The 72,089-nt window shown below is 40.7% G+C and overlaps 1 protein-coding gene across 5 annotated transcripts; it reads left to right on the top strand.

The window, feature by feature from the left end:
* The first annotated feature begins 21,729 nt into the window (after positions 1-21,729).
* Positions 21,730-60,212, top strand: WT1 (WT1 transcription factor). 5 transcript variants are annotated; one of them, XM_075283606.1, is made up of 10 exons: positions 21,730-22,120; positions 32,864-32,986; positions 34,282-34,384; positions 51,477-51,479; positions 52,036-52,113; positions 55,205-55,307; positions 57,617-57,767; positions 58,085-58,174; positions 59,109-59,201; positions 60,091-60,212. In XM_075283606.1, the coding sequence occupies exons 1-10, from the start codon at positions 21,730-21,732 to the stop codon at positions 60,210-60,212; spliced, it is 1,257 nt and encodes a 418-aa protein (XP_075139707.1). The 5 variants fall into 5 exon arrangements, with proteins under 5 accessions (XP_075139707.1, XP_075139709.1, XP_075139708.1 ...); XM_075283608.1 differs by lacking the exon at positions 51,477-51,479 and having other exon boundaries at positions 59,109-59,192; XM_075283607.1 differs by lacking the exon at positions 51,477-51,479.
* Positions 60,213-72,089: the final 11,877 nt, after the last annotated feature.

The following is a 72,089-nucleotide window of genomic DNA, read 5'->3' as shown; positions in this document are numbered from 1 at the left end:
AATAAATTAAGTTTTTGTATTTAAAATGTGTCTGCAATGTATAAATATATAAAATAAAAAATATTTCAAATATAGTTGTGAATCTACAGACATGAGCAATAAAAATGTAGAAATACAACAGAATAATAATAATAATAATAATAATAATAATAATACAATAATTATATAATATAATAATATAATAATATATAATATGTAATATAAAATAAATAAAATATATAAACACTATATAATATAATAATATATACAATATATAATAATACATACACTATAAAATATAATAATACATACAATATATAATATAATAATGTATACAATAGATAATATAATAATATATACAATATATAATATAATATAATAATGTATATAATATAATATAATAATATATATTATATAATATATAATACAACAATTCTAAATTACATAATACCTAGTAACAGTTTTATATTTGTCGCAGTAAAATCTAAATGTGGATAAATTCCAATTCATATCGGTGAACATAAAAAATTGCAAAAATTTCGATTTTAGCATCTTTGTATTTTCTAATTAAACTTTTCCTCTCTTACACCCTAGCACAGATAAAGAATATTTTTTCTCCTAAATTGTACTTAAAAAAAAAAAAATCTACAAATCATAGGGAATTTTTTTTTTTACATTGCAACAAAAATATTTGTATAATCTAAAAATATTAAAACGTTAAAGAAAAACATTTGTTTGATGTTAAAATGTCAAAAATAGAATTTGATTATTATTATTTTTTTTAATAATTATCTATTGAAGTCATAATTGTTAGCTAATATGTAAACTAAAAACTAAAAATAAAAAATATAATAATAAAATAATAGAATAATAAAAAAAATATTGAAACAAAAATGAAAATAAAAATTGATGAAACGATATGTCACGAGGTCATGATTGTAACCTATAACTGATTTCTATCATGGGAACCCCCACTAATAAATGATCTGTTTTTGTTAGTTCCTGTTTGGCTTTGATTAATTGGACACGTTGCGGTCCTGGGATACTGCGGCCATGGAAAAACAGTGAGCTGTTGTGATGTCCTTTAGGTCACCAGGATACATACATCTTCTGCTCTCGTATACTGTAAGACGTCTTCTTCTGTCTTCATATCATTACATAGAAGAACGCAGCGGAACAATACTTGCCTTCTCTATCTGTTTCCGGGCAACTCTATGGCACATATAGAAAATTTTTTAAAAAGTTGGACATCTTGCATATAATATTTCTCTACTTCAGATAAGAAATCTTCCCCCTTAAATAGGGGCCTATGGAGAGGAAAAACTCGAGATGTAGCCATTAGCCGTAGAGTCATGGATGAAGTTGTGATGGAACGCAGCGACGGAGCAGCAGAAGGAATAGTTTACCGACCGAGGGAAGGTTCCTTTTTGCCAATTCCAAAGTGGATTTCGAAAACAAATTCTTGGCCGGGAACATGAAAGGATAGGTGTGGAATGTTATCTGGAAGAACAAGGTCTTTCCTTAATCACTAGAAATGTTTCACTTCCTTTTGGATTTAACTCTTTCCATTGTATCTTTTGTATCCACGAAAATTCTAAATTGGATTCCCAAATATTCTGACACGGTTGGCGCCTCGATCACCTTTCTGACAGTATATTCCCATCACAGAGTTTTCTACATGTGGGGGGACAGTATGTAAATTAGGTAGAGAACTAATTTGCATACCGTTTTCCTTTACTTAAGTCTCTTCACTAAGAACCCAAACTCCTTTCTCCAGCTTGATCTGGGGGTCAAAATTCGCTTTGTTCCCCTAGTCTTGTAATGGGGATCCATCACCCAGTACAGAATGCTACATCCCATCATTGTGCCCCTGAACAATTGGGCAATTTATTTTATATCCGTCTACCTGTCCAAAAAATATGGCCCCTAGAAGGTTATATGCAAGGTAGCTCTAGTTTTCCAAGTGGGCGGTAACTGTTTGTATTTCTTTAAGAAGATAAAAGGTTCCCACCCACTTGGGGAATAAGAGCTATTTACCTATAACCAAATCTTCTGAACGGATGGACGGATTTAAAAGAAATAAATGCCAAATTGTTCAACAATCATATGATATATGGCAAGCAGCGTATTGTATTTGGTGACAGGTCCCCTTTAAATACCCCAGTCAAGGTAAAGGGGACTGTTGGGTCCCCTGAATCTGGTCCTAATGTGGCCATATAATGAAATATCTTGTCCATTCCATTCCAATTCTTCATTTGGTAACTGCCTACAAAGAAGTTGTAGGAATTTGCCTTAGGCTGTATTCACACAGAGTAACGCCAGGCGTTTTTTGTGTGCTTTTTGCACATAGCGCCGCGTTAACGCCGCGTATACGCCGCGTTAACGCCGCGCTATTTTGTGGTGGCGTTGCCCGGCGTTAACGCGGCGTTAACGTGGCGCTATGTGCAAAAAGCACACAAAAAATGCCTGCCGTTACTCTGTGTGAATACAGCCTTAGGGTGCATTCACACTGAGTAAACGCTAGCTTATTTTGTAGAGTAAAATTACACTTGTAAATTTTGCTATCCCATTGACTTCAATGACATTTTACAGGCGTATTTTTACAGGCGTATTTTTTACAGGCGTATTTTTACACTTGTAAAAAAATATCATTGAAGTCAATGGGATAGCAAAATTTACAAGTGTAATTTTACTCTACAAAATAAGCTAGCGTTTACTCAGTGTGAATGCACCCTTAGGCTGAAAAGTTCTATCCTTGGAAATGAAGGACAGCTCTGGAGCACAATGTGATGCAGTGATACATTACTCAGAGAACAGGAACATTTGTGGTTCCATTTTCTTTTTGTTTCTGGCAAAGATCAACATGGAATTCCATTTTACTACTTTGTAACTATCTATTGCACTGATCAGGGGTGACCGCCTGTACTATAGTCCAGAGCTGCATTCACAATTCTGCAGGCTTCAGAGCTGAAATCGGCCAGCTGAGCCTGTTCTGGAGCCATTCTGAATAATTGGGGTCCAATGCCCCTATGACCAGGAAGTGGAGACAAATGGCTAAACAGGCAGCGCCCGAACAGAAGAGGATCAAAGTGATGAATACGGCTTATTGATATTTATACACCATGCTGAAAATGTTAGACAAGTCTAACTTTTTTTTATGTAGATTGTGATTCTCATATAGAGCTCACAATTCACATTTTTACCCTATCAGTATGTTTTTGGAGTATGGGAGGAAATCCACACAATCACGGGGAGAACATTCAATCTCTTTGCAGATGGTTTGTCCTTTGCAGGAATTGAACCCAGGACTCCAGCGCTGCAAGGCTGCAGTACTAACCCCTGAGCCACCATGATGCCCCTGCAATTATAAGACTTTCCATGATATTGTTAATTATTTGCAACAACAACCAGCAGAATTGTGAGTGCAGCTCTGGAGTACAGGATCACTAGCAGATACAATGTATTAGATCCCTCCAGCGTCCTGCTGTGTTTTTACATCTTTTCAGCAGTTGATGAGAATAAGATGAATAGTTTCATGTTATGGAATTTTCTTAATTTTCAGCGCCCTTTAGCCGTGAATTTATAGGATCAGAAGGAGCTTTACCTTGGGGTTTAAGACACAATGGTTCCTTCTAGACACAATTGTATACATTGCTGAGAACGCAGCGGATTTATGTTGTGTCTCATTATAATGAAAATAAACTGATCCGCCATTTGATAATAATCCATCGCTCGGCATCACGTGAAGGAGCAGAAAACATCAGTGGTCGTATATAGAGAGAGTGTAGTGTCACTTATATAAGTCCTACATTGTATATAGAGTGTGTAGTGTCACTTGTATAAGTCCTACATTGTATATAGAGAGTGTAGTGTCACTTGTATAAGTCCTACATTGTATATAGAGAGTGTAGTGTCACTTATATAAGTCCTACATTGTATATAGAGAGTGTGTAGTGTCACTTGTATAAGTCCTACATTGTATATAGAGAGTGTGTAGTGTCACTTATATAAGTCCTACATTGTATACAGAGTCACTTGTATAAGCCATACATTGTATATAGAGTGTGTAGTGTCACTTATATGTCCTACATTGTATATAGAGTCACTTGTATAAGCCATACATTGTATACAGAGTGTGTAGTGTCACTTGTGTAAGTCAGACATTGTATATAGAGTGTGTAGTGTCACTTATATGTCCTACATTGTATATAGAGTCACTTGTATAAGTCCTACATTGTATACAGAGTGTGTAATGTCACTTGTATAAGTCGTACATTGTATATAGAGTGTGTAGTGTCACTTATATGTCCTACATTGTGTATAGAGTGTGTAGTGTCACTTGTGTAAGCCATACATTGTATACAGTGTATGTAGTGTAACTTGTATAAGCCATACATTGTATACAGTGTATGTAATGTCCCTTGTATAAGTCCTACATTGTATACAGAGTATGTAATGTCACTTGTATAAGTCCTACATTGTATATAGAGTGTGTAGTGTCACTTGTATAAGTCCTACATTGTATATAGAGTGTGTAGTGTCACTTGTGTAAGCCATACATTGTATACAGTGTATGTAGTTTAACTTGTATAAGCCATACATTGTATACAGTGTATGTAATGTCACTTGTATAAGTCCTACATTGTATATAGAGATTGTAGTGTCACTTGTATAAGTCCTACATTGTATATAGAGTGTGTAGTGTCACTTATGTAAGCCCTAAATTGTATATAGAGAGTGTGTAGTGTCACTTGTATAAGTCTTACATTGTATATAGAGTCACTTGTATAAGTCATACATTGTATATAGAGTGTGTAGTGTCACTTGTGTAAGCCATACATTGTATACAGTGTATGTAGTGTAACTTGTATAAGCCATACATTGTATACAGAGTGTGTAATGTCACTTGTATCATCACTTATGATCTCATGATGACATTACAAACTTCATTGGGCCAGGATTCTATTCACACAATATAAAGAAGCCATGTGGCGCCATCTTTGGAGCAGCCATCACACGGCCATTTTCAGGCCAATGAGAGTCTATGGGGCTAATCACATGTTCCTTTGCTTTTGACAAACTTTATAAGCACCCTATCAAACAATAGGATATACAATGTCTGACCAATTCTCATTGATCACTCATGGACTCCAATCTCTACGGATCAATGAAAAGCTGAGACCAATATGTCTGTTTTTGATGGACTTGGTCATGTGAATATACAGTAGCCAAAACAAGTCTTCAGAGAAAGATGGGCAAGAGAAGGACGTGCTCTGTAAACAATCCAATGGACGCAAAGTCTTTATGGAGACTGTTGTTGTCTACCAGTCCAACCAGGAAGGATAACTTGAGGAGTTGCAGAAGATGCCTTCACACCCAGTCCCAGGAGCCTTAGGAGACCCTTAAGGTGCTATAATGTATCCATTATGGTTGGGGGGCCCGTATAGATTTTACATTGGGGCCCAGAACCTTCGTATTACCCACATGACCCAGGCGTACCTGACTGTACTCATGAACGCCCCCTTGTGGAACCCAGGTCTCTGCTCCCTGAGATTCCGGCACTTACCAGGTGAAAGATCTCCTCGGCTTCTCCTCCTTCCATATTTCACCATCTTTTACATCCTTAAAAATGTTCTAATTAGTAAAGTGATAAAATAAAAAGTTCCTGAAATGTTTTGTACATATTTCTAGCGCCTCGCTGCTTTTTAGCGCATACCATTACACTTAATATTAATTTATTGCTTTCTGGAAAGGGCAGAAACAAACCTTCTCCTCGTCTCCTTCTATGCGTGAACTTGGTCTGCGGGTTAATCCTACGGCTGTGCTAGAAGGACAGGACGTAATTAATGTCCATGGAGCTGGTGGTGCCATTGTTGTTCTTTCTTCTGCATCTACTTCTATATTTTTTTTACTTTGTATCATTAACTTTGCAAAAATTCTCATATACTTTAATCCCATATAGTAAAATAGGGGAGAGTTATAGGGTAGAAGAACTGTCACTGCCACATGTGATTTCTAGACTGTCCTTTGTTACCATCACTGCCTTTCCAAATGCTGTATATACAATGAGCGCTGTGTATATAGCAATGGAAGGGGCCAACGTGCAACATCTTCCGTCAGGTGCTGGGGAATCACAGGAACTGCTGAAGGCTAGAGATCAGCTCTGCGCTATATACAAGGAGGTTACATTCCTCCTGTAATTGGGGTTAATGTATGTATAAAAAGTGAGGAAAACAGCCCCTCCCCACTGGGTTGCTATATTACTCCAGCAACTTGGGTTAAAGTATGAATAAAAAAGTGAGAAAAACAGCCCCTCCCCACTAGGAGACCGTATTAGTCCTGTAATTGGGGTAAACGTATGTATAAAAAGTAAGAAAAAACAGCCCCTCCCCACTAGGATGCTGTATTATGCCTGTGACTGGGGTACAAGTATGTGTATAAAGTAAGAAAAACAGCCCCTCCCCACTAAGGCTATATTACTCCTGTAACTTGCGTTAAAGTATGTAGAAAAAAGTAAGAAAAACAGCCCCTCCCCACTGGGAGACTGTATTAGTCCTGTAACTGGGGTACAAGTATGTATAAAAAGGGAGGAAAACAGCCCCTCCCCACTGGGATGCTATATTACTCCGGTAACGTGGGTTAAAGTATGAATAAAAAAGTAAGAAAAACAGCCCCTCCCCACTAGGAGACTGTATTACTCCTGTAAATTGGGTTAAAGTATGAATAACAAAGTAAGAAACGCAGCCCCTCCCCTCTCCATTCATTCCCTTCTCCTTTCATTCACTGTGAATCTCTCTTACTCTGCAAGTAACTAAGTGCTGAACTTCCTTTGTAACAAGCGGTGAACAGCAAATTACTTAGAAGGGAGACACCTAGTGGCAGGAGAAGTATACAGGGAGAAAGCAGCAACATTCTTAAGGGAAGTCCATTAAATGAGACCAAGTTGTCTCAAAAGTTAGTGACTATTGAAGACATAGGGGAGCGTCAGTGCTCACGCGCCATCTCATACCTACAAGTAGTAGTATTCATGGCTGCCCCTTTAATATATACAGCTCGTGAGCACTGTCCTGCCCTGCCACGGAATAAAAACATCTGCTCCGTTGGGGGTCCCACTAGTTGGATCCACAAACGTCCCATGTTAAGGACAAGCCTTGGATTTGATTACAGTGGATAATTCCTTTAATTCTTCGGGTTTCTCGAGTTCCTTTATTATGTATTTAGACGTTGGAGCCTTTTCTACACCTGAGCGTCAGCCAAGGAGAAAAGGACAGAAACTGCAGACAATGCGAACAATATAAATCTCCGGGATTTGTGGGGGGAAAAGAGATGAGAAAGATCCAAATTTACATCAGAAATCACCTACTGCGCTTTATGTGGTCCAAAGGAGAGAATGGCCGGTGATTAATGAGAATGTTTTTAGAATGGAGAAACGCGATAATTCTCTACAGATGGCAGATTCTGCAGCGAGATACAAAATGCATTTTGTGATAAATAATATATGGAAGTAAAGTTGAACATGACAAATGATATCAGCGGGATCTCACGTATGGACATAGATCATCGCCTTAGAAGCAGAATTCCAGCCCATAACTCATTGCCGAGGATCCTTTTGCATGTTTTTAAACGTATCTTTGACTTATACCTTTTTAGTCGCTGCCCCCAAAAAGTTGTGTTGTTTTTTTGTATCCACTAGTAGAAGTTTCTTTTTTTCATTTGTAATGTTAGATGGAAACATTTTTGAATTGAAAAAATTGAAACATAAACAATGGAACCAATCTAAAATGTAGCAAATATGTTGGAATCAATGGCTACATGTTACATAGTAGGTGGATGTGATCTTGGGCAGGTTGGTATGTTAAAAGAGTCACGTACCATATGATAACATACTCAGAGATTGGCCCCAGCCAAGAGATTCTTAGGAAGAACTCGACCTGCCAAAAATTTCACGTTTTTGCTCCAGGAGATAGAACATGAGCGGAGAGATACAGTAACTATAGGGCTGATAGTTTTCATCGCTGTAGGTGTGAGGTCATTGACCACCATATATCCTCATCCAATTGTAATTGGATTTTTTTTGCCATATATACGCTATAGCCCCAGATACTAGGGGGGTGAAAAATTGGGCAATTGCACAGAGCCATCATTACCCCCTCTCTACTCCGGCCCAATGGCAGGAAGCCCCATCAATCAAATGACAGGTACATAGGGGGGCAGAAGCCCCTCACCTACTAGATTTTGGGACCAATACAGAAGTGGAGCTGCCGGGACCGGGAGATTGATCCTAAAACTGAGATGACACTTTTTTATATTTCTTTGCACCACTGAGGTACGCAGCAACACCCTCAATGCACCAGAGAGCTCATTTTCAGATTAACAAAAAGGCAATACCTTGTCAAAAGAGAGTGTGAGTCATAAGAGGAAAACAATGTTTGATTCAGGTGACAGTAACCTATCTATCTGCAGGGCTGGGGTGATATGCTGGTTCTGGTGACAGTAACCTATCTATCTGCAGGGCTGGGGTGATATGCTGGTTCTGGTGACAGTAACCTATCTATCTGCAGGGCTGGGGTGATATGCTGGTTCTGGTGACAGTAACCTATCTATCTGCAGGGCTGGGGTGATATGCTGGTTCTGGTGACAGTAACCTATCTATCTGCAGGGCTGGGGTGATAAGCTGGATCTGGTGACAGTAACCTATCTATCTGCAGGGCTGGGGTGATATGCTGGGTCTGGTGACAGTAACCTATCTATCTGCAGGACTGGGGTGATATGCTGGGTCTGGTGACAGTAACCTATCTATCTGCAGGGCTGGGGTGATAAGCTGGATCTGGTGACAGTAACCTATCTATCTGCAGGGCTGGGGTGATATGCTGGTCTGGTGACAGTAACCTATCTATCTGCAGGACTGGGGTGATATGCTGGTTCTGTTGACAGTAACCTATCTATCTGCAGGGCTGGGGTGATATGCTGGTTCTGGTGACAGTAACCTATCTATCTGCAGGGCTGGAGTGATATGCGGGTACTGGTGACAGTAACCTATCTATCTGCAGGACTGGGGTGATATGCTGGTTCTGGTGACAGTAACCTATCTATCTGCAGGACTGGGGTGATATGCTGGTTCTGGTGACAGTAACCTATCTATCTGCAGGACTGGGGTGATATGCTGGATCTGGTGACAGTAACCTATCTATCTGCAGGACTGGGGTGATATGCTGGGTCTGGTGACAGTAACCTATCTATCTGCAGGACTGGGGTGATATGCTGGTTCTGGTGACAGTAACCTATCTATCTGCAGGGCTGGGGTGATATGCTGGGTCTGGTGACAGTAACCTATCTATCTGCAGGACTGGGGTGATATGCTGGATCTGGTGACAGTAACCTATCTATCTGCAGGGCTGGGGTGATATGCTGGTTCTGGTAACACTCCCATATATAGATAGTATTAGATGAATGATCTGCAGAGCAGGAACCTCTAGAGGATTTGTGAAGATCTGATCCTCATGCTATAGCTGTATATTGTCTATGGGGATATTCAGACTAATCACTTCTTGTCCTTCTTGTGCTAATCCTTCAGAAATACTTTTAGATACAGAAAGTAAAAATATCTCCACAAGGATTTTACCACAATCCACTAAATTATTCGTCCTAGCACCAAAAGTGTTAGTGACCTGGTGTCATCCGCGGCCCGGAGCCAACATATAAAACTTTATTTATGTCGTCTTTCTATGACACTGAAGTTATTTCTCCTGTTTATTTTTTTTAAATGGCTGCCAAAAACAAAAATAACGTGTCCCGATGTGAGAACAAGCCCAAGTCTGCGACAAGTTTATAGGTCCGGGGGGATTCCAGTTCATTTCTATACTGAATAATACGCTAATGAATATAGATAATGAACATGTCTGTTCTAGAATCTGCTCCGGTTCCAGAGGTTTTGATACATAAAGACAAGAGGCCGGAACATCCATGAAGATCCGATCATAAGACCCCGGCGAGTACTTGTATGTAACTTGTTTGCAGGGTTCAGCCCATTGATTTGCATTTGTAGTTTGTGTTTGCAGTCTCGCAGTAAAGCTCTGGATTTGCGCAGCCGCAATAACGTTCCCAATAAAGGGCTGAAATTCACAATTCTTCTATCTGTCGGCTGTAAATGTAAAGCAGATAACACTAATAATAGCTTGTGTAATAACATAGTCCTATATATCATGTCAGGTATCAGAGCTTGTCAAGAAATCCCATTATTACACACACAAGGGGTTATGGAAGTCAAGAAATCCTAGACGACGTCTTAAAGGGAACCTGTCACATGGGAAATGCAGTCTGGTGTATTATAGAGCAGGAGAATCTGAGCAGATTGATATATCATTTGTGGGAACTTGTATAACCTGTATCCATTGGAATCTCTGCTCTTTGTATAATGAGGAGTCCAGGGGGCGGAGTTAACGGTGATTGACTGTTCTCTGATAGCTCCGCCTCTAGGAATAAAGCTTTTGCCACAACCTTATACTTTATACTGTTACTGATTAATAGTTACAATGTATTCCTCATTCTAATATTCCCTGCACATTTGCATGGCCCCGCCCCCTCCATCCTACAGGTGCACTGTATATTGTCTGCGCTGGTTTTTCTCCTAGAGTTGAGCGTGGGGTCAGGGGCTCTTCCCTGTAACCTCAGACTGAATTCCAGATGGTTATTTAGCCTTGTGCTGGTCTCAGTTCATCAACTTCATGGAGCGGAGCGCGGTCTCTGGTTGTGGCCCCGGCTGTGGCATTAATGCAGAACAAATTGAGACATATCCTCTGTAATTAGTTCCAGAATTTATAAGATTTACGGTGAAGTAATAGAGAGAGCCGCAAATAACCGCCTAATGTCCTGACTCCGTCCTGGGGGGGCGTAGAGGCTTCTATTTGGGGTGGAGATTCCAGCAATCAGATCACGTGCAAAGACCTAAAGGGTTAAAGGGAGTCTATAAGGTCCACAATGTCCCCCGACCCTTTAATAGTGCCGTGTGGGGTCTGTAATAGGAGCCGAATGTGATGTTCCTACAAGACCCGTCTATAAGGACTCGCAGTCAGTGTGATTGGGGCGCGTATACATTGTACTTAAATGTATCGACAATTTTTGTTACGATTTGTTACAATCAGAGAATTCTATCACTTTTTTCTAATCTGTTTTGACTTTCTGATTGTAGATTTTTTTTGTGTCCATGATTATGGGGGCGGCCATCTTGCCTGAGCTTCTCCTCCGCTCCGTTAACAGCATTTAGTGCTCTGCTTTACAGCAGTCTCTATAGGCAGCAATAGACTGGAGCCGATTCTTTGAGGTCTATGGGAGATTTTTCTGGACATGCTCAGTGCAGGGAGGGGGAGGAGATAAGCTGTGGCATCATCTATTGGGGGGTCACTATGGAGGTGTGAACTTCTATTGTGATCCGGCCTGGCAGGTTTGTGATGTAAATGAGGTCACTGCTGCTTTAGGGGACAAAGTGACGTTATTCACACGGTCCAGGCTTTGTGGACGTCATATGTACATATCCCATAGAGACCATCAATTCTAGTGGTGTGTGAGTTCTGTCCCGGGACTAGGGTAACAAAACCGTTCACTTATTTACCAGGAATGCCACTCGAATGGGACTGACCTGCAATACCAGACAAACCTCCGAAACAGCCGTGGCGCTGTTGTACACATATTCTGCCTTGTGCTCTTTCATTATAACTATAGATCTGTCATCCAACAGTGGTAGCGGTCACTGCTGGGCCCTGGACCCGAGTGGGGCCCTAAAGGTTCGAGGTGCACAAGCTTGGAACAAAGTTTCAAAATTAGATGCAAATGCAATAACTCGCCCCTTATATAGGATACATTTATCATATTACGTGTGGTTTGTTTCTTGTGTTTTGAAGACAAGAATGTCCCCCCCTCGCCCCCGCCCCCGCCCTCGCCCCTTCACCACGACTTTGTAGACTTCTAAAATAACTGGGAATCTGTAAGAAACATGGCAGGATCCTTCTCTCCTCCTTGACTATTGCCATGCAAGGTGCTGTTTTCTTTCCTCGCCCCTAGCTTTATCATTTTTTGCCTCTCGCCTTTATCTCGAGGTCTTCAGCAAAAAAAAAAAAGAACATCAAAGAAGCCTGGTCTGATAATGGAGCTTCCACATACAACACATCATTCATCGCCAGGAGACAATGGTGCCACAAGCACCCATCCCCAATCCCCCCCTGATTTATGTCAGACACGGGTGGGCACATACCTGACCCCCTAATAACACATGAACTTTTTGTATTCCAACAGGTCCAACTTTTTTGCAGAACTGGTGGGCTCTTGGGCCGGCACCGTGGAGCGCTGGGTAATGAGCTCTGTGTGTTCATTAATCCGCCTTCATTTTTCTTTTTGGGATACTTGCTGGAATTCTCAGACCAATAACGTTTCTTCGCTGTAGGATGGAGTATGTGCATAGTTTGGTTCGAGTAAAGGCCACCGGGAGGTCATAGGCACTATTTATTACTTTGCTAAGTTCCTTCACGGCCCTGACAGATCGCTGGTCTCCTGCCTGTTTTTACAGTTGTACATTGCTTGTAAGGTTACAGAGGAAGTACAATATAGACAGGCGGAGAGTGATTCAAATCCCCCGGCGGACAAGGCCTAACAGGATCCAACTCTCCACTCTTCAGATGTTGATGACAATATGCCAAAGTTTAAAGTAGGGGGCAGTGGGAGCCTCACTCCCTAGGAGGACACTCCTTGTGATCTCCGAATAATATATGAAGTTCAGGTTCTATTGTGTTGTGTTCTGGCGGAATTCATTAGCTTTGCGCTGGTTTGGAAAGTGTTAACCAGGTTTTCTTACATGGAATGGGGAAAAACAATGCAAAAAAAAATGCAACAAAAACTTCCAAGTTGCATTTGTCCATGTAACAAAACTGTTTGTAATCTGATACAACGCAACGTGATGTTATGCTACTGTAATAGGGAATAGGGACAACTGTGGGTAAAATGTATCCCCTGCGGAAGATTTATTACTCAATACGCACCAACGAATGGCCGTACACGCCCTGCCTTGGTGTGAGATGGGGCCGATTTATCAGGAGGGGATTCCTAACGCCACTTTTCTTATTTGGTGTATTTTTTACTTGTGTGTTTTTGACAACAAGGCGGTTCAGGGATTTGTTGCAATTCTCTCAGTGGGGAGCGTCAGAGTTCACTAAGTGAGATGGGTGATATTTGACAGATTTGATATGTGAATATTTGGGGGTGCTTTTATTATATTGTGTAGCCCGAAAATAAGTCATCCCCCGAAAGTAAGACATAGTGGAGGATTTGTTGAATTGCCTAATATAAGGCACCCTCTGAAAGTAAGACATACCTGTCTGAAGGCATGCGCTCCCTCTGGTGGACGAGCAATAAAATAAAAATCACCGATATTCACCGCCCCTCTCCCTTCCCTTCTCTACTTGCGGCATACAGTCTACATTCCCCGACATCTTCTGGGCCCCTGGGAACCGTATGGGTCTGTGATTGGTCACTTAAAGGGGAACACCACGACATCGTGATCGCTGGGGAGTGTTTTTGAAACGGCCATTACATGCCCATTATAGAGACCCACGTTGTGGAAACGCTGCTTTTTTTGTTGCAGTTTTTTGAGCCAAAGTCAATAGTGGATTCAGCAGGAGGAGAAGTAGAAGAACTTGCCTAATATTCCCCATTCCATTTGTAGCCATGTTTTGCTTTGGCTCGAAATACCGCAACAAAATCTGCAACAAAAAAAAGCTCTGTTTCCGCAACGCGGGGCCTCGGCCTTAGCCTAAGAAACAGGCAGTCAAAAAATGCCCATATAAATAAAAACACTAAAGACAATTAGTTTTCAAAAAGGAAAACCAGCCGTCACGTGGCTGTTATCCATGGTTGTTATTCCACGTTGCAGAAACACAGCTTTTTTTATGCAGATTTTGCTGCAGTTTTTTGACCCAAAGCCAGGACTCGACTGAACAGAAGGAGAAGTAGAAGAACTTCCTATAAATTTTCAATTCATTTTGTAGCCAGTCTTGGATTTGGCTGAAAAAAAAAGCAGCAAAAAATCTGCCGCAACGTAGGACCTTAGACTTAGTGCAATGTCTATCTGTGTATGAAACAGCAGCATAAGGTGAATAACACAACCCATATGTGACGGTATTATTCTTCCTATGATACAAAGTGATCACATCATCTCTATTACTCTAATGGTGCTCAAGGCTGACGATACGAGATACAAACTGGGGATCGGTGCGGCAGAGATAAGGCTGATAACAGAGAACAACAGACGCCATTCAACTGCAAAAACATTTAATGAGCAAATTGTTCTTCTGTCCAGGGAAACATAAATATAATGTTATACCATGAAAATATAATTCTATACTATGGACATATAATATAATACAATATAATATAATATAATATAATACTATAGTATGGAATTATAACAGCGTGCTATACAATTATAATGCTACATTATGGAACTAGAACACTATAGTACGAAGGTATAATAGAACACCATAATATGGAAATATAACATAATACTATAATATGGAAGTATAATAGCGTGCAATATAATTATAATACTACATTATAGAACTGGAACACTATACTATGGAGATATACGGTAATATAACACTATATATGATGGAAATATACCGTCATGCTATACTACCGAAATCTAGATCTATGCTGTGGAGATCTAACACTATAATATGTATATATAACAATACTGTACTATGAATATATAAGTGATACTATAAGATTGTGTTATGGAAGTATAACACTATACTATGGAGATTGTAATAGTACAATACTGTGAACACGCAACACAACACTATACTATATAATATACAATGTAACTATAATACAATACGATACAAGTGACATTATAATAATACGCTATGAGAATATTCACGGAAATTATAATCATATACTGTACTATAGTGACATAGTCTAATACTATACAACACTATACACTATTATAATACAAAACTATATGAATATACCAGAATACTATAGAAACATAGTCTCATACTTATACTCTACACTATTATAATCATATACTGCACTATAGCAACATAGTCTCATACTATACACTACTATACACTTTATGATACAAAACTATATGAATATAATGTAATACTATAGAAACATAGTCTCATCCTCACACTATACACTATTATACACCTATCTCACACCAGTCACTTCCGTAACTCCAGCCTGATCATCCAGAATTTCTGATAATTCTTCACTTTCCAGCATTGAGTTGGATTTCATAAAACCAGAACTAGAGACCTGAGAGAGAATCAGATCTAAGGCCCCGTTCCCACGGAGTAACGCGCCGCTCATTTAGACACATGAACACGTGTCAGAGCGCGGCGCTTTAAAACAGAATCCCATTGACTTCAATGGGTGCCGGCTTACACATTGAAATCAATGGGTTCTGTAGCCTCCCCTACAGATCTGTCGGGTTCTGACACCTGGACCCTGTACAGATCAGCTATGGCTAAAGCCTCCGGGTTCTGGAAGCTACTAGTGGACAGTCAGTGTGCACTGCAGTCCCAGGACACACCACTATGCTAGGGATGGGGCTGCTGTGCTGTTCCTATTAGCTGTATAGCAGCTGATCTGTGCGGGGGCTGAGTTCCCTCCAGACACTGAACTATATAGGGGATCCGTGAAACAGAACACATGCCTTTTTGCACCCCGGTCTTGTGCACCTATCCTTCAATGTGTGAGGTTGTCAGGTTCCCCGCCCTCTCCTCTCACATGGCCCCGCCCACATGTTCTTATCAGTGACAAAAAATGGACCAAAAGGTGATATTTTGGGCACAAAAAGCCACTTTGGGATTACGAATGGGCTCCATTTACTTCAATGACTTTTCCTAATGATTTATAGAATTTCACAAGATCGATCCTTTAAGTCGTTTTTTCCCCTGTGACCTCACAACGTGGCGTCTACTGCAGTAACGTATGGCCAAGGAGAGGCAGCATGATGTATACTAGTGCGAGGGCTACAAGGAGATCCCTCCCATGGACTCGCACACTTGAGAGGAGACAGATCCCCTGTGTTATGACTTATCAGTGTGAACAGATATCTATAGGTGCCTGTAAGATTTATAGGGCAGATTGCAGGCAGAAGTGCGGCACCAATTGTGAAAGGAAACACAAATCCCCCCCTGGTCCATCTCCTACATGATAGATAATGGGCAGGCGGAGACCTAAAGAGTCCGAAATAACAAGTACTGGGCACCAAACACCTGAACGGGCAAATATCAACTACAATACGTCATAGAAACAATATAGGTAAACAGGATCCCTTAAAGGGAATGTGCCACCCAAAAAAATGACCGACGTTTTATAACATATTTTTTAAGAATTTTTACATTTTTTTTACATTTTTAATGTCAAAACACTATATCCTGCAATTTTCACTCTGGCCACTAAGCCTAATAATAGACCAATTCTGCAAAGATTTTCTTTGCAGCAGTCAGCTTATTTATATCACAGACAAAGGTGTAACTTGAGGATCCCGGACCCCTGCACAAAGTCTATTTATGGGGCCCCTATTAAAAATCATGAAATATTTTATATGGTAGAAGGACTTTTGGGGCCCCTTCAGGGTCCAGGGCCCGATAGTGACTGCCACAAAAGTAATCCCTATAACTATGCTTCTGATCACAGATAGGATTACAATACAAGATAATGCATCTCTAGATAACACCCCTAGGGACCCCTCATTACATAACTACTGACAATAGATGATGTCACAGATAATCTCCTAGAGAAGCGCAATGATGTAAGTATGGGTAAGTGTAATACTGTGTGGTGTGGGGGGGAGGGGTGCGTACTGAGGAGCATATAATACAGGGGGGCGTACTAAGGAGCATATAATACTGTGTGTGTGGTGTATTGAGGAGCGTATAATACTGTGTGTGGGGGCTGCTGTGGAGCATATAATACTGTGTGTGGAGGCCTGCAATGGAGCGTATAATACTGTAGGGGGAGCTACTGTGGAGCATATAATCTTAGATTTTTTTCAAACTATATTTGGGCCCTCCAATGGTCTGGGGGACAGTGAACTGGCCCCCTGCTCTATACTAAGGCCCATACATAGGGGGCATCCTAAGTGTAGAGGATAAAAGGTTATACTGGGGTCATTGGTCAGCTTCTTTACAGTCAGAGCGGTGAGATTGTGGAAGTGATGGCCAAACAACATGGTCATGGTTGAGAGTTGTACAAGTTCTAAAGGGGTCTGGACGAGATCGTTGTAAGTAAGAAAATCACAGGTTATGGGAGCGAGAAATATTCAGGGTAGGATGGTGGACAAAAGACTTGTCCCTTGATGGGGCAATTGCCGTCCACCTAACGCTGGATCAACCTGGTAGGTTTATACAATGATAGATAGAAGGAAAGATAGATAGATAGATAGATAGATAGATAGATAGATAGATAGATAGATAGATAAATAGATAGAAGATAGATAGATAGATAGATAGATAGATAGATAGATAGATAAATAGATAGATAGAAGATAGATAGATAGATAGATAGATAGGAGATAGATAGATAGATAGATAGATAGGAGATAGATAGATAGATAGATAGATAGATAGATAGATAGATAGATAGGAGATAGATAGATAGATAGATAGATAGATAGATAGATAGGAGATAGATAGATAGATAGATAGATAGATAGATAGATAGATAGGAGATAGATAGATAGATAGATAGATAGATAGATAGATAGATAGGAGATAGATAGATAGATAGATAGATAGATAGATAGATAGATAGGAGATAGATAGATAGATAGATAGATAGATAGATAGATAGATCGATCGATCGATCGATAGATAGATAGATAGGAGATAGATAGATAGATAGATAGATAGATAGATAGATAGATAGGAGAGAGATAGATAGATAGGAGATAGATAGAGAGATAGATAGATAGATAGATAGATAGATAGATAGATAGATAGATAGGAGATAGATAGATAGATAGATAGATAGATAGATATGAGATAGATAGAGAGATAGATAGATAGATAGATAGATAGGAGATAGATAGATAGATAGATAGAAGGAAGGAAAGATAGATAAAAACAGTACTCCAATTTTACATAGCTAGATATTGTACATATATATTACTTATTCATCTATCTATCTATCTATCTATCTATCTATCTATCTATCTATCATCTATCTATCTATCTCCTATCTATCTATCTATCTATCTATCTATCTCCTATCTATTTATCTATCTATCTATCTATCTATCTATCTATCTCATATCTATCTATCTATCTATCTATCTATCTATCTATCTATCTATCTCCTATCTATTTATCTATCTATCTATCTATCTATCTATCTCCTATCTATCTATCTATCTATCTATCTATCTATCTATCTATCTATCTACAGTATATATCTATGGACATCACACACTCACTAATTGTCACATAGGCACTTCTTGGACAGTGTTCATATTTGGCGCATGGTCCATGTATTTCTTGCTTATTCCTTAGTGGCCCCCAGACCTGTGACTTGAGATGTTCTTTCGCCCCCCCCTGACCTTGACCCTCCTGCCCCCCCCCCCCCCCCCCCTCTGTACAATGGCTGCTCTATTTTTGTCCCGGTAACCTTGTAAAAGCTTTTCAATACGAGGAAATGGAGGCAACAAATGTCAGCCAAAGATCTCAGCGGCCATTACTACTGCTGGAGAGAGAAGAGGGTCCGGCAATGAGTCCTGGACAGTCCTGGGGAGCCCCAGCCATAGAGAAGTGAGCCCTGGGGGTGAGGAGGGGGGAACCCACCCAAATATACAGACAGACAGGAGGGACTGATACAGGAGAAGAGAGAAGACGATAGATAGATAGATAGATAGATAGATAGATAGATAGATAGATAGATAGGAGATAGATAGATAGATAGATAGATAATAGATAGATAGTAGATAGATAGATAGATAGATAGATAGGAGATAGATAGATAGATAGATAGATAGATAGATAGATAGATAGATAAGAGATAGATAGATAGGAGATAGATAGACAGATAGATAGATAGGAGATACATAGATAGATAGATAGATAGATAGATAGATAGATAGATAGATAGGAGATAGATAGATAGATAGATAGATAGATAGGAGATAGATAGATAGATAGATAGATAGATAGATAGATAAGAGATAGATAGATAGGAGATAGATAGACAGATAGATAGATAGGAGATACATAGATAGATAGATAGATAGATAGATAGATAGATAGATAGATAGATAGGAGATAGATAGATAGATAGATAGATAGGAGATGGATAGATAGATAGATAGATAGATAGATAGGAGATAGATAGATAGATAGATAGATAGATAGATATGAGATAGATAGATAGATAGATAGATAGGAGATAGATAGATAGATAGATAGATAGATAGATAGATAGATAGGAGATAGATAGATAGATAGATAGGAGATAGATAGAGAGATAGAAATATAAAGAGGGAGAAAGAGAAATAAAGAGAGACCTATTTATATACATAATAACATTACACACACACACACACACACACACACACACACACACACACACACACACACACACACACACACACACACATATATATATATATATATATATATATATATATATATATATATTACACCTAACAGTACAATATATGTATCACTTATATAAAAAAACGTGGTAATTGGGTATAAAGTAATCCAGATAGATAGTTCTAGATATTTCTATAGTTCAGTTTCTGAACCTGTTACTTCTGTTTCCAGTTCTTGTATACTGATTTTTTTTGTTATACAAGATTAGAATTGTTATAATCATTCCTGTTTAATCTACTAATAAAAAATACAAAACAAAATAAGCCAGTAATTAATTACATTAAATAATAATAATAATAATAATAATAATAATAATAATAATGACAATGTATCAGTTCGTCTTTCTAGTAACACATCGGTGCATTTTAGACTTGTACAATGTAATAGATTTGTGTGTTGGGTTTGGGGTTAATATTAAGGAGACTTCTATATAATATAATTATTGTTCAGCACTTTGTATAATTATTACATATATGATAGTTACATTTATATAAGGATTTTCTCTCCAGAAATTGTGTTTGTCGTTTCTTTTGGGTTTATAACGAGTTTCCCCGACGTGTAATTGTATCAGCTCCGACACTGTGTGTAAGTGATATCCATATCCATATACAATAGAGAGAGTCTATAGAACATAACATATATCCTTCATATACAATTCTATCATATTCGATAATATTGGAAATAAAAACTGTAAACACGATTTAATTGTAGATGATTTTAATTGCTGAGATGTGATTGACAATCGATCGGTTCTTTCTGTCTCAGATACAGTTATGGGGTCACTTATTTCTGTACATTAGGATGATGTTACCCAGTGATAGTGGGGGGCACAACAAGCCCCCAGGGGCGTGTGAAAGTGCAGCAACAAGTGACATAAGAAGTGATGGAGAGAAGGTGAAAGTTCATTATCCTATAATGTGAAATTAAGGACTTGTCACTCCGGCTAATAGATCGCTGACAGATCCCAATCTCCAGGGAGCAGGAGCAAAAGCGATCACTAACGAGACAGATCATTATCTGCTGTATACAGGAGAGATCCCCGAACCTTCTAGATACAAGAATTAGCATTAGTCATCTACTGATACATTGTCTATCAATTATCTATCTATATGTCTGATTAGCATCTCTCCAACTACAGAATCTAATGGCAGTCTTTACTTGCTGTGGATCTTTCTTTCTTATTTAATTAGATCTATCTCTGAGATGTTTATCAATTCTATCAATATCTCTGTTTCTTTTATTACATCTTTATCTAAATCTATCTATCTTTCTTCTTACTTTCTTTGTATGACTTCTTTATCATCTTTATCTCGATCTATCCTTCTATGGATAAATATCCCTGTCTATCCATTTGTCTGTCTATCTATCTATCTATCTATCTATCTATCTATCTATCATCTATCTATCTCCTATCTATCTATCTATCTATCTATCTATCTCCTATCTATCTATCTATCTATCTATCTATCTGTCTGTCTATCTATCTCCTATCTATCTATCTATCTATCTATCTATCTATCTATCTATCTCCTATCTATCTATCTATCTATCTATCTATCTATCTATCTCCTATCTATCTATCTATCTATCTATCTATCTATCTATCTATCTATCTATCTATCTATCTATCTGTTCTTCTGTCACACTGTCTGACCTGTCACTTTCCCTCCCTGTATTTCCTCCTCTGCCCCCCTGTATACTCACCAGTTCTCTCTCGGGTCCTCCTTGCAGCCCAGTCCTGTTATTTTTGCAGTTCTCTCTCTAGGACTCTTTTGCATCACTTGCATTAGTTATAATTGGGGTAACTCGCCCCCTCCTCCCCTCCCTCCCCCTGGTTGGGGTCTGGCTCAGGAGCCTGTGCTGTGGATAGTATGGGCTGTGTATGATGGGTATGAATGGCCATGGTCCTGGGGCTCCACCTCCCACAATGGAGAAGCCCCTATTAGAGCATTAGTAGGAGAGTCAGCCCCCACACTGCTCAGCTCCTGCAGGGCTCTGGTCACACTCAGAGCAGGGACATCCCAGCGACTTGTCTACACTGCTGCCAGCTGAGGACCACTGACCATTGTCAGCCCAGCAGACATCTCCTAGCAGCCCCTGCAGTCTTCAGATGGGGTCAGATGTGAGGGACATGAATGCCCTGCTCCCCCCAGTGTCCTCTCTCTCCGGGAACAGTAGCTGTAACATGCCGGTCAGCAGCAGTGCTCAGTGGGCTCCAGTCCTGGACTTTCCCCCCGGAGCCCCCTACTCTTCTCTGGCTTCTCACTCCTTTATCAAGCAGGAGCCGAGTTGGAACCCGGATCTGCATGAGGAGCAATGTCTGAGCGCCTTCACCGTGCACTTCTCTGGGCAATTCACAGGCACTGCAGCTGGAGCCTGCAGGTATGGAGCCTTCAGTGCACCCCCTCCAAACCAGAGCTCTACAGGCCAGCCCAGGATGTTCACCAATGCCCCTTACCTGTCCAACTGCCTGGAGAACCAGCAAAGTATCAGGAACCAAGGTAGGTGCAAACTGGGAACAAGGCACTGGCATGTCACAGAATAGAAATATCTGGATGTATGAAACAATGCGCTGGAATGTCACAGAATATATAATATTAAATATCTGGATATATGACTTATAACAATGCACTGAGATGTCACAGAATATATCACATTACATAGAAAGATCTGAATATACGAAACACTGTAATGAAATGTCACATAATATACAACATTAACTAGAAATATTCAGATATACGACAACAATGCACTGAAATGTCACAGAGTATATAACAGAAAATATATGGATAGATGACCTACAGCAATGCACTGAAATGTCACATAATATACTGTATAGAATTATATTTACAACCCGAAAATTGTATATTATTGTTATTTGATGTAATTTTCTAAGACAAAACAAATGGAATTGCAACTTTCTGTATTATATGTGTCTATATATTATCTATCTATCTATCTATCTATCTATCTATCTATCTATCTATCTATCTATCTCCTATCTATCTATCTATCTATCTATCTATCTATCTCCTATGTGTCTATATATTATCTATCTATCTATCTATCTATCTATCTATCTCCTATCTATCTATCTATCTATCTATCTATCTATCTATCTATCTCCTATCTATCTATCTATCTATCTATCTATCTATCTCATATCTATTTATCTATCTCTAGCTATATACATATATATGTCTATGTATACTATATCTCTCTAGTACTACCATATCTGTACATTTATAGATTAATGATAAGTATACATAAATAATTTGCGACATTGTATAGAATTACTACATGATATACTTCATATCATTTCTTGCTCTATAAACCTGCTTATCATATCTCTTTCGCATTGCTCTATCTATACATTTGTACATTATATTGACATATCTACAACTTGCAACATTTTACAGAATTGCAACATAACATACTTGCAAATTTGCAAATTGTACTGAATTGCCACTTTCTCTGTATAATATATAATAATATTTGTATAAATTAGTATATGTTTACCAAGTCTCTCTTAAACTATATTTCACAGTAACCTCCGAGTATATATATAACCGGGTTCAGGATTAGATTGAGAGTTCTATTATCAGTAATGTAATTTATAGTGTATATATATATATATATATATATATATATATATATATATATATATATATTGCTATTTATTTATAGTTTATACTTAGTTTTTATTGCTATTTTAGCATATTTTACCATTTATTGCTCCTGCTCTAAATAGTTGGGATGGTTTTCTGCAGTATCTCATATCGATTTCTTTCTATCTATATCTACTATATCTAATATATAATATATCTATATAATATCTGCGTTTCAGTTAATATATATTGTCTATAATACAGTCCACTATAGACAATACAGCCACATCCTATAGAAGTTGTCAGTGTCAGCTCCTTCAGGTTCAGGTTCAGGCTGTCAGCCTTGATGTTACATGAGAGAGCTCAGGAGATTATTATCAGTATACAAGGGGATTAGGATTAGCCCTGCTGTGTAATCTCAGAGAACACACATATGGGAGGTAATCCATATATATATATATATATATATATATATATATATATATATATATATATATATATATAGATAGTATAATGCTGGGTCTGTCAGAAAGTGATCTCAGATATACTGCACAACTATCTATACAGTACAGATCCTATGCAGAGACCAAGGTAGGTCCATATACACCAGAGGTGATTGTATATTAGATAAATATTGGACAGCAAGGTTGATATATAGAAGAGAGAAAAAAAGAAAGAAAGATAAACTCCCCGCAATGCTCTCCTATAGTATATGGTGCACGTCCAAAGATCCAAGCCAAGGACCTATCCACAGTAAATCCAAATATATGGCGGCATCTACAGGTTAAAAAAAGGGAAAATAGACTTTATTCATCCATCTGCGCAATGTTTCATCCCTTCCATAGAACCTTTTCCAAGCAAATGTTGCACAGATGGGAGAATAAAGTCTGTTTTCCCCTTTTTTAACCTGTGGATGCTGCAATATATTTGGATTTACTGTAGACTGATAGATAGATAGATAGATAGATAGATAGATAGATAGATAGATAGATAGATAGATAGATAGATGATAGATAGATAAATAGATAGATAGATAGATAGAAGTAGATAGACAGAGAGATATTAAAAAGAAGGAAAAACAAGATAAAATAAATAGAAAAATAGAGGATATATTAGGAAAATAAAAAGATAGAGATGTATATAGAGAAATAGATATTAGAAAAGATATATAGATCATGATAGAAAGGATAGGAGAGATAGATAGATAGATAGATAGATAGATAGATAGATAGATAGGAGATAGATAGATAGATAGAAGATAGATACAGAGATACTTAGATATAGCACATAGGTATGAGATAGATAATTAGACATGAGAGAGAGAGAGAGAGTAAATATTAGATTGAGATTATAGAGATATTGAGATAATAGGGAAATAGAAGAATCTAGGTAGAATATTGTTGCAACAAAATATTTCTTCTATCATCTATCTATCTATCTATCTATCTATCTATCTATCTATCTATCTATCTCCTATCTATCTATCTATCTATCTATCTATCTCTCTATCTTCTATCTATCTATCTATCTATCTATCTATCTATCTTCTATCTATTATCTATCTATCTATCTATCTATCTTTCTATCTATCTATCTATCTATCTATCTATCTCTCTATCTCCTATCTATCTATCTATCTATCTATCTATCTCCTATCTATCTATCTATCTATCTATCTATCTATCTATCTCCTATCTATCTATCTATCTATCTATCTATCTATCTATCTATCTATCTATCTATCTATCTTCTATCTATTATCTATCTATCTATCTATCTATCTATCTTCTATCTATTATCTATCTATCTATCTATCTATCTCCTATCTATCTATCTATCTATCTATCTATCTATCTATCTATCTATCTATCATCTATCGTTCGTAGGAATAGGAGCCTACATTCATATAGTTGGTGTATCCATGTGATTTCTTTCTCTCCATCAGTTTCCTGAACACTTAGTGTATATATGTTTTAGGATCTATGAGATACTTCCAGTATATTATAATGGTATCTCACTGGGATTTGGTCATTTCCATGATGTTTGGACTCCTTCGTGGGAAATCTGTTACCTTGATGGTGGAATATCCCTTTCTGCCAAGTCTTTGTAGAGTTTGCAGCCTGGACTTCTCCTCCAGGTCTTGTCCTCTCTGATCCAGACCATTGCAGGGACACAGCTGGGGCTCAGGGTGGCTTTTCAGCGCCCTGTAATAATTCTGCTGTGATAAGACTCTCATTACATAGGACTGGTATCAGTCACAGCTCAGACCTTATCACATTCCTGAGGATTTGGGTCAGGCAGGACCAGGAAATGTGACCAAAACATCAGTCAGCCATTCAGATGGACTTGTCAAGGTCACAGATGAGACTCATCATCCTGATACATTGTAACAGCACAGCAGCAGAATCTGAATATTGTCAGGAACCTCCAACCTCATCTGTAATAGAGAAAAGTAATTCAACAAATTATAATACATAGAATCGTAAGATACCTATGAAATAAGTCAAATAAAAATGAGAAAATTACAGAGCGTGAATTACAATCTACAATACAAATGTACGTGTAGAAAATTAAAAATAAATAAACGATATATATATATTAAGACAAAATACAAAGAAAGAAAAAGAAATAACTCGAAATGTAAATGTATACAATGAGAAAACATAAGTATAAAATAAAATAGACAAATAACTGGGGAAATAGAAAAATACATACAAATGAAATAAAGTTATATATATATATATATATATATATATATATATATATATATATATATACACACAAATTGAATTAAGTACTATATGATAAATAAATTAAAGTATTATATGATAAAATAAGTATATATTAAATATAAAGCAAAAAAAAAATAATATTAACAAAATATATCTAAATAAAATGCAATATATATATATACACACACACAGATAAATATAATATTTGAATATGTTAAAATATATTAATAAAATAAATAAGAATAAAAGAGAAGAAATCGTATTGAATTATTTCAATATATATTTCAGTCTGTATGTGCATATACACTTATGTATACAGATCCACAGAAGACATGTTGCATATATATATATATATATATATATATATATATATATATATATATATATATACACATATATATACCATTAGAAATTAAAATGATCAAAAGTTGCAAAATCATAAAAGTGAAAGTCACAGAATCCTTTCTATTGTGTCTGTTGTAGATTTTGTTCCTATATTTTCCCCTCAAGGTTATAAGTAGTCAGTTCAGTCCCAGCCATTAAAAACTTACCAACTACTGAAGCTTCCTAATCCTTATATTATATAATTCTTATTTCCCATCTTTGCAATAATAAGATGAAGTGATAGGAGGGGGAGGGGGGCAAAGTAAATATCAGATTGTAATGAGTCCGTTTACTTTCTATGGATACATTGTATCCCTGCACTTAACTGCCCCCGTGTAATTAATGAAAGTGCCTGTCCTGGGCCTGATGGATGATCCAGGGCTGCAGAAAGGGCTGACACTATTTGTTTGCTATAAATATTGGGAGCTTATTATTTTTTCTCTTGTTCAGTAATTTTCCACTCACTGCTATTTATAACTGTAGAACAGTAAAAAGACATAGGAAAGGGTTAACCCACAGGAAGCAAAAGGTCTAAATAGTAAAATGTATTAGAAAATGTTTCATCATTAATGGAAAGTCTCGGCAGTGTCAGACTAAAGACATGGGAAAGATTTGGTGATATTTATTACATATTATTTGTTTATATTGTTTTATTATAATTTATATTTTTTAATCAGTTTTTTAGCTGTAGTTTTTTATTATTATATTTTCAACAAACCCAAGCTCTCCTATGTACTACAGATCATATATATCCCATCTGTATATTCCATAAAATGTATCTGAAATAAATACATGAATAAAATACCGAACCTCATACATGGACATAATGGTCTGAATATCAAGAGGAGATTACTGGAAGCTAGTTTTAGTTTTCTGGCTTTTTTTTTTCTTAGTGTGTCTGTTTGTAACAAATGTATCAAACTATTACATGTTTGTTTATAAATTTGTTGCAATTCATGTTCCAGAATTTTTCCTGCATTTTTTAATTGTAATTCTTTATAAAGTTGCAGCTGGTGAGTTAGACATCCACCTATGTATCCTACAAACCATACGCATCTACGTATCCTATAGACTCCATGCACCTATGTATCCTATAACCACATCCACCTATATATCCTATAAATAACATGCACCTATATATCCTATAAACCATATGCACCTATGTATGCTATAAACCACATCCACCTATGTATCCTATAACCACATCCACCTATGTATCCTATAACCACATCCACCTATGTATCCTATAACCACATCCACCTATGTATCCTATAACCACATCCACCTATGTATCCTATAAACCCCATGCACCTATGTATCCTATAAACCATATGCACCTATGTATCCTATAAACCACATGCACCTATGTATCCTATGTACCATATGCACCTATGTATCCTATAAACCCCATGCACCTATGTATCCTATAAACTACATGCACCTATGTATCCTACAAACCACATCCACCTATGTATCCTATAAACTCCATGCACCTATGTATGCTATAAACCACATGCACCTATGTATCCTATAAACGCCATGCACCTATGTATCCTATAGACTCCATGCACCTATGTATCCTATAAACCACATCCACCTATGTATCCTATAAACCACGTGCACCTATGTATCCTATAAACCACATCCAGCTATGTATCCTATAGACTCCATGCACCTATGTATCCTATAAACCACATCCACCTATGTATCCTATAAACCACGTGCACCTATGTATCCTATAAACCACATCCAGCTATGTATCCTATAGACTCCATGCACCTATGTATCCTATAAACTCCATGCACCTATGTATCCTATAAACCACATGCACCTATGTATCCTATAAACTCCATGCACCTATGTATCCTATAGACTCCATGCACCTATGTATCCTATAAACCACATCCACCTATGTATCCTATAAACCACATCCTCCTATGTATCCTATAAACCACATCCAGCTATGTATCCTATAGACTCCATGCACCTATGTATCCTATAGACTCCATGCACCTATGTATCCTATAAACCACATGCACCTATGTATCCTATAAACCACATGCACCTATGTACCATATGCACCTATGTATCCTATAAACCCCATGCACCTATGTATCCTATAAACTACATGCACCTATGTATCCTACAAACCACATGCACCTATGTATCCTATAAACCACATGCACCTATGTACCATATGCACCTATGTATCCTATAAACCCCATGCACCTATGTATCCTATAAACTCCATGCACCTATGTATGCTATAAACCATATGCACCTATGTATCCTATAAACTACATCCACCTATGTATCCTATAAGCTCCATGCACCTATGTGTCCCACACCTATGTATCCTATAGACTCCATGCACCTATGTATCCTATAAACCACATGCACCTATGTATCCTATAAACCACATGCACCTATGTATCCTATAAACTCCATGCACCTATGTATCCTATAAACTACATCCACCTATGTATCCTATAAGCTCCATGCACCTATGTATGCTATAAACCATATGCACCTATGTATCCTATAAACCACATGCACCTATGTATCCTATAAGCTCCATGCACCTATGTATGCTATAAACCACAGGCACCTATGTATCCTATAAACTCCATGCACCTATGTATGCTATAAGCTCCATGCACCTATGTATCCTACACCTATGTATCCTATAAACTCCATGCACCTATGTATCCTATAAACCACATCCACCTATGTATCCTATAGACTCCATGCACCTATGTATCCTATAAACCACATCCACCTATGTATCCTATAAACTCCATGCACCTATGTATCCTATAGACTCCATGCACCTATGTATCCTATAGACTCCATGCACCTATGTATCCTATAAACCACATCCACCTATGTATCCTATAAACCACATCCTCCTATGTATCCTATAAACCACATCCAGCTATGTATCCTATAGACTCCATGCACCTATGTATCCTATAGACTCCATGCACCTATGTATCCTATAAACCACATGCACCTATGTATCCTATAAACCACATGCACCTATGTACCATATGCACCTATGTATCCTATAAACCCCATGCACCTATGTATCCTATAAACTCCATGCACCTATGTATGCTATAAACCATATGCACCTATGTATCCTATAAACTACATCCACCTATGTATCCTATAAGCTCCATGCACCTATGTGTCCCACACCTATGTATCCTATAGACTCCATGCACCTATGTATCCTATAAACCACATGCACCTATGTATCCTATAAACCACATGCACCTATGTATCCTATAAACTCCATGCACCTATGTATCCTATAAACTCCATGCACCTATGTATGCTATAAACCACATCCACCTATGTATCCTATAAACCACATGCACCTATGTATCCTATAAACTCCATGCACCTATGTATCCTATAGACTCCATGCACCTATGTATCCTATAGACTCCATGCACCTATGTATCCTATAAACCACATCCACCTATGTATCCTATAAACCACGTGCACCTATGTATCCTATAAACCACATCCAGCTATGTATCCTATAGACTCCATGCACCTATGTATCCTATAGACTCCATGCACCTATGTATCCTATAAACCACATGCACCTATGTATCCTATAAACCACATGCACCTATGTATCCTATAAACTCCATGCACCTATGTATCCTATAAACTACATCCACCTATGTATCCTATAAGCTCCATGCACCTATGTATGCTATAAACCATATGCACCTATGTATCCTATAAACCACATGCACCTATGTATCCTATAAGCTCCATGCACCTATGTATGCTATAAACCACAGGCACCTATGTATCCTATAAACTCCATGCACCTATGTATGCTATAAGCTCCATGCACCTATGTATCCTACACCTATGTATCCTATAAACTCCATGCACCTATGTATCCTATAAACCACATCCACCTATGTATCCTATAGACTCCATGCACCTATGTATCCTATAAACCACATCCACCTATGTATCCTATAAACCACATGCACCTATGTATCCTATAAACTCCATGCACCTATGTATCCTATAGACTCCATGCACCTATGTATCCTATAGACTCCATGCACCTATGTATCCTATAAACCACATCCACCTATGTATCCTATAAACCACATCCTCCTATGTATCCTATAAACCACATCCAGCTATGTATCCTATAGACTCCATGCACCTATGTATCCTATAGACTCCATGCACCTATGTATCCTATAAACCACATCCACCTATGTATCCTATAGACTCCATGCACCTATGTATCCTATAAACCACATCCACCTATGTATCCTATAAACCACATCCAGCTATGTATCCTATAGACTCCATGCACCTATGTATCCTATAGACTCCATGCACCTATGTATCCTATAAACCACATCCACCTATGTATCCTACATACATTAAGTGCATAAATATCCTACATATATTAGGTACATTAAGTGCAAAAAATGCAAAAATATTCAGAAATAATTAAAAAATTAGACACCCACAAGAAAAAGGGGCAAAATAGGAAAAATATGTAATATAAAGCTGTTACCTGCCTTGAGACTAATAAGTGTCGCAGATCTGGCGTATTGGGACATATTCACATGCAGACATTTCTGCAACAAGAGAATCCATTGCATGTATCTGGAGTAGATGTTTCTGCAGGGTGTGTCTGGACCTGTGCAGAATCCATTCAGATAAATGGAGCAGATTATTTTTTTTCCATATTGCTTGCTGTGACCTGCTCTGATAGATCTGTGTATGGTCAGGAATTGGTCTCTGGTTAATAAATATATCAAACTCTATTCATTAGACTGGAATGGGTTTGTAAGGCTGCGTTCACACCAGAATTTTTTGTGCCTTTACAACTGTCTTTAAATAGTAAATTTTTTTGATGTTTTTGAAATTGTATATGTATTTTATTCTATTGATATCTATGGAGCAAAATGTCTGTGGCTGTTTTTGTGTTTTTTTTGCTTCTTTTTGCTGTCACTTGGCTGCTGGTTGTCAGTAAATAAATCTGATGATATTTTCGGCTCTAGCAGTTTGTATCAGTTTTTCGGTAGATGGTAACTCCAACCACATAGACTGCAATACAAGCAAACAGGATTGATACAATGGCTTCATCCCATTGGTTAGTTATTTTTAAGCTTCTGTTACATTTCATTCCAGTTTTGGGACCTGGTCGCAGTCACCAGACAAAGGAGGATATTTATTAAAGGGGCAAATGATATTGATGACCTATCCTGCTGACCTAGTGGCCATGCCGGGTTACTGCAGCTCGGTTCCAGGTCTCTTGTATAGGATCTGAGCTGCAGTAACCGGGGACGGCGCTGTCTGCCTCCTGCCTGGGGATAGCTCCTCAATATCACAGGCCTGAAAAACCCTTTTAAGTGAATTGTGGCAGTTTTTGGTAGAAATAAGACACAAATTTGCAACTTTCTTTTTGGATTTTTGGAGGCTGTTTCTAATATTTTTTAATAAGTGGGTGGAGTCATCACAACTGATACGTAACCTATGTAAAAGTGACTGCTATAGACTTCACTAAGCTGTCTATGGAAAGTCCAAGGAAGTGTCACCAGAATCCAGCACATCCCGGAATAATAAGAGTCCGAGTCTCCCCAGCTGAGATATTGATTTTTTTTCAATATGCAAATGAGCTTTCCCATAGATATAATTGTAACAGAAAGCCCGCGGAGGAAAACTCTGTGAACTTTCTGTTCAAAGCGCTGCTGGAAGAATCGGGATGTGTTTCCGCTGTGGTTTTTCCTGCAGTGCTTTATCATTTCACATCGTCCCATGGGGCCTTAGCCTAAAAGCAATGATAACACCCCCATTACTCCAAGGAGCTCATTTGCATATTGACAATAACAGAGATATCTTAGGAAAGGCAGAAGTGACTATCTATCTATCTATCTATCTATCTCCTATCTATCTATCTATCTATCTATCTATCTATCTCCTATCTATCTATCTATCTATCTATCTATCTATCTATCTATCTATCTATCTATCTCTCCTATCTCTATCTATCATCTATCTATCTATCTATCTATCTATCTATCTCCTATCTATCTATCTATCTATCTATCTATCTATCTATCTATCTATCTATCTATCTATCTATCTATCTATCTATCTCCTCTATCTATCTATCTATCTATCTATCTATCTATCTATCTATCTATCTATCTATCTATCTATCTATCTATCTATCTATCTATCTATCTATCTATCTCATCTATCTATCTATCTATCTATCTATCTATCTATCTATCTATCTATCTATCTATCTATCTATCTATCTATCTATCTATCTCCTATCTATCTATCTATCTATCTATCTATCTATCTATCTATCTATCTATCTATCTATCTATCTCCTGCATAGTGATCTTGGTCATTCCCTTAGGTCTGGCATCCATAAACCCTTTATATTACAATATCACCAGATTATAATCTCTGCGGTCACTTCTGTTACCTGACGGATATCTTATATTTGCAGGTTACAGTGCGGTGGCGTTTGATGGCACCCCCAGTTATGGGCACACCCCAACTCACCACACCGCACAGTTCACTAACCACACGTTCAAGCACGAAGACCCGATCAGCCAGCAAACCTCTCTAGGTAAGTGGCCTATGTATTTTATATACTGTCTGTAGTACTACTAAGGGGATTGCCTTTATGTATCTTATATACCATGTATAGTATTGTTACCATGTATATATAATTGTCTTACTGTATCACATCAGTTTTATAATAGGTACAGTAACGATATTCCTAATTCCTCTATATTCCTGTATACTCCGCTATATTCCTGTATACTCCGCTATATTCCTGTATACTCCTCTATATTCCTGTATACTCCTCTATATTCCTGTATACTCCTCTATATTCCTGTATACTCCGCTATATTCCTGTATACTCCTCTATATTCCTGTATACTCCTCTATATTCCTGTATACTCCTCTATATTCCTGTATACTCCGCTATATTCCTGTATACTCCTCTATATTCCTGTATACTCCTCTATATTCCTGTATACTCCGCTATATTCCTGTATACTCCTCTATATTCCTGTATACTCCTCTATATTCCTGTATACTCCTCTATATTCCTGTATACTCCGCTATATTCCTGTATACTCCTCTATATTCCTGTATACTCCTCTATATTCCTGTATACTCCGCTATATTCCTGTATACTCCTCTATATTCCTGTATACTCCTCTATATTCCTGTATACTCCTCTATATTCCTGTATACTCCGCTATATTCCTGTATACTCCTCTATATTCCTGTATACTCCTCTATATTCCTGTATACTCCTCTATATTCCTGTATACTCCTCTATATTCCTGTATACTCCTCTATATTCCTGTATACTCCGCTATATTCCTGTATACTCCTCTATATTCCTGTATACTCCTCTATATTCCTGTATACTCCTCTATATTCTTCTCTATATATTTGCTTTTCTGACACTTCTCCATAGATTTATCTTACACTGTATTGCTTCAGGACAGTGGATACAGCTATAAGTATAAACCCATCGTATACACTGTTGTATATACAGGTCACTAAAGGTGACGCTTATCCTTTACCTATCTGGAAATCTCTGATAAGTGAGACTTGTCTGAATACACAGCGTAATATTTACAGCCTTCTGTAATATCCAACCCCCTTGTCTATGGATCTCCAGCAAGACCAGACCGTGCAAGAAACACCAAACCTATGAATAAGTCACCAAGTCTTTCTTCTATTTTACTTATCACAACTTGTCACCTGCCATACCTTGTTACTCCCATTGCAGTTGCCTTGTAATCTCCTTGCGTAGTTCCTGTAGAGTATATAGGGTTGCTGTTGTATATGATGGTGAGTGACATATCAGATGCCTGCTAATAGGCTGTGACTTCCCTGCAGGCGACCAGCAGTATTCGGTGCCTCCTCCTGTATATGGCTGCCATACACCTACTGACAGCTGCACGGGCAGCCAGGCGCTCCTGCTCCGATCCCCGTACAACAGGTAGGTCCAGCAGATACAGATCTATGGATAACTGGGGTCATGTATGAAGAGCTCTGATATGTATATTAATACTGGCGTCCCGGGTTGTTTATGAAGATGTCATTGGACAGTTCTTTATCTAGGACATATCACCGCTCTTTGTGGTTCATCTCCACTATTGATGTGTCAGAGAATCTCCAGCGCTGTACATGAGTATATCCTAGTAATGTTATAAAGGTGAAAGTGTGTGTGTTTGGATGTTTGTGGGTTTGGATGTTTGTTCCTCAATCACGCAAAAGCCGCTCAACCGATTTGGCTCAAGTTTTCAACAAATATAGTTCCTAGGCAGGATTGCACAATAGGCTACTTTTTGTCGCAATCACGGACATACGTTTTTGTCAGGACCCCCACATAACCACAACTCAGCACCGGCTCTACAATTCCACACACTTTTTAGCATAGCAAGCCACAAACTCCCTGTTGCCCTCTCGCCTCGCCCCTAACCCCAGGCAATCACATTTACATATACTTTCCCACTTGGCCCCTCACCTTAACGTTACTCCAGGAGGATACCTCTTCCACAGTCCGGACCAGCCTTGTTTGCCGACCTCCACCGCTCTCACGATCCGTCACACCGCCCACCCAGCCACTACACTGTCTTTCCAGGAGCATGCGCACCTTCCTCACCTACACAACGTGTTCCTGCACGCCAGCACTTTGCGCCTCCACCCTGGGCCATAATGCCCCGAATCCTCTCCAGGCTGGCACACTCCCCGACACCGCTCTCAGCTCACTGCTCTGCCGCCTTCCCGACCCTCCACCTTCCCCAAGTCTTCACGCCAAGGACACTGGTAAGTTCACAGCCTATGCTTACATTGGGAGAGCGGGTCCACATCCACGCCGCCTACTTCTGTCCTCGAAACTCCGCTTTACCCTTTCATCACACCCCTGTCACTTTACCCTCGCTACTATCTGCCTACTCTACCTTACTGCCCGCCAGCTGTCTCGCTACTGTCGATCACTATATCTATCTACCCTCTCCATTCATTAATCCTCCGCCAAACAGCTCTTTCCCTCACTTCCTGGTCACTTAACCCCTTGCCGACATACGCCATTGTACTACGGTGCATGCAGGCTATTTCGCTATGGCAGTCGCCCGGGAGCCAGGCGCCCACCATAGCCAACCAGTTGCCTACTATTTCACACAGTTGGCAATCTGCAGTAATGTCCCCGGTTGATGCCCGCACCGATCCTGGATATTAACCTTTAGCTTGCCTCGCCCATACCTTTACCGCGCCATGTCACCCATTGGGCACCGCCATCTTCACTCTTATCTCCGGCACCGGCACTCATCTCCACTGCCAGCGTCAGCTACGTAGCCTGCAATAGCAGTGCCGCTATTATGCAATGCATTACTGATCACACCCCGTGGCGTTCAATACCCCTAGGGGGTCTAACGACTGCACACACCACATGTTAAATAAAACATTAACAAATAACTACCCTACCAAAAAAAAACACACAGAAACAAAAAATAACCCAAGCCCCAGAATACATATACAACTGATTGAATACTGTGAAACACATACATCAAAGCTAGCCCTCTCTCCAAAATCAACCGTGCTACAGAGCTAGACAAAGTTTTCGCGTCTGCAGTGAACGTTGCACCACAAAAACCAGGAAAAACACATAAAATCCCCCTTGCCCACTTTTAACATTCGAAAACAATTCATAGCACAACTCATCAAACTTTCAACCCACATGTTACACATAAAAAGTACACCGCTACCCCCCTAAACAAGACCCCCTATACATCCCCCGACACCAACATATAACACACTCACGCCTGTCACCATATACCGCCTTTCAAAGCAACACAGTGTCTACACAGATTACTCTTTTATTCCCGCCCATACAATAAAACCATATACATTTCCGATCCACGCAATCCAACACAAACATACAATACATATCACATGTCATTATCTATACCACTCAATGACGATAAAAACAACCCCCTAAAAACATCTCACACATTCCCTTTCTTCAAAACATCCGCACCATTGCCCATTTCTTCCCTCCTTCCCAGGACATCACACACAATCCTACTAATATGATGTGACAGTATGTGTGTTTGGATGTTTGTGGGTTTGTGTTTTTGGATGTTTGTTCCCTAATGACGCCTAAACTAGCAAACAGATATATGCCAAATTTTGCAGGGGGTCCGGGAGAGGAAGCAGGGGGAACCGCCAGAGGGAATGCCGTGGTAGGAGGCGGAGTGGGGAGCGGGGGGAAAGGGGAAAATGGGGGACACGAAATTGAGAGCCAGGGGGTGCCAGGGAGGCAGGAGGCAGGGGAGTGGGGTTACAAAAAGAACCCAAATAAGGAGGAGGATTACGAACGGGGGCCGCTGCAGAGTTTGGGGGGTTACAGAGGTATGTATGTGCACTGCCGCGGGAAAGGAGACAGGGAAGTGAGGGGGGTGCTACGACACACAGGGGAAGTCGGAGGTGGGTGTTGAGGTCGAGGGGGGAAGGGGGTTGTTGCGGGAGCAAAGGCCGGTGGCTGGTGTGGGGGGTCGCCGCGGGAGGGGAGGTGGTGGGGAAGAAGGGGGTGCAGCGGGAGGGATGGTAGCCTAGGGCCAGCGTACCATAACCAGCACCTATTGTAATAATAATAATAATACATTTTATTTATATAGCGCCAACATATTCCGCAGCACTGTACAATTTATAGGGTTCAGATACAGACATACATAACAAAGAACGTCATTTCACACAATGGGACTGAGGTCCCTGCTCAAAAGAGCTTACAATCTATGAGGTAGAGGGGGTGACACAAGAAGTAGCAGGGGCGGCATTGCTTATACAGTGTTCAGACAATTTTGTGCATTAGGAATTGTGATCGGCCTGTCTGAAAAGATGCGTCTTTAGTTTGCGTTTGAAACTGTAGAAGTTGGGAGTTAATCTTATTGTCCGGGGTAGAGCATTCCAGAGAAGTGGTGCAACTCGGGAGAAGTCTTGTATACGAGCATGGGAGGTTCTGATAATAGAGGATGTAAGTGTTAGGTCATTGAGTGAGCGGAGAGCACGGGTTGGGCGGTAGACAGAGATGAGGGAAGAAATGTAGGGAGGTGCGGCATTATGGAGAGCCTTGTGGGGGAGGGTGATAACTTTATATTTTATTCTATAATGAATAGGCAGCCAGTGTAGTGACTGGCACAGACCGGAGGCATCGCTGTAGCGTCTAGCCTGATAGATGAGTCTGGCCGCTGCATTCAGAATAGATTGTAGAGGGGAGAGTTTAGTGAGGGGAAGACCGATTAGTAAGGAGTTACAGTAGTCAAGGCGAGAATGAATCAGAGAGACAATAAGTGTCTTTAGTGTATCTCTGGTAAGGAAAGGGCGTATTCTGGAGATGTTTTTGAGGTGGAGGTGACTTGAACGTGCGAGTGATTCAATATGAGGGGTGAAGGAAAGGTCTGCGTCAAATATGACCCCGAGGCAGCGGGCCTGCTGCCTAGGAGTTATAGTAAGGCCTGAGACTGCAATGGATATATCAGGGACAGATCTGTTAGATGGTGGAAACAGTAGTAGTTCAGTCTTAGAGAGATTTAGTTTCAGATAGAGCGAGGACATGATATTAGAGACAGCAGAGAGACAGTCACTGGTATTCTGTATGAGTGCAGGGGTGATGTCACGGGAAGATGTGTATAATTGGGTGTCATCAGCATAAAGATGGTACCTGAAGCCAAATCTGGCGATGGTTTGTCCAATGGGGGCTGTGTAGAGAGAAAAGAGCAGGGGGCCGAGGACCGAGCCCTGAGGAACCCCAACAGCAAGGGAAAGAGGGGAGGAAACAGAGCCCGCGAATGATACACTGAAAGTGCGGTCTGAGAGATAAGAGGAGAACCAGGAGAGCGCAGTGTCATTGAGGCCGACTGAGCGGAGCATAGTGAGGAGAAGTTGATGGTCAACAGTGTCAAAAGCTGCAGAGAGGTCCAGAAGAATAAGAAGAGAGAAGTCACCATTGGATTTAGCCTTTAGTAGATCATTAGAGACTTTTGTGAGAGCTGTTTCAGTAGAGTGCAGAGCGCGGAAACCAGATTGTAAGGGGTCAAACAGAGAGTTAGCAGAGAGATAACGGATTAACCGAGAATAAACCAGGCGTTCCAAAAGTTTAGAGATGAAGGGGAGGTTAGAGACAGGTCGATAGTTAGCAGCACAGGATGGGTCCAGGGAGGGTTTTTTCAGTAGCGGGGTTATAACAGCATGCTTGAAGGAGGATGGGAAGATTCCAGAAGAGAGAGAGAGGTTAAATATTTTAGTAAGGTAAATAGTGACAGCAGGGGACAGAGATTGGAGAAGGTGTGAGGGGAAGGGGTCACTACTGCAGGTTGTGGGGCGAGATGAAGAAAGTAGCTGGGAGACTTCCTCTTCTGTGACAGGTTCAAAAGATGAGAATGGACAGTCTGAAGTGCGGCTGGTGAGGGGAACAGTACTATCGTAGGTGTGGGAGTCAATGCCACCTGGGGCTTGGGCAGTAATTTCCTGACGGATCTTATCAATTTTATCATGGAAATACATGGCCAGGTCATCAGCACTAAGGTCTGTGAATGGCGTCTGCACCTTGGGTGTGAGTAAGGAGTGAAAGGTTTCAAAAAGCCTTTTAGGGTTGCTGGAGAGAGAAGAGATGAGGGCGGTGAAATAGTCTTGTTTGGCGAGGTGAAGGGCAGAGCTATATGTTTTAAGCATAAACTTGAAGTGGAGGAAATCTGCAGGTGAGCGTGATTTTCTCCAGAGACGTTCGGCACACCTAGAGCAGCGCTGAAGAAATCGTGTCTGTGGCGTGTGCCAGGGCTGATGCCTCCTATGTGGGACTTTACGAGTGGAGGGGGGAGCAACCTCATCCAATGCATTTTTGAGGGTTTCATTATAGTGACTGGTGGCCAGATTGGGACAGGCGAATGAAGAGATGGGGGACAGGGAGGACTGTAGAGTATCTGAGAGGTGCTGGGTGTCAATAGCACGCAAGTTCCTATATGTGTGATGGGTAGGGGCGTCTTGTGAAGGGGAGAGAGCACTGATGGTGAGAGATAGAAGATTGTGGTCAGAAAGCGGCAGAGAAGAGTTAGAAAATTTAGAGACTGTGAGGAGTCGATGGAAGACTAGATCAATCGTGTTACCGTCTATATGTGTGGCGGAAGAAGAACATTGTGAGAGACCAAGAGAAGTGGTTAATGAGAGAAACTGTGAGGCAGCCGGGGAGTGAGGGGGGGCAATAGGGATGTTAAAGTCACCCATGATGAGGGTAGGAATGTCACTGGATAAAAAGTGGGGAAGCCAAGAAGCAAAGTGGTCCAAAAATTGGTAGGGTGAGCCAGGTGGACGGTAGATCACGGCTACACGTAAGGAGAGTGGGCGGAAAAGTCTGATAGCATGGACTTCAAATGAGGAGAACGTGAGTGAGGGGACCGGGGGAATGGACTGAAAAATGCACTGTGGTGACAGGAGTAAGCCTATCCCACCACCCTGCCTATTATCAGGCCTAGAGGTGTGTGCGAATTGTAGGCCACCATGACACAGAGCAGCAGGGGAGGCCGTATCTGCCTGCTGGATCCAAGTCTCAGTAAAGGTGAGCAGGCCGAGGGATTTACTAAGGAATAAGTCATTAATGTATTCTAGTTTATTACACACTGAGCGGGCGTTCCAGAGAGAGCAGTTAAAAGAGACAGGGGAGAGATGAGGGGAAGGGACACGGTAAATATTGATGAGGTTTGTAGGCCTTCTATGTGTGCAGGGAGAAGAGTTAGTGAAGGAAGGAGGGCCGGGGTTAGGAGAGATGTCCCCAGCAGCCAGGAGGAGTAACATGGACAGAGACAGAAGGTGGTTCAGGGATTTATGTGGGCGCTTATGTTTGGTGTCACTGCTAAAAGAAATAAAGGGATGATTACAGAGTGTGAAAAGTGTGTGAGAGCTGTACATGGGAGAAGGAAGAAAAGAGGGACTGATATGGATGGAGTGTCCTGGTGGTAGAGGTGGAGGAGAGATCTGCAGGAAGACAATGGCTAAGATAGTAAGAGACAGTGCAGCTACAGGATACCATGTGGTAAAACTTGTTGTTTTAGGTTGAAATTTACCTGGTGTTCTGCCATGGTTAGCCTGTTTCGTGCCCTGTTTAAGTGCCATGTATAAGTGCACTTTGGTTAATCTGCACTTGCCATGTATAAGTGCATTTTGGTTAATCTGCACTTCGGTTAAGATGCAATTTGGTTAAGATGCATGCTGCAGATGAGATGCCCCCGCATATGAGATGCACCCCATAAGCTATATCTACTTATATAGGAAAGCACAGCTTCAGACTAGCACTAATTTAAGTCGTTAACTAATTAATCTACAAACTGTGACACATGAGGAGACTGGCAGTGTGGATCCAAGTAAACACTTGGCCAGAAACACCAATAAAATCAGTGAAGATCAAAAGACTGACACTAGTGCAGATAAGAAGACATGGAAGTGCAAAAAATATACAGCCTGGATGAAATGCTAGGATATAGTTCAGTAATCAGGCAGAGGTGAAATACAGGATTATATACCATTGAATATTACAGCAGATGATCGAAGGGAGAATTCAGACAGCAAGCAGAGGTGGGTTCAATAGCAGATTATATACCATTGAATATTACAGCAGATGATCGAAGGGAGAATTCAGACAGCAAGCAGACCTATTGTCCACATTTACGCTACTCCACGTCAACGCTGACGCACGGACGAAGTCGCGGGTAGATGCTAGTATATAATACATAGTATATGGCACTGTCAGGGCTCCTAGGACTATATATCTATAATACATAGTGTATGACACTGTCAGGACTCCATTAGAAGACACCTAAATTTGAAGAATTCTATAGTCTATTTCCTAGGGATTATCGGAGGGTGGAATGGACTGTATGTTTATGGGTCAAAGTTGTCGGACGGTGGTCTGCCTTTCAAAACACAGTCTTTATTCTGGGCTCATATGTTGTTCTAGTGCTCACACGACCTAAGATAAGGAACTGACAATTGTATATTTTTGTTCCATTCATCACAGTGATATCATTTTTAATTCGCTTAGGGCTTGTGGATTTAAAAGCAATTTCCATTTGGTTAGAAAGTATAAAGTTTTGACAATCTTGTGATGTATAAAACCCTTCCTTGGTGGCCATAGTGTCTGTAGTTACTGTAACCATTGTGCACTCATTGGACACAGTTTCAGCCATTTGGGCCACTAGTTTATCTGTTCTTAGCTTAAGAGTCTTAGGGCCAAGTATAAATAATTCCACAGTTCTGAGGTTGAAATGTCACAAACATCACAAAATTCCGAACTTGTTGGCTATAAGTTTGATATATTTTTTTTATCCCAGAATTCAGGCATATTTCCCAAAAATTGTGACCTAATTTAAAATTTGGATAGAACAGTGGAATTTATTTTTATTAGCATCACGTCAGGACTCTTATATAGAAGAGTCAGGTTAAAATTCTATGGAAAGAGTCAGAATCTTTCTAAAATGTAAACATTTTTCAATTTGAGAATTCTGTAATTTTCTCTAGAATTCTGATTTGCAATTCTGATGAAATTGTATAATTTGTTTTATCCAAGGACTCTTATATAGAAGAGTAAAATTACAATTCTTAGGTAAATAGAATTTTAAAGTTAAGAGAAAACAAATTCTGAATTCTGCGCTAGAATTCTTACTTTTGAGTCTTACTTTTTATCTCAGAATTGTGTAATTTCTTTCTTTCTGTTCTTTGTATCAAACATAACATAACCATGAGAAAATTGTGAGAGATTACCATAGCATGTTCCAAACATAGTTGATTTTTTTTTTTTTTTTTTTAAACACAATTTCTGGAAATCCGATTCACTTCAATGGAATTTTTTTTCGACATCTATAAAGATAATAAAAGTTGTGTGAACTTTTCGTCTGGAGTGGTGTATCTATAGTCATCCACAATCTTAGAATGTACAGATCTAAATCAATTTGGACGTTAATGGGTTCTGCTAAATTTGCTGGTAAATTTCAATTTCACCAAATCTCGTTGAAAAGTATTTAATAATAATTAACCTGGAAGAATTTCCACCTTTTCTGGTCGGGGCTGAGAAGATATAGTGCAGGTTCTTTAAGACACACTTAAAGTATCACATTCCCTTTCCTAACAATTTCTGCAGTGAATAGGAAATCATTTCTCAACTCTCGGTGAACTTGGATAGCGTCCTGTATCGCTCTGATAAGACTTGTCTGGTGACTGGTACAAACTGCACCAAAGAACCAGTGGGGAAAATGAAGTCATATTTCCCCTAAGATGACTCCATAGCCAATAAATATCGATGCTTTCTGCCTTGGCATAAGATTTTTTTTCCTACATTTTCTCTTTTGTAACTCCCTGAGGTGAAGGAATCGGCCGAATGAGTGAAAACAAATAAGTTTTGCTAAATGTTTTTGTATCAGAATTTTAAACATTTAGATTTTTTCCTTTGTTCTCTTTGTTGCCCACTGGGATCTTCTATGACCGATTACAATGGGGCAGCGTGTCACTAGTCAGACCCATGTAGTTGCCTTCTTGACATCAAGTTTAACCTATTTGCTTATACCAGCATGCAGATAAGCTCTCCTCTAGAAGGAAGAAACCTGTTTCTCTAGCACCACCTATTGGAAGTACCTGCCCTATACATCAATGTCCAACCCATTTAAAGTGGTAGTGCAGGATTGGAAAACATGTCTGCTTTCTTCATCTCAGGAATCTCATATTGGTCACATGGCCATGCTGCAGCTCCGACCCATTTGCTCTTATGTCACTGAACTGTAGCATGGCCATGTGACCAATGGATAAGAGGTCACTTCCTGAAACAAAGAAATCAGCCATTTTTTTCCTTCCTATATAACCCCTTTAAGGACCAAAAGGAAGAGATACCCCTCTGTAGACAGTTGTTTCAGGGTTCTCCCTTCAATAGGTGGCACTAGAGAGACATTTTTCTGCCTTCTGGAGGAGGGCTAATTTGCATATCTTTTCCCATGTATCATTACTCCTGTACCAACTGGGACTGCCCCCACTTATTTCCAACAGTCCCATAGAAGTGATTGGAGTGGTGGTCTCACTTTTGCATGTCCCATTCACACATGCCCTTTATCTCATGGTCAGTGTGGAGTCCAAGTGTTCAGACCCCCAATGATCCTGGGGTTGCTTCTGGGAAAGCTTCTTTAAGGTCTGGAAACTTATCCAAAATCTATAGGTAAATTATTTGCATGGTGCTCATGTAACCTGTGGGGTCTGAGTATTGCATAGATGTCAGATATTGAACATGTAACCATGTGACACCAAGTGGAAAGGTTATGATTATCATGGTCAATGGCCAATGCTTTGTCCAAGGGGTCACTTCTTCCCTTCCTTGGACTTTCTTGTCTTCCCATTTCTGAGACCTCTTTAACAATGCTATGCCCGAGGACTGACACTATGTATGTTATCCAAGGAGGTCCTTGATAGGTGCTTGTGGTCCTCCAAAGTGAGAGCTGCTCTTTACCTTGACTCTCCGTCCTGGCAAACAGAGGCCATTCTGATATCTTCAGGGTGTTATATGTTATTATAGGACCACTGCTTATTGGTGGAAATGGTAGTCTAAAAAATGTTCCTTCTGATGACGTCATCTTGGGGTTTTCCGATGAAACACATTTATAACAATCCATAAGATTCCTTCTAATACAATAACTGTGAGTGGTTTGCTTTTATATCCCCAGTTTGTAAGAGCCTTTTTGTGTCTCTAGTCAAAATTGAGGACTTGTTGTTTGGGGGATGAGTTGAAGTTTTTATTGTTACTATTTTTGGGTATAGATAACTTTTTGATCACTTTATTTTTAGGGATGTGATCATACAATCTCTTCTTCTTCTTTGATACAATGTAAAACCTCAGGGTCTAATAGGTGTACTAAGACTTGGGGCGATTATTAGGCCCTTTGTAACCCACAGACTGTCCTCAGTCACATTGTGGGGACCGGATAGGGTAATAAACAAAGCTCCGTCTTGTGCTCTATTTACACGTCCATGCCAAGAATCCGTCATGTGGTCAATGGATCCACTTTATTTTTGTTTATATCATGTACCCTTCACCTCAATCTGATAGTTTGATCCTCAAATAAACAGATCATGCTGTATTTTATCACGGATCATACAATGCACACGGCCGAGGAAGTCTGTTGTTACACCATGTGTATAGTCCTTTCCTCCCGCGCTAAAACGTGGCAAATATTAGCTGATAATAAACATTTTCTATCATTATTTCATGATCAATTATCATCGGTAACCGGCATCGTTATTATGGTTATTATCCTCATTTCCAGCCAAGGATTCGGCTATCTATACACTTGGCTTGCAGCTGTTGCCCTGAGCCCGTTGCAGGCCTCTCTGGCAGTGAACAAGCCGTCCCGGCTACATGAGTCACACTTCCAGGGTTTGCAGAATGGGGGAGTTGCAGTGTAGATTAAAGCTTCATCCACTGCAGGGGTCAAGAACTCGTCATCCTTACCCCGCAGGCCAAGACAAACTCAGAATGATCTACTACTGAGTTCCTTTAAAGTTCCTCTTTTTCACTTGGACTTGGTTTCCTTTTATTTGTCTCCAAAGCACATCAATCCCATTCAATCCTTCTAGGCGTTCAGCGGTCGAGGAGAGATGGACTTGCCGTGGTTTTCATGTCAGATTATTTTTAGACAGAGCTGAATGGAAACTATTTTGTAGACAATAATAGAAAGTAGTAAGTTGTGTCCGGAAGTCGATCGCTGGCTACAAAGTATCAACGTGATCATTGGTTATTGTTGGCATTGGGTGGTGCTTTTCATGTGCCCATGGCCGTGCCTGAGAACCATCAAAGATCTTCTGGTCTGGTAAGAACATTAAGCTGGGTATACGGATAAGACTAATGTTGGCCGACCTTCTAGTGTATGTAGTGTTGAGATGATGATGAGGAAGATGAGGGTGTTGGATTTCAACATGTCTGATCCTTTTGTTCTCAGGAACACGATATATAGCCATAGGTGTCTCAGTGGCTCCTTCTTCTCTCCAAACTCAAAGTACATGCATGCTTACCTCAGTTATGAGTGCATGTTTATGGAGGGGGGTGGAAGAGAGCTGGCCACCAATTGAGAGTTTGGCTACCATATGTAAAGTTGTAAGAACAGCCTTATCCTTTACATCTTACTATGTACGAATGCTCCAAGTAACAGGACTTTAAGGATTTCCTCTCAAGGTAACTTAATATCCCACTGAGTTTTATATATAGTACCAACCAGGACTTGGTCAAAGGGAGGACATGTGTCCACCACTTTATGGTCCAGACATGTATAGACTATCCATAGGATGACAATATAATATAATAGATGGGACATCTACCTATCAGACATTTATAGAGAAACAATAAATGTCTAGGCAGCAAAACCTACAAGACTGATGATTGCAATTGGTCCCCTGTTCTCCAAGATGACGTAGCAGGAAGCAGACAGCGCTGTATTCTATGTAGTGGCCAATCCAAGTACTGCAGCTCAACTCCTATACAAGTGAATTGGGGCTGATCTAATAATAATGACATACAGTATATATATATATATATATATATATATATATATATATATATATATCATTATCAGTGTTCTTATAATGTAATATGGATCTGGCACCACAGAAGCATTAACCCCCCCCCCCCCCCCCGTACTTATCTGGTCACAGCTTCTATATCTCACCGTGCATACATGTTTATTAGGAGGTGGCTTTGTGCTTCTGGGTTGTCACCAATGTTTATACTTGGAGATAAGTATTGTCAGGTTGTATCATCATCACTTGTGCCACATACTTGTGTTTGCTCATCTATTGTGTTGGTTTAAGTAAGATGAGAGAAAGGGTTAATAACTTACATAGTGCCAAATAAAGAAAACAAACATGGAAAGGCGATATATGTGATGTATATGTGATGATATAGGCGACACAGCGCTCAATGCACTGACATAGAGGGAAACAATAAAATTCTGTCTATCTATCTATCTCCTATCTATCTATCTATCTATCTATCTATCTATCTATCTATCCCCTATCTATCTATCTATCTATCTATCTATCTATCTATCTCTCTCATGTCTGTCACTGTCATTTATCAATCTATGGGCGTACTAACATTAGTCACTTGAGATCAGTAAAATATGGGCAGACAAGTGCGGTTTTCGATGTTAATGTTTTCTGCAGGTTTGTGGAGCCGTCGCCCTTTCACTTTGACTTATTTCAGTTCCATTCGGAGGCATCTTTCAGTTCCAAATTTACAGAACAATACAAATCACTTCATTTATTTCTGTCTTTTCTTATCCAAGATGATCCCAGATAATTGTTCCGTCTAACAATGGGTAGCCCAGATCTCCCAGTTAAAATCATGTGGAATAGTAAAACTGTCGTCACCTTTACACTGCTGGAGGGTTTCACTTGTCAGAAGCCCAGAACATTCCGAATGTTAACCCTCCATGGACTCTCCAATTTCCAGCTCATACAACCAGCTGCGCAATAGAAAACGTATTTTACCCCAAATAAGAAGTTAGCATTCTGTTTAATATACGTCTTATAGATACTATCTATCTATCTATCTATCTATCTATCTATCTATCTATCTATCTATCTCCTATCTATCATCTATCTATCTATCTATCTATCTATCTATCTATCTATCATCTATCTATCTATCTATCTATCTATCTATCTATCTATCTATTATCTATCTATCTATCTATCTATCTATCTATCTCCTATCTATCTATCTATCTATCTATCTATCTATCTATCTATCTTCTATGTGCTGGTTCTGCTGACAGTAACCTATCTATCTGCAGGGCTGGGATGATATGCTGGTTCTGGTGACAGTAACCTATCTATCTGCAGGGCTGGGGTGATATGCTGGGTCTGGTGACAGTAACCTATCTATCTGCAGGGCTGGGGTGATATGCTGGTTCTGGTGACAGTAACCTATCTATCTGCAGGGCTGGGGTGATATGCTGGTTCTGGTGACACTAACCTATCTATCTGCAGGGCTGGGGTGATATGCTGGTTCTGGTGACAGTAACCTATCTATCTGCAGGACTGGGGTGATATGCTGGTTCTGGTGACAGTAACCTATCTATCTGCAGGGCTGGGGTGATATGCTGGTTCTGGTGATAGTAACCTATCTATCTGCAGGGCTGGGGTGATATGCTGGTTCTGGTGACAGTAACCTATCTATCTGCAGGGCTGGGGTGATATGCTGGTTCTGGTGACAGTAACCTATCTATCTGCAGGGCTGGGGTGATATGCTGGTTCTGGTGACAGTAACCTATCTATCTGCAGGGCTGGGGTGATATGCTGGTTCTGGTGACAGTAACCTATCTATCTGCAGGGCTGGGGTGATATGCTGGGTCTGGTGACAGTAACCTATCTATCTGCAGGGCTGGGGTGATATGCTGGTCCTGGTGACAGTAACCTATCTATCTGTCTGTCTATGTGTATACCTAGACTTAGCCTTACAGATCCATCTGTTATGTGATTGTTTGGTGATATTGTACCACAAGATGACAAGCTATACATTCGCCCACCCACTTGTTGTAATGTGAATTGGAGCCTGTGAAGAGTTTAGTTCACTTGTTGCGATGTTAGACTTAGCTTTCTGGACCATATGTCAGTCCCACATCCCGTCCTTACCCCAGATCTTCGGGCTTACAGTCTCTTGCTGTCGGGGCAGGACTCATGGCTGCTACATCCTTGCTGTAGGGTCTTCAGGAGGCCTCCATAAGGGCGGTCACATCTGTAAATCTCATTTAAAGGGCACCAACTCATTAGAGCGCGTCCGTCTGTGCGAGATATTTCTGGGGAAACTCTTCCAAGGAAACACAATGTAACAGATTTAGATTAATGACAATGTGGAGATAAATGACAGGACTCGCTGACAAGTGCCCGGCAGAACATGGAGGAAGAAGAAACATCTCACGTTAATAATGACGTGTCAGCTCAGCCCGGCTTTACAAGAAACTTCTGCCTCAGGATCCCGAGCTGGTATTTCTAATAAAAAACTGGCCTTGCAGATATTAATTACTCCGCGTTACAGGAAGAATTTGTGGAATTGCTAAATGTAATGGTACAGGCCAGCACGGGATGACGGAGAAGCGGCAGGAGAGCTGCTTATTGTAGGGTTAGATGAAGGATATTGTGTCAGGCCAGATGACGCACTGGATGATGGCGCCATTCTACTCTACATCAGTCAGATGGCCGACTGTATACAGGATATATACTGTACAATGTCGTATACTCCGAGGTGTGGAGCCCGCACCAAATATCCAAGACCTACACCGTCCTCCTTCTTCCATTCACAGGTCTACAGAATTAAAGGGAAGCCCCACAATGAGACCTTCCTGTCCTGCGACCACTCTTTGAATGAGGAGATGGTCGCACATGTGCACTGCAATCCCATTCATAGTCTATGGCAATGTACCCAGCGTTCTCCATCAGTCCCAGAGATTATACTTGAGCTTTAGCACATACACAATGGTGACTTCATTCATACAAGAGATGTGAGAGCCCCAGACTAGTGATCCTTAGGGGTCCCCAGAGATTGAGAGAGTTATGGTTGTGGGATAACTCCGACAGCCGCCACACTAAGGAAGCTGCAGATGGCTAGTATTGATCTCAATGGGATCTGTAAATAGAAGTTCTGAGAAATTTACATTGCATCATTCTGCTATTTGTGAGTAAATAGACAACTGGGCGTTACAACTGGGCGTTACCAGTTAGAGGTGCATCCTGCACAATATGGCACTGTCCAGTCATTGCTACACTATGTAGAGACACACCCCTTTGAACCGAGTGAATGGTAACGCCCAGATGTCAGTTTACCTATGTAACTCATAAGTGTAATGAATTTCTTTAAAGGGGTTTCAATCTTGGTGGTGACATCTATTGTCTTTCTTGGCTGCCAATGGATATAATCCTGAATGCAAGAACTTTCTATGGTCTGGGACTTGTTAGAAACCATGATTTCATCTATCTCCTATCTATCTATCTCCTATCTATCTATCTATCTATCTATCTATCTATCTATCTATCTATCTATCTGTCTGTCTGTCTGTCTGTCTGTCTATCTATCTATCTATCTATCTATCTATCTATCTCCTATCTATCTATCTATCTATCTCCTATCTATCTATCTATCTATCTATCTATCTCCTATCTATCTATCTATCTATCTATCTATCTATCTCCTATCTATCTATCTATCTATCTATCTATCTATCTATCTACTATCTATCTATCTATCTATCAATCTCCTATCTATCTATCTATCTATCTATCTATCTATCTATCTATCTACCTATCTATCTGTTTGTCTATCTATCTATCTATCTATCTATCTATCTATCTATCTATCTCCTATCTATCTATCTATCTATCTATCTATCTATCTATCTATCTATCTATCCATCCATCCATCCATCCATCCATCCATCCATCCATCCATCTATCTATCTATCTATCTATCTATCTATCTATCCATCCATCTATCTATCTATCTATCTATCTATCTATCTATCTATCTATCTATCTCCTATCTATCTATCTATCTATCTATCTACTATCTATCTATCTATCAATCTCCTATCTATCTATCTATCTATCTATCTATCTACCTATCTATCTGTTTGTCTATCTATCTATCTATCTATCTATCTCCTATCTATCTATCTATCTATCTATCTACTATCTATCTATCTATCAATCTCCTATCTATCTATCTCCTATCTATCTATCTATCTATCTATCTCCTATCTATCTATCTCCTATCTATCTATCTATCTATCTATCTCCTATCTATCTATCTATCTATCTATCTATCTATCTATCTATCTATCCATCCATCCATCCATCCATCCATCCATCCATCCATCCATCCATCCATCCATCCATCCATCCATCTATCTATCTATCTATCTATCTATCTATCTATCTATCTATCTATCTATCCATCCATCCATTTATCTATCTATCTATCTATCTATCTATCTATCTATCTATCTATCTATCTATCTATCTATCTATCTGTATATCTTGGTAGCAGACACATTACTAGATCATACAATGACACATGCTGTTGGCCGCTGTTCACATCTTCAGTCTCTGCTTCCAGCCTGATCCATGGATTCTCTTCCCTCCTGAGCTGAACTCTTTGCTGTCCTGTATTTGCACAGTCTGCTTAATAATAACCAAATAACCAGCGAGTTCTTGTCATTACTTATAATTGGAGAAAAGGGGGAGACGGATCCTCCGAGGAATTCCAAGAATTCTAAAACAAACACAACTTTACGTCCAGAACTTTATTTAACTTGTTTCTGCTTTTTAAGAGAATTATTTTTGCTTCTCCTTGTACTAATGAAACACTAAAAAAACCAAAAATATTTTGAAGAATCTTTTTTTTGCTATTTTTTTCAAAGTTTTTTTTTTTATTGACGAGTTGTATAAAAAATATAATAAACTAGAATTCTGTAAAATAATGGAAGTCTCCCGAATCATTCATCACGTATGTGGTTCAGACGTTACACATGTGACATGTTCGTTACTCACAGACGTGTTACGTGATGCGGATCATCGGATACAAATCATTATTGGAGTTTCCATATTTTGACACAAAATATATCAAATCGTGTAGAAGTCAATAAAGTTCCCCAACTATGGCCAGATTTGTAATATTGTGAGATTCAAGAACCAACAAGCGATGTAAGGCTGGGGGTCACATCTGTGCCCGGATCTCCGTTTTGGAGACTTTGTCTCAGTGTCCACCAAAAATCTCCGGACAAAGAAGTGTTGCAAGTCCGACTTTTTCATCTGGCCAAAGGATATCCAATGGGCCCCATTATTGTCAATGACTACGTCAGTCACAATTGGTGTTCCCTTCTTTAATGGTCTGTTTGTCCATTGTTCTGATCCAACGATGGACCAGGACAATGGACACCCATGCATTAGGTTGCATTCACATCCGCATCCTTTGGTCCATTCTTCTGATCCATTGTAGGACCAGATAAACCATAAAGCAGGTCAGTCTAAAGATGGACAACAATGGATCCCAAGAGACCCCATTGACTTTAATGGGATCCATTGGGTACTTTGTCAGGCAAAAGCAATTTGAGACGCTGGCATAGATGTGAATGCAGTCCAACCCAAGGTATGGCACCATCATTTGCAATCTTTAGCGTAGTAAGAGCATTGATATTTGGGATAGAGGAGACAGTAAAGACTCCTCGCCCTACCTAATACTCCATGAATGGTTACATTCACATTTACACCAGTGACTCAAATCCTGGATGTAAAAGTCCAGCTGTTGCCTGGCAAAGTCAATGAGAAAACAATGGCTGCCCAACAGACCCCATTATAGCCAATGAGGCCCCTTGGAATCTGTTGTTCTCCGTCTTGATACTGACCTACTTTACTAACATATCCCGGTCCTGTGATGGATCAGAACAGATGAAACCATACAGATGTGAACGGTTCAAAGCAGGAGAGCGGGCACAAAAGGGGCAAATATGTCTTAAGATATTATTTGTCTGTTTGGTCCATGACATTAAGCAATGTCTTGTGTTTGGGTTTTTCCAGTGATAACCTCTACCAAATGACCTCACAGCTGGAATGTATGACATGGAATCAGATGAACCTGGGGACATCACTGAAGAGGTAACGCTCCGCCAACCCTACTCTCACTTTTATTCCCTTTACTTTCCATATGGAGCTCTTATAGTCAGAGCACAGGTTGTGATGAACACGACACCCATAAAGTGTGTGCCCTCAAAACTAAAATTGTGATATCCAAGACTCCAGTGTATACTGTGTCCAGCCATAAATAGGTATTTTCTAACATACACCATCATTTTTACTATTACCGTCTCAGCTGGCTGGGATTTACCATCATAATCTCCTTCAGCTTCATAAAGTTTCATAAAGTTACAAATATTGTTCTCTGAACCCATTTACTGTAGGTTAGAGGGGCTCTGTTTCTCCCAGTCATATAGTTACATAATAGATGACCAAAATGTTATGCACTTTCATTTACATTGTCACTGTTTTCAGCCTGAAAAACCTCTCTAAAGTTCCTGCCACTAGGTGTCTCCCATCCAGCTTATTAGCTATTCACACTTTTGTTACTAAGGACATCTGTCCCTAGATACTTCCCATTTCACACTATTGTTACTAAGGACATCTGTCCCTAGATACTTCCCATTTCACACTTTTGTTACTAAGGACACCTGTCCCTAGATACTTCCCATTTCACACTTTTGTTACTAAGGACATCTGTCCCTAGATACTTCCCATTCCATTGTGTTCAGTGAGTGTAGAGCACAGTCCTTTTCTCTCTTCACACAGTGAATAGAGCATGGAGGGGTTGATTCTCCTCACTGCCTGCACAGACATGTCTGCAAACTGTTGCTGTGTGTAAAATAATTCATAAATAGGGTTGAGCCGATCTTGAGATTTCAAGATCGATTTTAAAATCCGATTTCCGATCATTTTCCAGCTGATCTCGATCCCGATCTCGATTGTGAAATTTGCTCGATCGCCGATCGGAATCCGATCTTTTCCGATCCCGATCCTCAACCCTAGTCAATGCTTTTCTATGGGAAAAGTCACTTTTGGGGTTGAGCCGATCTTGAGATTACCTCCGATCTCGATCCCGCTGGAAAAGATCGGGTCGGAATTCCGATCGCGATCGTGAAATTTACTCGATCGCCGATTGGAATCCGATCTTTTCCAATCCCAATCGCTCAACCCTATTCATAAATGTATAAATAAAACTGTATGAGTGAATGAAACCTTACCAGATATGTATCAGTCAAGCCTATCGATTTTGGGTGGGACAGGACCACCCTTTATTTTGTATGGGGGCCTCTTGGGTAAATAAGGAGAGAACAGTTGGGTTTCAATGATAGATCCTCTTTTTCTCGGGAAGGTAAATCGCCTCCAGAGGTTTCAGTATTGTATTCTCCTCTCTTCCTACTGGGAAGACATGCATGCTTATCCATGCTGAGTATACGCGAGTATCAGTCAAGTGACAGCTATCTAATGGAGATAAGAGAACCAACTCTGAGCAACCGGAATATTCCAAATTGGTAGTTCTTGAGTCGATTTGCCTTGAGTGAACTACAATCGTTCTTCAGACCCAAGAGCATAATAGGTGGAGTGAAAAAAGTGAAGAAAACCCCATTCATCCTCACCTGCCCTCTCCTCTTCTTGGCATCCTGGTGATGTTATGCACCCCGGGGTCACGGCCGAGGTCTGTGATTGGGCCACCAGCAGTCACATGGACACGCGGAGAGTCATGATGTCATTACGATGGCAATATGGTTTACTGAACTTGAACCCAAGTCACCCGACCCCAAAACGTATCTTTGCCCATCTCTCTAATGTATATTTCCAGCTTTCCGGTGCCAATGCACATGTCATAGATGGAGTTTTACTTTACCTTCTCCATATTTTTGGCTTTCTATAATCACTGCAGAGAGGAAATGCAGCAAAACCTTGACCAGTCTCTGAACTCGGCACATAAAGGATGAGGATGGGAGTTTATCTGTAATGTATAGCGCACAATAGGAGTAATAGAGGAACCTCGGCTGTATAATGAATGGAACGCAGCCCATCGAAAAGTTCACAGCCTGTTAACAACAAAAAGTATCTGACCTGAGCATGTTTTCAGGATGAAGGAAAAGAATCTGTAGGGATGATGTACGGCCCTGCAGGAAAAGATGAAAGCTGCAGAATCTGTGGAAAATCAGTCCTAGACATGGCCTCATCTTCAAGATGTAAAGCCAACATTTTTATCTGTCTTTGTTTGGCTGAGAGTTACAATGCGCAGCTCAGCCCGTCTAGTATCAGTGGCCATAAACCTAAGCCGCGTGCGTCTGTAATATAGGCTCTTCCAGCCCCCTCCCCCATTTATGATCCCCCTCCTCCATTATACAATCTTTAATCACAATATTTGTTTTCTTTTTTTTGGAATTATTAAAATTGTGTCACGTCTTGGACCACACGGCCGGCTCAACATCCGATCTTGTAGGCTCCGACCACATGAGATTGGTTAATATCTTGTTAACGTTTCTGCTACTGTAATATGATCGTCTGTTCGCATAAAGTCAGAAGGTGTGAACATAGGTCGGAATATCCTGTAAATTTGTGGTCAAAATGTAGCAAATTGCATGCAAGACGTGTGGGTTTTGCTGACTGTGGTCGACCCACCCCATGACACTAAAAAGAGTCTAGACCACAGTGTTACCTGTGCACTTACCCTGCGGAGTTGGCCCTGGGCTGAGTTGCCCTTTATGGGCCAAGAGGGATGAACTATTTAGAATACAATGTGTCTCTCCAGTGAACTACAAATAGTTAAAAAGATCTAGAATAGATTGGATCCCAAAGGGCTGCTACACATTACTAGTATTAGGAGCCATCTGGACGTTCTAGAGCTGAGACCCCTAATGATAAGTAATTTATGGTATATGTTGGTTTTAAGCTGCCCTTACCGTGAAGGGAAAACCCATCGAAGAGATGAACCATCTAATGGTAAAAAATAGATTCATCATGTTATTCAAAAACATACAAAAATATCTCTTGTTGACAACTGCAATTCTTACGCTGCACAATCCTTGAGTCTTCCGGTAGTTACAATGTATCCATCTTAGCACACATATTATTTTTACCGCTTTTACGTGACTTATTTCTAATACTTTAGTGTATATTGAAACAAAAAAGTGATATTTCAATGTTTTTCTATTTTCAGTCACACGACGACTTATGAAAATGACAGTCACAGTGCCCCGATGTTATACAGCTGTGGGGGTCAGTACCGGATACACACGCATGGAGTGTTCAGAGGTATACAGGTAAACACGAAAGCTCAAAATCAATGTTATAGGGCTTTTTGTTTGGGGTCTGACATGTTCATTGCCACATAGGGTTCATAGCAGCAGGGACAGATTATTGGGAGGGCCAAAGGGGCATTTACCCTGTGACCTCCACTTGTAGCATTGGGGTCATAACTCCCACCAACTGGGGCTTCGCTCTAGTAGGGTCCGTAATGGGCACCAGATTGATGTCCATGCAAGACCAGTGTCTGAACACTTGAACAAGCTCTTGGAACCCAAGAATGATCCCTTACAGGTAAACATAGATAAGAGACGTGCCTGGGCTTATATTGGGATCTGCTCACTGATATGCCAACATGATCGCCAACAAGATTTTGGCTGGTCATTGGTTAGACATTTCCAGTGCTCATGTCCCATTATATTGTCATGGTATAACATAGAATCAGTAATAATACTGGTCTTAATACTGGTCTGGTCTAAAACATTGGAATACACATGTCCAATATCTGGACACTGAGCTCCACGTGTCCATCGTCTTATCTGATAAGAAAATAAACATGGCCGTCAATAAAGGTGTAGACATGAAGAATGCGAGGCGTGAACTGACACAGGATTGTGGAAGTGATGTTTATTGGGGCAGATAAGATAAAAGAAGGCTCAGATAGGAAGCTGGAACACATTGTAGACCGGCTGATAGACATTGTATGAAGGCTTAGGAGATGGTTCACTATTGTCCATGTCTACAGGACGGCTCTAGTGGAGAAGAGTCAATACAATTTTAAAAAGTAATAAGTTTTCCCATCATAAATATATTACAAGAATTATTTCTATAGTTATCATGTTGGGGCTTGTTCACGTCTCGGTTTTATCTGCCGCTTAGCCGATCCCTTAGATGCTAAAAGTGGATGCAAATGGGTCTGGCAACAATTTTACGTAGAGTTCAATGTTAATAAAAAGTTTCCATTCCATCTCCGTTGGAGACTCTGAAGCCACCAAAAATCGGCCGAGAGAAATATTCTGCACAGAGGAGTTTTCTCTCCACCAGTTTCAGCATAAAATATCCAATGGACACCTAGTGGACTCCATCATAGTCTATGGGTCTATGGGTGCCTGCGGAGAACTGCTGTTATAGTGGCCGGCTCTCGGTGGTGGACAAAAAGTCTAGTTTACCAAAACATATAACTGGACATCATTGGAATCAATTTTGTTGTATGTAAATGCCTCAGTCAGAATTGAAATCTGCACCATTTAGGGATTAGCATAGATTTCTGGCGTGAATTCTAGTAAATCTGATGGGTTGAGGCGTCACCACCCCGGCCTGTCTAGACTCCAACCCCGCTTACTCCGCTTCACCGATTGTCTTAGAAAGTGGTGAGTGGGAAAAAAACTTGCTGTTATGCCATATCACTACTACATCAGTACTTGCATCTATGTGGAATAAGGTACAACCCCCATCTATGGGGCAATTATTGGATATTTTGAGGCTATGCCATTGGACACAATCCTTCCTGGTTCCATTAAGCTCCAGTTTACAAAATGTTCACTTTAGCAGTATTCAGGGAAATAGAAGGCAGGTCACATTTCATTGCTCCGGTGAGATTCGCCTCGCACTTATCACTGACCAGCTCTGTTTCCCATCTCGCCTTTGCCTTGTCAAAGTGTCAGTGTATTGGGTGTCTAGAGAGTAAACTCTGTTTTGGGAATATTTTAGTGAATGAAATGTCCAGTTTTCTAACTGGCACCTTAAAGGAATTCTCCTTTAGCAACATTCAGGTTCTGTAACTTCAAGCAGTTTTCACATGTAAATTATCTATGGAAGATTTATCCATCGGAGCAACAAAGAGCTGTTTATAGAGAATCTGGGCTGTCATCAGTCTGATGTGAGCGAAACAGAATTACCTGCAACATTGTATCAAGTGAGAACAAACAAACAGCACAAGGAATGTCACAGCTGATGTTACATTGTAACACTACACAATGGTGATAGAAATAGAAATCTGATGAAATGTCCAAACTTAGTGGAAGCCTTCTGCTGTAGAAATACAGATTGGACGGTTCTTGTACAGGTTTGGGAATCGCAACATGTCAGTTATACCTATGGAAATGCTGATGGTTTGCCTATAGGTATGATGGAAGCAGCAAGTCCTCAATGGAAACCTCTGCCATTCTCAATGGGAAAACCAAATCTGATGCAGAGGCTGAACAATAGGAGAATGTCCACACAGATTTTGATGGGATTTAATGTATTTCCTGATGTAGATTTTCTCCATATATTCAGGTCATTTACTGAAGCTCCTAAATTTTCATGTGAATATTTCTTGTTGTAGGACGTTCGACGTGTTCCAGGCGTGACCCCGACTATAGTGAGGTCGACATCAGAAACCAATGAAAAGCGACCCTTCATGTGCGCATATCCGGGATGCAACAAGAGATACTTCAAGCTGTCCCATCTGCAGATGCATAGTAGAAAGCACACAGGTAATACAGTATACGGCATGTATATAGGTGTAGGTCACGATAGGAAAACCATTCTGTATGCATGCATCTCTATGTCTCATAGAGAAGATGAGTTGTCCAGTTACTCCATGGATGGCAGTTTAGTACTTTATTAATTTAGCATTAGATACATATAGAGCACAATGGACCCCATTGATTATAATAATGGGGTCTGTAGGGTGTCCATGGTTTTTAACTAAAAGTGCAGGACTTGTTCATCCAGTGATTTTGGACAGATTCTGTGACGGAGTCTCCGAAGAGCAACGTGAACTTACTGTAGTCTCGTATTTTCTATTAAGGTGAGAAGCCCTACCAATGTGACTTCAAAGACTGCGAGAGGAGATTTTCTCGTTCCGATCAACTGAAAAGACATCAGAGACGACACACAGGTTGGTAGTACATATATATATATATATATATATATATCTATATATATATATATATGGTCTGAACCCTGTAAAGCTGGCCATACTCCTGACTTTGGTGTAGGGTGTTTAACTTCAGCCAGGACTTGGCCATGAAGATGCCACAAATGTCTATGTTGATGTTGGGGCCAGAATCTAATATGTATGGCCATCTATAAACTGGTTTGGCAAGTTATTGTCAGCCATTGGAATCAGGGCATTGACCTAGTTTGTGTGACCAAGCGTCATCTTCTTGACCTCATGATCTAAACCGGCCAAGGACAATGAGAAGCTCCTTTAGATCGGTTACTCTTGGTCACTGAAAGCAGGACAATGGCCGAGAGTTACTATCAGACTTTTTTGGACATGTGGTATTGTATGCAACTAGGGTTGAGCAATCGGGATCGGGACAGATCGGATCCCGATTGGCGATCGAGCAGATTTCACAATCGGGATCGGGATCGCCTGGAAAATGATCAAAAATCGGATTTTGAAATCTCAAGATTGGCTGAACCCTACTGTATATATAATATACAATTAGAGTTGAGCGATCGGGAAAGATCGGATTCCGATCAGCGATTGAGCAAATTTCATGATCGGGATCGGCTGGAAAATGATCGGAAATCGGATTTTAAAATCGATCGGCTCAGCCCTATACGCAACGTTTCAGGGCAATTGGGGCACTTTCGATTTGGTCTGTATGAAATCTATCAGTCGACTGGAAACAAATTTTTGTAGATTTTCTCATCTCTATGTGGCTCCTCTTCTGAGAATAGGGTCTTATGTGTATGTAGACCCCATGGCGACCCTACCGTGACCCGAGGAGTGGTCTGCCCTATGACGAGTCCGTCTTTTAGTATTTCCAGATTTATGGACCTCGTGCTCGGCTATAAAAACTTCATTCTTTTCTTGTTCTCAGGTGTCAAACCCTTCCAATGTAAAACATGCGAGAGAAAGTTCTCCCGGTCCGACCACCTGAAGACTCACACCAGGACTCATACAGGTAAAACAAGTGCGTAAACCTTTATTCACATTTATTTCTTCATGTACTGTCCTGATATTATCTATCATACTATCTACATAACAGTATAGATACATGAGATGTGACTCCGAAACCTTCCTTTACTAATATCTCTAGTAATATGCTATATTACAGTCCGTCCTCATCCACAATTCTGCAGACTGCAGAGCTGAAATCTCCCATAATCCCCTATTCAGGGCCTCTGGTCATTTGCATATTGGAAAGTGCAATTCTCCAGCATGATGTAGATGAACACTAAGCTTTGTCAGAATGAAGAGTAACAGGGCTGCGTTTGTTGATGGCTTCAGTAGCAAGCAGAACTATGAGTGCAGCTCTGGAGTATAATACAGGCTAGCATTGAAAATGAGTGCGCAATACGTAATACAATGTATATTTGTGTATATAGGCTGTAAGATATGGCTGACCATGTGTTAGAAATACTGTAACGTGGCTAAGGCTATGTTGTCTCCATTTATGTATGACATATACTCCCTAATTTAAAGTGACACGCCAATTTTTAGACATAGGTGTGCCAACGTGTTGGCCACGCTCCTTCAAGACCTGACTGGTATATAATGTGCCTATGTCACCTATAGAGCTTGGAGGACATGGGAGTGTTCTGCCTGGTGCAGGAGATTTGACCACTCTTCTGGGACTCCAGGAGGTCACCTCCATCTTTTGGAAGCCTCCTCGAGTATTAAGAAGTAGTATCAGGGGTATAGCTAAGGGGGACACTCTTGTATCCATAGAGCCTTGTGCAGATAGCAATTATACACTTTATTTATTGGGTTTATTATCACATTTTTGTGATCATTTTGTTCTCAATTGTCCATACGTGATGATATTCCGCCATGATAACTGGACATCCCTCTGTTAACAGGTGAGAAGCCTTTCAGTTGCAGATGGCCGAGCTGTCAGAAGAAGTTTGCCCGGTCCGATGAGTTGGTTCGACATCACAACATGCATCAAAGAAATATGACCAAGCTCCAGTTGGCTTTATAGGCGCCGAGGTCACATAGACTTCTATATCTACTGTATTATATCGAAAGCTTCCAGCACATCCACCCAGCGGACTTCTAAGATACTAATGAAGAGATGGGATCGTAGCCGGGCGACCTGACTATGGGATTGGCTGGAGGCACTTTCTTGGAATGCTCCATAGACTCATTTGGATAACGTAACATTTGGCCCATGTGACTCTTCACATGGAGAACCTTGGACAACACTGGTCAATGGAAAGGCTATACTTAGGCTGTATATAAATCTTATTTTACTTATTTAACTTGCAGAGATGCAACCCGGTCTGCAGCATGAGCTACCAATCTATAGTGGTAACATTGGTGTAGTGTTCTTGTGTGGTGCGGTGTCACAGCTACTGAGATTCCTTTCAGGGGGGACAAAGCATCGATGCCTGTTTATTCCGCAGATGTTCTTACTCCATGCAATGATATTACCGGCACCTTACTAATCTAGAAAATCCTAACCATCCATAAATGTATCTGATGTGGCATGTAGGGGACAATATGGAAGACGTCACTGAATTCTGAGCTTCTGGCTAGTTGACGTCGACTCAACTTACCTATCGATCCCTTGGTTCAGCCAACGGTGCAGTCATTCAGATGTGGGAGAAAACCATTACCAGACACCTCTGGGGGTGGTTGATCTCCCTGTAAGAACAAAAGAATTGGGCAATGAAATTCAACATCTGACAGATGATGAAAGTCAGGAGGTCCCATTGGTTGGCCTGTCCCATGGAAATAGGTGGGTTTGGAGGACTGTAGATTTGGTCAGATTTGGTCTCCATCATGATCTAAGCCAACTATAATTTCTCAAATTTTGGTTTTATGCCAATTATTGTCTGTCCATAAGCCACTCCGAAGAGGGCATCCACTTTAGGACTGGTTGTCCAACGACCATATCTTGTTCCATCTCATTGACAAGACTGCACATCTTCAACCTTTTGGACAGAATGTTTTTCCCATCCTCTGAACCCATCACTGGATAGGTAGAGTTTTCCAGTTGGACCAAGGTCCTCTACCGCCATATTGGTCACTGAGTAGATTGTAACTCAACGTTTCCACGATGGGAAGGAGTATTGGCTCCCACTTTGTTCCCTCGACCTGTAAAAGTGTGAACCGTTGTTAAGGGGCGATATAGAAGTCCATGTATTACTATTGTAAGGCTGTGTATGTGTGGGTGAGCGGGATGTTTTTATATTTTTATTATTGAATGTTGCATCAAAGAATTATTTTTTGTAGACTTTAATTTATTTTACGGCTAGGGGTGGGCAGTCCGCCAATACACAAGCTTCGGGACCAAACACGCTTTCTACCTTTCCCATGGCACTAGAATCAACTCTGGAACACGTCACGTACCTGTCTGATGGGCGAATAGTGACGGCCTTGACTAGAACACCCAGAATTCTTGCTCTGATCTCCATTTATATTGTCAAGTATTTCGGAGGAAAAATTGTCATGTTCCATTCCGGGAAGGTGTTTGATATTTGTGGGCAGGGGAAGGGGCTGCACTGGTTTTGTGGCCAATAATTGTACATAGGCTGCTTAAATGGTATTAAAATGTAAAGAGACGTAACGGGATCGGTGTACTGTCGTTATTGTAACCGTAATGGGAAACAGTTTATGCCCATTGGTCCCATACAGGGGGGATTGGGCATAGATAATGGTGAGTATATGTTCTTCCTCCTAGACAAGAGGACCCTGGAGGACACAAGGAGCTTCACCACTTCCACCAACTCCAGAGGGAATTGTTCTGTAGCCCCCACCAGTCCTGAGCCATTGGTGCCAGTCCTGAGCTAATATGATAATTAGGCTTCTACTGTGAAGTAGGTTGTAGCGGGCAAGGGGGTGTGACTATGAGCTCTGACATTAAGGAAGACAATCGGAGAGCTCATAATCCCACCCACTTGTCTGCTCCTGCCTGAGACCGCCCACGTGACAACTATGCCAGAATCAGTGGAGCGGCACCTATTAAAGGATGCAATGAGCAGAACTGGACAGGGAAGTTGTTCCCGCCTTGATCTTGGAGAACTAAGCCCAGATCTTCTGTGGATGTTGCTTGCTCCAATCTATCTGTCTCTTCATGTCATCCCAGACAGACTGGATGATGTTGAGATCAGGGGCTCTGCGGGGGCCGGATCATCACTTCCAGGACTCCTCCTCCAAGGGGCAATGATCACACCAAATACTGATGGAATTTACATTTTTCTTTCCTGCAGTCACGTAATTTTGTTAATTGACAAAAATAAACTATTAACCCTTCTGGAGAATCTGGTTTGGCTTGTATCCCTGGCCATGTTGCAAAGCTTCTTATAGGTGACCCTTGACCATTCCATCATATTAGTATGTACTACTCCTGTATCCACAATCCTGTGTCTCATGTGTCTTGGATAAAAGTAGACGACGACTACAATGTTACATATTAGGCTTCCTTTGTTGCGTTAAACCTATGTACAAGACGGCTGAGAGAGGCGAGGGGTCTCTGGAGAGGCTCAGAGGACACAAGACCAAAAATATTTGCAGAATGTCAAGCTGTGCATTTTCTTGAGCTGCTCATTCAGTGTGGAGGTCAGGAATGACACAGGATTTATGGCCATATGCTGAGTAAATACAATGGAGGATGACAGTGGGGAAGTGCAGGCTCCCCCAGGAAATATGTGTCTGTAGTGTCATCAGATCCATCACAGAGAGGCAGAGCAATGCAGCAGAGACTGGAGATTCATGGCGGGTTGTGGGGGGATGATTTACATTGGGGGGGGGGGGCTCTATAATGGGGTCTGGAGGCTACAGAATATTTAGTATAAGTTTTAGCCTTAGTGCACATGATCCAGCTAAATGATAGAATAAAGATACGACCACTGTTTGCAAAATTTCCAGCATAGTAACAAATCTCCTATTGGTTTATTTTAAAGGGGTAATAGTAAAATGGTGTGTTGGATTGCAAAAACACTGCCACTCGTGTCCGCTGGTTGTGTGTGGTATAACAGTTCACCGGAATGAGGCTGAGATGTCATAAGTCATCAATATCTGGTTAGTGGTGTCTGTTACTTAGTCAGAGAGAATGGAGCAGGAAGCAGATAGCGCTGTTCTCTATGTAGTGGCGGAACTGAGGTACTGCAACTCAAATAAATGGAAGCTGATATGTAGTAACCTGGTTTGGCCACTACTCAGAGAACAGAGCTGTCTGCTTCCTGATGATTGATGGGGTGCAGCATGTCGGGACCCCAACACTCTGCCTGTCTTTGTGCACCATTCTTGTGCCCCTGCCATCTCCTGCCTGTGCCACCCGGGGATGTGACTATTACGGCTATGTGACGAGGCTATGTCACTTCTACATTGGGACCACCATGCAATGTGTCAGGTTTTCTCATGTCACTGAGTTCTATTAGATTTAAAGAGTTTCTATTTAGTAACCTCCGACATGTATTTTTCAATAATTTTGTTAGAATGTCCTCCAACCATGAGCTGATTACAGGGTACCGTACTCCTGAGACCCCTACAGATCAGCTGTAATCACTAGGAAATCCAGCAGTAAGTGTTTAATTCTCCTGCAGCTCCCCCACAGGTGAAGTGGAGTATTACAAGTGGTACACCGAACTGTCTATGTCATGTATGGATGTGCCAGGTCCTCTAGAGTAAGGTGTGATCTTTGTACCTCTCCTCTCTGGACAGTAGATAAAGATCTAAAGTGGTGCCCCCTATTGTGGGCTGTTTCAAAATGTGTTTCAAAACTATCCCTTTAAATGGAGTCTGTTAGGTCCAAAATGTCTCCTAAACCAATCCTAGCGCTGTGTAGGAGTAGAAACCTACTCTTGTGTCCACAAACTGAAGGAGCAATGTCGGGATAATTTTCTTTTTATGAATATGCAAATCAGACTACAAGTGCCCTGGGGGCGGGGCCTGTTCTACCAAAGTTACCTGCAAAGAGTTACAAACTGCTACATTCCTCTGGTTCTCTGTAAAGGGAATGTCTCAGTAATGAAGCCCCGTCCTCAGTGCACTTGCAGGCTAATTTGCATATCCCTAAGAAGAGGAATATCTCTGCGTTGCTCCTAGTAAAGGCCCCCACATGGCATTATGATTGGTCTGGGAGTCATTTTGGACTTTGGACAGAGTATAAAAATAAGATACAGACAGGAAACAAAAAAAATTCATTGGATATTTCAACATGGAATCCGGCTCCATATTAAGTGCTGACAGACAACTGTTTTTGCAGTTTGATAAATGGTCATTTTTTAAGCCCTCGTTTGCAATCGGGACCCTCCTCATGAATTACACACAACATACCGCCATCATACAGTAACTTAATCATCAGAATAAGTTTGTCCTGGGCGACTCCTCAAGCCTAAGGCCGAGCATCGCTGTAACACTGCACCGCAGAGGCCCTGCCAAGGCGCATTAATATCAGCAAATTTATCTGGCCTCCAGCGTGTTGGGAGAATTCATTAGGACAATATGAGATATGGCGGTGAAACAGAAGGCTTGCTGTCTCCGACCAGTGACGAGGAAGTGCGGTCCCAGATGAACCCTAACCACTGATAAAGACTGTGCGCGCTTTAAGGAATCATTTTTTACCGGGCCATCTGCAACCAGTCAAGGAGAACTCAAGTTTCTCGAGAGCCAATCCATCAGAGTCCACCAACTTTCCTTGATGGAGAGGGGAACACAAAAGATTTGGAGATGGTTAATATAGTCTTCGTAAGCCAGAGGTCAAGGCTGGTTTAGACAAAGCCTTGTCTTAATAACATACAGGAGCATTGAAGTTGCCCCTTTATTTATAGTACTGGCGCAGCCGCCATTGTTATCAGGGCTGGCGGGTTGGGTTTGGGACTGTCTATAAATCCTGGAATCAGCGTTTTCTTCCATCCTGATCTTGTCTCCGAGGATTTCCTTTAATTTTATCACCTGTTTATGTGTAGTACATTTCCAGAATGAGGGATGACAGAGGGGGTTTATTTTTTATTTAGTTGGTGTCTAGACTCGTTTCGTTAAGTAGGGGCGGGGGAGGGGGGTGAAGGGATTCTTGGTGCAGGATGGTTACTAACTGGACAAGGGGAAGAAGACGTCACATAATTCTACAATTAATCTGTGAATTAAAGCAATCTAAAGGAGGGCAAATAAATGGCTAGCCGCAATTAAAGGGATGATCTTAAAGGGAGTCGGAGCTGGATAAGACTATTCAAAGCAATCACAGTACTTTGGATTGCACAGGACACTGATTACACAATGTGATACATTGTAGACAGAATCTTTGCTTCGTTTAGTAGTAATTCTGTCTGTTATCAATATGCAAATGAGGCAAGAGTGCATCAGGGGGCGTGTTTATGATGGCAAAGCATCACCCCTACATCATTTAGTGGCTCATTCCCCATCCAAAATGACACCTACCCAGGGTCCCCCGCCTGCTCCTGAAGCTCTGATTCTAGAAAGTGTGAGGTGCGTGTTACTGCGCATGCGCGCCTCATGTCACATACACCTGGAACATCAGCTGGCTTAGGCTGAAACCAAGTGTAATGCGGATAAACTGGTGCAAGTGATCAGAAATCTGGCCGGCTCATACCACATGGCACAAAAAGGAAAAAAGTTAAAATTTTTGTGCAAAATCCAACATACTCCAAAAAAAAAAAAGCAAATTTTTAATAGACTGAAAACTTGCATATAAATCTGGGCAGCCATCCCATAGAAGAGCCAACGTAGGCAAGTCTGGCCCAATGCACGTGTCTGTATCTGCGTATCCATAGAAGATGACACTGAACTTGCACTAAACCTAATCAAACTTGTTTTTTGTTTTTGTCGAACCCTTCGGAAAGAGAGAGTTTCTGTAAATGACTCAGATTCAGGTGATTGTGCAAAAGAGGACAAGTCTCTTATTCAGCAAGAATTTCATTTCTACTTGCAGGAATTGGCCGACAGATAAGATAGAAGCGATTCTCAGCATTACAAGACGAGCGCCCAAGAAAGCTGCATCATGTCTCCTGGAATGTAAGCAGAAAGTATCCGAGACCCTTAAGAGATTAGGATAGTGGGAACCATTGGCCGACCGTCCTGCACATTGAGCAAGTCTCTATATTAGCAGGTCCCAATATTCAATATCATAAGGGATATTTACTCTCTTTTGCCAAATCTGTGTCTTAAGATTTCATTTAGAAATAACGAACAAAAGTGTGAAAATGTAAATTAAAAATTCAATTTCCAGCAGAATTTCCCATTAGCCTGAACTTCTCAGACCGGCCGGTGCTCAGCGCCAGATAGAAGAGAATCCTGGCTGAGGAGGTAGCAGGGCTCAAGACAAGACACTTACCTCTGTCTTTAACCCTGTTTTCGGCCTTAACCCCTTTCTGCCAAAGCCAATTAAAATATTTGCATTTTTGTTTTTCATTCCCAGCATTCCAAAACCCATTTTTCTTTCGACAGAGCCAAATGGGGGCTGATTTTTGTGGGATATATTGTACTTGGCAATGGTGTCATTTAAAGGGATCCTATCATTGGATATAGAAATAGAAATAGCCTTAAGAAAGTCTATTCTTCTCCTCCCTTTAGATGTCTTCACCATTCGGTAGAAATGACGGTTTTCGCCGGTATGCAAATGAATTCTCTCGCAGCACTGGGGCGGGACTCAACGCTCAAACAGCACTGGGGGCATCCCCAATGCTGCGAGAGAAATCTCCGGGGCCACCTCCATCTTCTTCTGGAACGCCCTCTCCCTGTGTCTTCTTCCGTCCTGGGTTTCAACCTTCTAGGCCTCGCGCAGAGCCGACTGCGCATGCCCAGGCCACAAGAAAATGGCGGCTTACACCAGTTTACTATGTAAGCGGCCATTTTCTTGTGGCCCAGGCATGCGCAGTCGGCTCTGCCCGAGGCCCCAGGCCTAGAAGATTGAAACCTAGGACGGAAGAAGACACGGAGAGGGTATTCCAAAAGAAGATAGAGACGATTATTATATATTTCACTTCCCCACAAGAGGACTTGAACCTGGGATTACTTGATCACCATCTACTTCAATAAGTCTGTAGTATACAGTACATGATCATCTATCTGTATTAGGCCAACTACACTATTGTGGCAGCTAGGAGGTTGCAGATTGGCCTCCTCGGTGCCATGGCAGTCCCTCAGGACCCCACAATGTAACCGAGGGGGTGAAATAATGGCGCCCCCCAGATGTTGTGACCCCGACCATATAATACAACCAGAAGCAGGAACTGATGCAGCAGGAACAACTCCTGTGCTGTACTAGTATAGCCGAGGGTTAATATGCTCAGGATGGCGATATAACACGGCTCGGAGCGAGAAGAGGTTAACCCCTAACATTTTTAATACCTGGAAGAGATTTTCGGGGTTTTTCACCATTTTGTGAATAGTTTTCAGTCCTTGGCATTAATGCGATTCCTTCTTATTTCTCTGTTTCCTTTTTCTTATCGGCACATTCTTCTCTGAGTAATTCATTGGTAATATTCGCATCAGCTAAACACTGGATTGTCTTTGTTTCAGCTGCTGACACCGAGATAACATTCATACTGACTGATATCGCAATGCGGGACGGTAAGAAATTCCTCCGTGACGTCGTCGTTTTTGGATCATCTGCAGACTATAAGCTGCTGATACATTTATACAGTGCTGGTTGGATCCTAAGAATATAGAGTTGGGTTTCTTGTCTCCATCCATAGGGAACGACAGAAACGCACTTAAAGGGAACCTGTCATGGAGTCCAATCTGTGGCAGGATGTGATAGAGCCGGAGGAGCGGAGCAGATTGATATATAGTTATATGGGAAAAGATTCTGATTTGGACCCTGAAATTTCTGCTCTTTCTGGGCTTAGGAGTCCAGTGGGCGGGGCTACAGTTATCAGAAAGTGAACACTGCTGCAAAGGAAAAGTGGAACATTGACTTATGGTAACCAATCAGATTTCAGTTTCTGGTTGGCGACGGCTTCCTGCTAAACATTGTAACAATTTTTTTTAAAAAGTTGCAAAATGAAGTGAAACAATTAACAATTGTGAAATCTATCTTAGGCTACAGTTCACATCTGTACTGGAGACTGGAGTTGCACTTATTCCCAGGTGATAAAGTTTTGGTGCCCGGTCGGGGTCCGACCCCTGACCTGCTGCGATTTGTTCTATAAAATTTAAGAATTTGCAGAATAAACTTCTAAAACGAAATGTTAGTTCCGAGAGACAGTGAACGGCGTTACGGTCAATGTGCGGAATATTTACACCAATACTGGCACCAACATGGTTAATAAAGACAGAAGCGGCGGAGTCCTGCACCAGCGAGTACCAAGCAATGAGATCACCCCGACATGGAATAAAATAGTGCTGTACAGTGACACGAGGCATCTGCTGCCGCTGAGACATCCGGGCCTGTCAGGATCTTACTTTCAGCACTTTTTACCCTACAAAACATTCTTCAGCTCCGAGTCAGAGGCAAAACCGCATCGTGTCACCATAAAGATGGCAGATTTAGGGCGAAAAAAACTATTTTATTACCCAGTCTTAAAATCAGAGACATTAGACCAGGATACAATGTATATAAGACCTTGGGCGCGGAAGAAATTGTTCTGGATTAGACAAACTTGGCTGCTTTCTTCCAAGAACAGCGCCACACCTGTCCTCAGGTTGTTTCTGGTATTGCAGCTCAGGTTTACTAAGCTAAAGCTCCTTGTAGTGAAACACAGATCAATTCTGCAGCGATTTCATTGGGTTTTTGCTGCATTTTTTTTCTTTATTAAATCTATAGGGGAAACGCGATCCCTGCAAAATGTGGATGAGATTGATCTAAATACGGGGAGAACATACAAACTCCAGGCAGATGTCGTACTCATGGTGCACCAGAGGATCCAACCTCTTAAAGGTCAAGTGGATGACTCTTCAATTTGAAGGGTACAATGGACTCTATACTAGGGGTTGTTGTAGGGGTGCGGGGGAGGGGAATTATTTTATCTGCTAGGCCAAGGAACCTCAGTCCGATACTCTTTGTACTTGGTTGGGATCAAACCCAGGACCCCAGGCAAGGCTGCAAACCATTGATCTGCCCTAATTTTTCAAGGTTCGGATGTGACACTTTAAAGGGATTATCCATGAAATGGGTTGTATTTGGTCCGAATCTTGGGTTATGTGTTTGGAACCAACACCCAACAGGTTTAAGAACCCCTTTAAGAAGGACACCAAGACGAGGGAGGATAACGCACAACCTTAGGACAATATTCTACACTTGGACTCTTTGTTGAGCACATTTGGAAACACGAGCTTAAGCCACCAGCATTGAATTGCCCTCAGTACATGGAAATGTAGCCCATAGTGTCCCGGAGAAGCCCCTTCCTCGGAGTCTTACACCATAAACTAGAGAGAGTTATGGGGCAGCTACAAGACAGCCGATACGAGACTTCCCCGGCCATAAAACACTGCGACAGATGAAAACAAACTGCAGATAAAATGTAACATTGCAGGGTAGAGGGCAAGAAACACTGAGGACACCCGGCTTTGGTCTGGGCTACAAAAAGAGATCTCTTAAGGCGTCAACAAGGTACTTGTAAGAAAATCCTAAACACATGAACTCCACATCTCAGCGGAGTTGTCACCAATACTGAGTTATATTTGCTGGTTCTAACCCATTGCCATGAATAGAAGCGACCTCATTGTAACGTATCAGCTTGGCATGGGGGTAGGGGGGCAGCTCTGGAGGCTCGCAGGGGGTGCAAAGGCATCATTAGGGTCTTGGTGAACCAATCGAGGGGGCGTCTGAGGGTCCGTTTCCTTTCGCTGAAATTAGAGTAGGTCCTATCCTGTTTCGCTTCATCGGAACAGGATAGGACCTATATCTGATCGGACCGTATAGCTGATCGCTCGGGGGGCCCTGGTGATCGGACCCTATCCTGTAGGAACCTTTATGAAACACATTTGTGGATAGCAGTACATGGGTTGGAGTAACAATGTCGCCATTACAGGCTCAAGTCTACATTATAATATACAAATTACCAAATACAACACAACTTTGATACATTTTTCTGTCTGTTCTTGTTGCTCCTATAATCCGGGGTTTCCTTCATCTGCCCTTTATCTCTCCGCACTTTGCAGCAGAACACCTGGGAAATATCAGACCAAGGAACCTTCTCCACATTTGGTGGGGTCTTCCTAATAGCAGTGACCAATGAGAACGGCCGTCACTGAGCAGATTAATAAAGAGGGGTCAACTCCGAGTCATCGGCTCTGTGACCTGCGAGGCTACTCAGTAATCCTCCGGCCTGGGAAGTAGGTGATGTCCTCATGGCTGGACAGTAACATCAATCAGCTTCAAAGACAACGCTGGACCTCCAGTCAGGAGAGGAGAGTTGGGTAGGAGGTCACTGTGTCCGTAAGAGATTTTCAGGGACAAATATATTTGAGCACCAAATTGGAAACTTTTTTTTACTACACTTGTTTCATCCACTTCTCATTTTTTCTCTCGCCCCACTATTCCTGAGCAACAAGTGCAGTTAGTTTTGGTGCCTGATGTGCTATTTACGCTCTGTAATGTCAGGTGGGTGGTGTCAAGCAGGGGGTGTGACTCATAGCTCCAATCAGAGACAGCCAGTGTCACAACTTAGAATCCCACCCCTTGTCTGACACCGCCCTCTTGACAGTACATAGACTAATTAACATGTCAGGCACCAAAACTAATAACATTGATTACTCAGGAATGGTGGGGGCGAGAAAGAAAATTCCAACTGTGCAGGAATGATGTAAAGATCTGGACTTGTTGGAAGTGGAATAAGGTTCTCTTTAAGGGTAAGGACACATTTATATTTTTCGATGCAGTTTTTGAAACCAATACTAAAAGTGGATAAAAAAAAAAAAAAAAACAATCATGGCATCAAAAACCAGTGCTTGAGGTGGCCAAGCTGGCATGTGGGGCACACGTTCGCTCCCTTGCTGTATCTTAAAGGGCCAGCGTACACGCATAGAAATGATTCCTCAGAACCTTTGGGCTATTTTAGGCATCTTACCCCAGGAGTGGGTGCTTGAGTAATAAGGTTCTTAGTGTTTTTTGTTTTTTTAAAATTTCACAGCACAATTATCCTGGCGTGTAAGGTGTATTTACCCACGAAGCAGTGCATGAAACTATACTCGCCTCTACGTAACAGACCAGCTCGGTCTGCCTGGGCGATGCTTGTACAGACAGTAGGAGAACATTACACTTAACAAGTTAACAAACACAATCAGTGCAACCCAATGAGCCCCCAATGATTTGTTGTCTTACACGCTCATTACCAGTGCAAGCTGTTGGATTCCACCTTATCTGTCACCATCACACTGGGAGAAGGGGTCACTGAGCTGGAACACCCCCCCATCCCCCTCCCCGACCACCTTCACCTCCATTACTGCATCTGGCCCTACAAGGTGGGAGGGGGCCGATCCTCCCAGAATCAATGTTTTTCTTCCCAAGCCTCTAGTAATTGTTTTACCCTTCTCTGCAAAAACACCATCGAAATTAGAAATACTGTGTCCAAAAACAACGAAAAAGTCAGAAGCATGAGATTAAATAATTACAGGTTTTTTTTTTTGTTTTTTTTGCTGTTCCTCTTTTCCACATTTTACTTTTTCAAAAATATCAAATTTTTCCAAGATTTGTAAAGCTGATAAAAAACAAAACAACAATAAAATAAAATTACAAATGCCCTAAAGTTTGTGAATTTTTAAAAAAATTTATTAAATGTTTTATGTTGTTGTTTTTTTTTAAATCAAATTTTCTATAATTGTATTAATTTATTCTTATTATTTATTACTTAATGAAGAGTTTCTGAGAATTTCCAAAAATTTGATAAAACATTGCCACGGCAAGAAAAAACAATAACAAAAACACAAAACATTTAAGTAAATTCTAAAAATT

The sequence above is a fragment of the Leptodactylus fuscus genome, chromosome 7 (assembly GCF_031893055.1).
Source record: "Leptodactylus fuscus isolate aLepFus1 chromosome 7, aLepFus1.hap2, whole genome shotgun sequence".
Taxonomy (NCBI): Eukaryota; Metazoa; Chordata; class Amphibia; order Anura; family Leptodactylidae; genus Leptodactylus; species Leptodactylus fuscus.
This window is presented reverse-complemented; position numbering and strand designations above follow the sequence as displayed.

What these genes read in the sequence shown, in the direction of transcription:
- WT1 (XM_075283606.1), top strand. Translation starts at nt 21,730, where the DNA reads ATGGGGTCAGATGTGAGGGACATGAATGCCCTGCTCCCCCCAGTGTCC. An exon ending in CAGCCAGCAAACCTCTCTAG is followed by an intron (nt 32,987 to 34,281) that starts GTAAGTGGCCTA and finishes ACTTCCCTGCAG; the next exon opens with GCGACCAGCAGTATTCGGTG. An exon ending in ACATCAGAGACGACACACAG is followed by an intron (nt 58,175 to 59,108) that starts GTTGGTAGTACA and finishes TCTTGTTCTCAG; the next exon opens with GTGTCAAACCCTTCCAATGT.